General features: G+C 43.2%; 1 long non-coding RNA gene across 1 annotated transcript; it reads right to left on the minus strand.

Annotated features, from left to right (window-relative positions):
- Positions 1 to 33169: 33169 nt before the first annotated feature.
- On the minus strand, positions 33170 to 56676 carry LOC148056442 (uncharacterized). Its single transcript, XR_015703366.1, has 3 exons — positions 56603 to 56676; positions 34008 to 34180; positions 33170 to 33640 (listed from the first exon to the last, which is right to left on the minus strand). It is a non-coding gene; the product is annotated as an uncharacterized LOC148056442 (long non-coding RNA).
- Positions 56677 to 70225: the final 13549 nt, after the last annotated feature.

The raw sequence follows: 70225 nt of genomic DNA on the forward strand, positions 1-70225 counted from the left end.
TGATCAGCTCAGTTCCTAAAGGCTCCCCAGTGATCTTCAGCCCTAACACCCACAAACCATCAAGGTACCTCGTATGATCAAGAGTGCAGCATCCTCCTCTGCACCACAGCTGTGGCTGAAGGCACCCTCAGAGCCGTGCTGCTGGTGGGAACGAGCCCAGGGCCAGTGAGGGACCATTGTGGTCCTCCCCTACTGATGTCTGGAATGATTCATCCCTGCACAGCCCAGTCCCAAGGAAATGGTGATGTTCAGACAACTGACAAATGCTGCAGCTGGAGAAGCAGCCACCACACTGAAGCAGGGCTAACTTCATGTTCTAAATTAGACATAGAAATTAAAATTAAATGACATGCATTAAGAGCTTCAACTCCTTAGGTTACCTAAACAGCTCAACAAAGTAGGTGCCTGAAGGGATAGCTTAAAGCACCTGAATTAAAAGCCCAGCATGAGCAGGTGTAATGCAATTGCCTTAAGAAACCTCACCGAGACAGCACAGCTCAGCTACCAGTTGCCTTCACTTTTCCCCATTACACCCATGCTTCCTCAAGAAGTAAAATGACAGTTCTTCTCCTTTCTAATCAGGCATGAGTAGCACACCTTTCTCTCTATGAGCTTGTCCCCAGGTCAGCTGCACTGGTTGGATTCAGTGTTTTCTGCAAGGATGCCCTGAGCTCTCTTCCCAGTCTGTGGCTGGGTTAAATCTCTTTGCCTTCGCCATACCCAGGACTCTTGGAAACCCTCCCTTTAATATCTCCGTATTGCTGGAGGAAGGAGGTGGTAGATTGGCAAATCTAATATTTTGTAAAATAAAACCATATAAATTCCAGCTGTTACCATATGATCAATCTACTTTGGCAGAAGGAGATGTGCTGCGCTGCCCCGGGCCTATTTGATTTCAGCGTGAAAGTATGCCATTTTTAAATCAGAAGACACACCTATTGTTATTCAAAGTTCCTTAAATATACTTAAGCTTTTAATCACCTTGCAGTCTGTTATTTTAGTACCTCCTTTTCTGATGGCTTTTCAGAGCTCTAGAAACTTAAAGCACTGCAGGAACCCGGTGCAGAGAAGTCCTTTGCCACCCACGACGAGAGCAGCCCGGTCCCTTTCCCATGTGAAGCACCTTATTTGTGAACTGTGGCCAAAGCATGGGGCATGGCCAGTGACTGCAGAGTGATGGAGAGGAGAAGATGGACGTGGAAGAAGTCACCAAGATTCAGTGACAGCAGAGATTGCAAGGACCCAAACCCAGAGCCATCCTGCAGGACTCAGTGGGCTTATTTTATATGTGTTCTTTATCCTTAGTCGATGTATTATTTATCCCTAGTACATAAATATAAATTTTATGGAAACCTCCTCGGTGGAGTGGAACAAGAGACAATTTGGCAATTGAGAATAAGGGCAGGAGAGAAAAATATGGATGTGAAAAGGACCATGTCTCCTAAAAGAAAGGCAACAGAGGAAACTGGGAGGCACGAAAGGAAAGCCATCAGCAAGGAGGGAGAGTGGAAGTGGGGAGGCCCAGCAGCACGGAAGCGAATGGAAGGAGAAAATGGGAGCTTGGCGGCACGGCATTAGTCGAGCCTTTCTAAGCAAAGGTTCTGCCAGCCAAAACAGCGGCAAGTCTGAAATTGGTTAGGGTTTGTTTATTTATTCATACCACAGGATGTAAACTAATATAGTTAAATTCCCCTGGGAAAATAAAGCTGACTTTTTTTTTTTTTTTGTAAGTTTAAGAATGCATTCATCCTTCTTTCCCCTCTTTCATGAAGTTTAAAATGCTTCAAAGCACCCAGAAAAATTTGCTACTGAATTCCTGCCTCTGCAGGGACAAGAAACCGTTGTCACACGCAAGGGTGAGTGGTCAGGACCTTTGGCATCCAGATGTAAGAAATCTTCCTATGATGCCTCATGGTTCATGTTCAGGAATGACTTTTTGACTCTTAACCACTATGTTTAAAGATTTGCTGGGCAGTAGATGTGACTGATGTTTATATGAAATTAATCCCCCTGTGCAGGAGGCTCTATGCTCTCAGGTCAAAATGTGGTTTTAGTAGGAGTTAATTGGAGAATGAGTAGTTACTTTCATCTCAGGCTTTGCTTCCTTGGCTTCAGTTTGTAAGTGTTGAAGGTTTCACCTTCCCAATGCAAAAATAAAATGAAAACAATGAGATCCTAAATTGCTTGCTTAGAATAATCTGAATGAACCTTTATATAAAATACAAATACTTCAGGAGAAAAAAACAGAATCTGCAACTGAAAAACAAGGTCTGCAGGGTTGCGGAGGATAACCACCCCGCAATGCCGGGCATTCCTACGGTGCTGCATTCCCAAGCAAAAGAAGAAGTAAAAAAGACGTTTAATTGACCGAAGTCCTGATTGTCTTTTCAGACACCCTTCTTGATGTGGTTAGAGATTGGAACCCTTTTGGAAAGCAACTTGACATTTCATAGCTTAGATATTTCCTCCATTGCTTTTGACTTTCAGGCCTCAATTATTTCCCCCAGAAGAGCGTTTGCCAAGCTGATGAAATTGGAAACAGAGTGGATGTTATAAAATACAGGTAGCTCCGGCCGCTGTGCGTGATGCCGGCTCATGTGTTTTTTCATTTTACTTCTCCCGACTCCCTTTAAAGGCTGCAGCATGGCATGGGCTGTGCTTCGCAGGAGCAGCTCCGCTCGTGAAGGGGAGCAGAGCTCCATCAGCGTGTGCGTCTGCCGGCACATGTGTGTCCAGGTGTTGGTTTTAGCTTGGTTTCTAATCTGGAAAATTTCTTATAGTTTTTGCAGGGACAAATTATTCTTCCCGGTTGTGGAGGGAAAGGAGGGAAACCATTCTTGTCCCTCAACAGGTTTTGATGGAAATTATATTCCTGTGCCAAATGATCACTGAAAACATTTTCAAAGAACGTTTATGGGGAAAATGTTGCAATTCTCTGGCTTTTTGTGCCCTGTTTAGCTTTTTGTGGGGATGGAAACTGGTAAACTCAATTTACTGCAGCCATCCTGTTCTGCAGCTTAGAAAATCACCCCTTTAGGGGCTTTGCTATCATGCCGACATGACACAACTGCACTAACATGTCTGGAGCTGCTGGAGCTCAGTGCATCTGAAAATTTGGCCCAACTAGTGATGCTTAAATATGATGGACTTTAAATTTACACTCTTAGGGGCTCTTTACTTCTAACAGTGCTCAGTGAGGCAGTGGCTGGGACTGAGACAGCCAAGGGATCATCTGGATGCAAGGAAAAACCAGCTGAGTCCTCCATGCTAACCCTCAAAACAGGAGGTGGCGTAGGATCCACTTCTCAAAGCAACAGCACTTCTCTGTGCTGTCCCCATCCCTGCCCTGCAAACCGGTCCTGCAAAGTGGCCTTAACCAAATAAAAGATTTGGCTCTGAATACATTGGAGTTGATATTCAAAAAGCCAACTGTGTTGAATGATTGCATGGTTCCCACCAGGAGCCCACAGCTGGGGCAGGAGTGGGATGGAGGCACCTGGGGGCAGCGCTCATCCCACCACCGCTCGCCTGGGGTTCTGAGAGCTCCTGTTACAGCACAAGGCTGTGCACACAATCCAAAATTATCTCATCTGGAATAATAATAAGATGCAGATGCCCTGAAGCAACAGTGATTTGTTTAGACCTGGCAGAGCTGATTACAGGATTGATGGTCCCACAGAGGAGCACTATCTGTCCTCTCTTTTGGGAGACACGAATCAAAGATATAAGGAGCAGTTTGTCTCTGCCAGCACTTGAAGCTTGAGGACGTTTTTGTAGGAAGTAACAGTGGTAAAACATCCTCTGTAGCATGTAAACAGTTTTTCCCCATTCAGTATGGTCAAAAATAAAAAAGGGAGCTGTATAAACGTCTCCGAGTTGCCCTTGCTTGTCTTTCACTCCTGAGACACAGAGCAGAAGGCTCCGCTCAGGAGCTGGTACATACTGTAACTTCCTTCTGATCCGTGATCCAGCACAAATACAAAACCAAATCATATCTTCATGTAATCAATCCATGTTCTTAGAGGAAAAGAGTCCTTAACAGCTGACTAGGAGACCTTGGAGTATAATAGGGCTCTCTAAATGCACAGGTGTGCCAAAATACTTCACCAACAGTGTGTGAGAAAGTATTCACATTGTTCCCAAACCATGGGAAAAACATATCCTGTTCCCATTTCTGAAATGTGCCGTTCATAAGACTCTATATATTCTGCTCGGTGCGGGAACGTGCGTTGTCTCCTTGCAACCATCCCTGCTTCAGGGGCTGGTGATAAACTTTCGCTAGCTTCCGTGCATTGTGCTGCTCTCAAACAAGCTGGAGAGACCGCGCTGGTGTCCTTGTCCTGCTTGGATGGGGAATTAAGACTGCGCCGACAGCAGCATTGTGCTCTTTCTTTTGGGCTAACTTATATCAGGAAAAATATTAAAGGAAGAGGCTTTTTTGACGCTGTTGAATTCTTCTCACTGTCTGTTTCCCACATGGATGCTCTCATGTGTGGTGTTTCCTACAGTGATCCTGAGCGTCCAGAGTTACAGAGTGAATGAAGATCGCTAGATGGTGAGAGAGGGAAATGAGAAAGACCAGAATAAGCTCTGATGATAGGAAACTTGGATGTTGTGGTTGCATTTAAATGAACAACATAATAAGGAAAACTGAGAAGTGACTGCAGAGAAGAATGACAGATACTTATTGCTTAATCATAGTGAAGTGCTTTTACGTTTTTGGCTAACGTGACAGTGTATCTACAATTTCCACTTGAAATGTTTTGGAGATACAAGTAGCTTTCATTTTCATCAAGAAAAGGTCCGTACGATTTTTTGATTAAAAGTACCTTATAAAATAACAACAACTGAGAAGCAAAACATGTTTTTGCTTTCAGAATTTCTGTTTAAAAGCACTTAATTTTGACATTTCAAATACACTATGGGATCGGCAGCTCATGACCATCTCTCCTTCCTCTGTGCAGAGGATGTCAGAGATAGTAGCAATGAGATTCCACTTCTGAGTTATCCCCAAATATCCAGGACCTTTCTGAAACTCTGAGATGTGCCATTCTTAATAAGAATAACGTTTAGAGCAAAAGAAATTGAAGTGGTGTTTGAATTTGAATGTGCACACTACCTCAGTCTTGTTTAAAGAAGTTTTATGACTTCAGATCAATTCACTGACAGCTTCCAGCTCCTGAACTTTTTCCTAAGGGAAGCAAGGATACACCAGAGAGGAAAAAAATGTGGAGTTTTCACAATCTAGTTCAAGAATTGCTAACGTGGCATCCGAGCATCACTAGGCCACCCAGCAGAACAGATGCGAAATCCGTTAAGTCTGAGCTCATGACTGTTTTCTGTGGCATTAGCCAGATCACGTTCGAGTTCTCATATCAGCTGGAGGGCAGCGGCAGGAGGCCAGGCAATACCCGTGGCAGCGATGGGGACAGATCCAGCGCAGAACTGACGCAGGAGAGCGAGCTCCAGGAGGGCGGTGCGGCATGTCATGCATTTTGATCTACTGCTGTGAGTTCTCACAGCAGATTTATCGTAACCCGAGCCCCAGGTGAAGCCATCAGAAAGTGTCTCTCCCTTCCTGGATGAGGAAAGGCATCTCCCAACACTTAGCAGCCAGTCTGGCCCGACTCGAATTTAATCATTCAGATATTGAAGCCACAATGAGTTCCAGCCTAGGCAGAGTTCATCGGAGGTTCAGGACGCTCAAGTCATGAATTAATTCCCACCAACACCAGAACTTCCTTAATTTTACAGAGATTGGAAAAATATTGTAGTAAATAAAACCTGGGTATGAATAAGAGTCCTTTTTGTAGACTGGTGGGCGTGTTCGGCTGCTGGAGCGGTTAGTGGCATTACTTACAGCTGATTGAAGCTATGTTTTTATATTACAGTAGTGTTTTCCAGACACTATGTTTTCCATTCCAAAACAGCAATTATTTTACTATTGATCATTCATTTCCAGTGATCTAATTGGAAACGTATAATGATACAGCAGCCTGTATTTTCAAGCAGAAATCACTAATTTTGCTTGCCAGTTTTCAGACAACCATCATAAAAGTCTGCAGAGAAGCCAGCTGTTTCCAGGGGCCTGATAGGTCACCCTTGAAAATTAGGTGACCACGGTAATCATCATCATAGCGGTTTCTTAAAATCCAGCCCGATGTGGGTGGTGTTGAGACACTTAGAGATGCTCTGAAGCACATGGCAGGAGGTGGGCACCAGCCTCTCCTTGGCTTTAGCCCCCCGAATGACCCTGATGCTTGGCTTAGGAAAGGTTTTTTTATTGCAAGGACAATTGTTGTGAACACTAGGGACAACTGCAAGCAAAGGGATGAGTCCCCCCAGAGCAGGGCTGAAGCCCCGTGGCTTTGCAGACCCAAAACCATCCAACACCAGCTACCCCGTAGGTAGTTCCCCCCTGGGGAAGGCACCATGAGTCACACTTCCACCGGCTGAAGTCAGTAGCAGGAGAGACAGCATTAATCGGCTTCCCTTCCCCGAGGGAGCAGCAGTGCGGCAGGTGGGGGCAGACATGGGACCAAAAACTGCCCCCCCTGCACCGCCAACGAAACCAGGGAAGCGCTTTGTCACCATGGCCCTGCTCTCGGCCGCAGGGCCAGCATAGGGATTGCACAACGAGCCTTTTAAAAAATAAAGCGCCTTTAAAAATATTTTTTTTTTTTTACATTATGAGCGGCTAAATGAAAGCAGCAATTTTTTAATTTTATTTTGTTTTAAACCAATGAAAGTTAATGTTTATAGCAGTCTAGGAGCTGGAAACCCAACTTAAGAAACACTTAATGTTTAGATCTACTTAGTGGTTGGAAAAAACAACTTTTTAAATGCTCCAGCAAGTGGAAACAGCCACCCCTTGTAAACAAACCTTTAGCATTAAGATATTTCTTAGCAGTGGAAAACCTTAACTGCATGGAGACATATTTCTGAGACATTTCAAAGTGATCATAGGCTGCCGGCATAACCACGTTCTGTCAGCAGAGACGTCAATGATCAATGGAGATGAAAGAAGAAAGAGTTTCCATACAGGATGCTTGCTGAATGTTTGTTTCACAGTAATTTACTGTATTACACATATAATTCATATCCATATTGGGATCCAGTTCAACACTGCGTTACTCTCATTTCGCGTTTTAGGGTCAGTGAAGTTAAACCAACACAAACGGCAAGGAGGCAGGCACCAGAATAAAAAAATATTGGTTGTTTTCTGCAAGTACAGTAAACTTTCCCAGCCGTAAGATAAGCCTGCCAGATATTTTAGTGGTAACCTTGAAAAAATAATACGACAACCTGCTCAGTTAGTGTTTTGCCTCCAAAACCTCATTTCAACCCTGATCATGTGCTTTGTAGCTGCTTGCCCTGACCGTGGGTTGAAGTGTCCCTGAGGTGAGCTATGTATGGGAATTTTTTTTCCCAAAGAAACAGTGGAAGTCCCATCATGAGACAATTAAATGTATCCGACTCGCTGTTGGCAGGGAAGTGGCAGGGATGAACTCATAGGTCTTTTCCATCCTTTGTGCTTTAAATCTTCTGCCTGGATGGGTCATTGCACGTACCCACCACTGCTGCTTGCTGCTGAGCAGCGCTGGATGCTGTTGCTTCCTCGGGGCATCCACCAGCACGTCAGTCATGACCTGCTGGGATGTGACAGCAGCCGGGGCTGCCCTCCTGCTGTCCCCCCCGAGCAGCGTGCCACCACGATGCTGCGCATTGTCAGTGCGAGCCCGGGAGGTTGTGGGTCCCCTTCTCCCACTGCGGAGGGAAAAGTGGCCAAGGACTGGGATGACACCCCAGTGAGGTGGGAATTTTGCATAGCCCCACCTCACAAGCAGGCAGGCTGGGAAGAGATGGGATTTAGGAAATGCTGTTTCACTAATGAAGGAGTCGAGTGTCCTGGAGCAGCAGGGCTGCGGGGGCGAGATGCCCATGCACCCCTCACCCAAATTCTGGTACCCCTGTGCTGCCTGGCCCCGGCTTATGCAGAGTGGCTGCCTGGCCTCATTGAGGCTGGGAGCAAAAGCCGATGTCCGACACACTCCTCCTGCTGGGTCATTTCCTTTGAAACAATTGAGAGCTTTGATCCCGTTATGTGAGCGAAAACCTGCCGCTGTTCTCACTGTGCGCCCTCGGCGGGGCTAAAAAAACCCCACGCTGCAACCAACAATGCGCGCGGCAGAGCCACGCTGCCGCTGACTAAGCCTCTGTCCTGAGGTTAGGTAATTTCCTCGCATAAATCTCTTTTCAAGAAGGATTTTAAGCAGACTTTAACTAGTACCAGACTTCTCTCCTCTGGATTTGATCCTGAGGAAATACCTGATAATAAACAAATACCTTGCTGGGCTCCTCAGCCTTGCCAGAAATGACAGTTGATTTAAAAATCACTTTTTTTTTCCTTCTGTTTTCTCACTTTACTGCTTTTTAGATTAAAAAAACGCAAACAAAATTGTAACCATACAAGGCTAAGAAGGTGTTGCAGAACAAACAAGCCCCAGCAAGGTTAGCATCCGCAGAGGGATAGCATTTCACTGCCGCATGTCCACGCTTCCAAAACACCTAAACCACTACTATATTCTCTACCTAATTTAAGAGTTCTATTTGGATTTGGACCAGCATTTATACATTTCCAGTGATCTTATGAAGACAGTAAGACTCATCAAGCTTCAGCATCATAGTGCTGCATCCTGTGGGAAGCTCAGGTACCTAAAAAGTGCAGTACGAGTACAGGGCTATGCACGATGTTTGCCCTTGGCTTATTTAGCCTGATTTTCTAAGAAAATATGGCTGAAAATCAAACTCAAGGGATGCAAAGGACTTTTACATCCATATCAGCTGGGCAGAGTCCTCCGTGCGCGATTACAGTTCGTCTCCCTAAATTCCCCCAGCAGTTTCCCATGGAAAAAGCCAAATTTCCTGCTCCAAAGCACTGTCCCAGCTCACTCCCTTGCTGGCCCTGTTTCAGTGATGGGTTGAGTTGTTATTAGCACTGTTGTTTGTGTTGCTGTTATGGTTTGTAAATTCTCAGTATATGAGACTAAATAAACTTAGGATTATTACCATAATGGCTCAATTTAAGGAAAATCTGTTTGTATTTGGCAACCAGCAGGGAACAACTGAGAAGAGGAAAAATACAACGTGCAGTGGATGTGCCCCACATTGCAGTCCTTCTCCGTCTCCTTATGGTTGATGTCCCTCAAGCAGACAAGGAGGGACTTTGCCATAGATAAGAGTAAGTTGTCCATGTGGGTGTGATTTTTAAATCTCTAAGGACTTTTCCTTGCTAGCAGCAGCTTTCAGCAAAGCTGTTAAAGCTCACCAGCGTGCCTACGCCTGTGTCTGTAAGGTGTAAGGAGATTATTGCCTTCTGGCTGCTGCAATCTTTTGAGGACTTTTTAGGCCCCTTTGTACTGGTGATACGGGGTAAAGTTTCATTTTTTTTCCATAGCCCAGGTATTTTCTCAGCAGAGGGGGACCATTTTCCAGAGCTCATTTTAGAGTCCCTGAGATTCATGGCCAAGCACCCACTGGGGAAAGCAGAGTCTTGCAAAACAGCCTCCGCTGAGGATTAGCCAGATGGCTCAGCTGGGCTCATAAACTTGTTCTGGGATACCTGAAATGTGTCATCTGCAGTCATGCCAATCAGCAAGATACAACTTAAATCACTTGCCAGTAACTTAGCCTTCATCTGCAGATCAGAAAAATGTCTAAATCTGTGATTTAATTGAGTCAAATTTTTAGTGTTGACTTCCTGTGCTTAACCCTCAGATCACTTCTGGCATGTCATGTCACAGGCATGTCTGTGTCGATGTCTAAACGATAAAGTTTCATCAAAGAAGTGATTTATTATTCTCTAGAAGGGATTAACAAAGGTGTTTAAAACCCTGTGGCTGTATCTACTTTGAGGATTAAGGGTATTCTGGACCACTGATATCACTGGGCTTCAATGCAATTTATATGGTGGTAAAAATGCATGAAGCTGCAAGGAAGATGTCAACGCGATGGTTGTGACGAGTGGAGGCATTGGGTCCATCTGAATCATGTCTAGAAGTGATCCCCCATCCACACGTCCACAGCCCCAAAGTGACCAACAGGGCCGAGGTATTGGACCCTATTTTAATTTAAATCAAATTCCCTTTATACATATCTATTCCAGTGCCTTGAAATTCTATCTGCTTTGCAAGTTTGTTTGCGCTTGATGTAAGTGGTAATGCCTCCTTGGCAGCTAAACTTTATTATGTTACTTTCACAGATCAAGCCGTTATCATTTGACTTGCCTCTGTTAGAAAAGAAAAAAAAAGAGATTTTTTTTATAACAATTAACTTCCAAAAGTATTTATGTATTTAAGAGGTTTTCCTGACAGTACATAAAATTAAAAGAAGGATCATTTAGAAAAAGAAGGATCAGTAATGTAAGCCCTCATTTGGGACTGTGCCTCAAATTGTATCTATTTGATTCTGACTTTCTGCCCAGGTTCCGGTGGAAACTTTTTTTTTTCCATTTAAAAAGCAAATGTCTTTCTTTAAAGGCAACCAAACTAGCAGTGTTTTTCTTTTTCTTACCCTCTTTTTATCCAACTATGCCCACCATCTTTGTTACTCAGTTCTCTTTCTCTCCTAATCTAGTTTTATACCTTCTTTCAATAATCATTTAATATGTACATAAAAGCAGCTGGTGAAGCTTTTGGAGACAAAACAGTAGCTCTGTATCAGCTGTACTTTTGGAGAACCATTCTTTTGTTTTAAGTGATGTTTAGCTATTCACAAGTAAGTACTTCTGACATGCTGGAAAATGTTGTTAAAGCCAAAATAGCTGCAGAAAGTGCAGTGCAAGGTGCACAGTGAAACCGTCGTGGGAAACGGGACAGACCCCCTGGAAGCAGTGCTGGTGGGTGGCTTCAAAGAGGGAGCAGAGATGCTCTGGTGGGGATAAAGATGTGCTTGTGATATTTTAAGTTGACCATGGCAGATTCCAGCTGTTTTCTTTTTCCCTCTTCTTTGTGCACCGCAGCTCTGGGCTCAAGCACGTTGGTTTAGGAGTTGTCTGCAGGTATGGCCATATCTTTCCTTCTCCTGAATTAATGATGGGCTCAAAATTAAGCTTGTGCTTTTGAACTTTACTGCTTAGATGTAAGCACGACTGTCAAGAACTGTTTTGCTCCATGAGGTCCAAGCAAACACACAGGTTTAAAAGACATACATTTACATTCCATCTTTAATGCTTAAAAAAAAAAAAAAAGGCCATATTTAGACTGCTTACAGTGCGTGTCTCACATAATCATTAAAGCAGTTTCAAAGGCCAAGAAAGCTCTAAGTAATTGTTGCAGGGTTGCCAGATCTTGTCTGTACTGAGTGAGAGGAGAGGAGTGCTCGGGGTGTCTCTGCTGGGTGATCTGAGCACAGCTCAGAGGTGCTGCAGGGAAAAGCTCCGCCGCACCCTTTCTTCCCATCCAAGAAAAATATTAAAGAAGGAAGAAATGAATATCTTTGCTATTGCTTTTCATTGTGTCTTTTTGAAGATGTGATATACTAAGATTTCCTGTAATTACATGTAATAGCTAGAGGGGAAAGAAGGGGGAAGACAGCGAATGAAAGTCAGAAAAATTAATTCATTTAAATCTGTCACTAAGACTTTTATGAGCCAACCTGTAAATAACTCCACGGTTAAAGTAACTTTGTCTGCATAACTCAGCTCAAACCCCACAAAGTTGAGGGACCCAGTGTTTTTCCCCTTGCTTCTTGCACATGAAGTGCTATTTGAGACACTAATAGTCTGTAAATCTGACTCTGTGGCACAGCACCAGATTTGAGTGGATGAAACAAGCTCCCCGTGCCAGCATACATGCCTAAAATTAGCACCAAAGATATTGGATTCTCAAGTACTTTATTCCTTTTTTCCTCTCACAACAGGACTGGATTTTTGGCATGCTGCTGAGGACCAGTTAATAATATTAGCCTGTGGTTACTGCACCATTAAAACAAACCAGAGTCGAGCACCTTTCGTTCATGAGATGAATAATAACAGCGCTCCCCCTCCCTCCCCAGCACACACCGCATCGAATTAGCCTACTGGGATAACTGGACGATGTTGTTCAGGAGCCAGTGGACTTTGAGCTTTGCAATAATCATCTGCAGATGGCAGGAGAATGTGAGCCTGAGAAACGTAAAGTGGCTGGGTGGCATCCGTCCAGAAGTCATCATGGGCTCCAGGACCCCATTAATAATGTGTAGCATTAGAGGTGACGGTGCTGTTGTGGATGGGCTTAAAAGTCCTCATGAGCCACGTCCCACCGGTGTCTGTCCTGGCCGTACCTTTCCCTCCTTGTGTGAAAGCAGCAATGGTGCAGGGTGTCGGTGCTGTCTTAACCAACTGTTGGTGGGACATGGGTGGGGAGTGCTGTGCTCATTAGGAGCAAGTATCAGTGTCCGATGTCTGCATTAGGCAGTGCAGTGGGTCTCATTCCCCTGCCACCACTCTGTGGTCCATGCAGGGAGGCAGGCACCTCCAGAGGGTATTGCCACCCATCCTGATGTAGCTGTTTGAGGTTGGATGGGTCCTCTGGAGGTGCATCTCTTTGCTCTCCCTGTATGTCAGGGAGCCAAGAGTGGACTCGACCCCATGCTCACATCCCAGTTACAGTTGGGATCCCAGCCAGTAGGCGAGCATGGGAGCTGGAGCTCTCCAAGGGGCAGAGCCTGTCCTACCCCTTCAGGAGGTTTGGAGAGCTGCAGGGTCTGGGTCCTACAGGGCTTTCCAGCACATGCAGAGCTTCACGCAGATAGTGCTTGATGCCTACAAAGGGTGGCAATGTGATGCCGACAGTGAGCGTCCACTGATGGAGCATCCTTTAGAGCAAGGGGGGGAGGTCTGAGCAAAGAGGTAACTTTTGGGTCAAGGAAAATGTGATCCAGAGAACAGAATAAATAGAAGAAGAGAGGCAAAATGCCACCGATTTTTCATAACCCAATTTGAAGGGCTCCAACAGCAAATGCTCTTTCATACCAGGATTTCAAACAGTCATTGCAGGCAGCACAGGTATTGGAGGAACACCCAGAGCCAATTTTCTCTTGTACTTAGCCCATGGAAAATACTACTAATGCCTCATGCCCTGGGAGACTGAACTGACCCCAACTGGCCCAGTTTGTCTGGAGGCGTTTCTGCAAGCCTGACCTATTAAATATTCTTTTTTTGTTATTTCATAACAAATACTTCCCTCCCCCCTCTTCTAATGAGACATTTGGCTGGCCAGCACGTAGGGAATAGAGAAATTCCATGACATCATTTGCAGGTGGGCCAGGCAGAGGTATCTTTACCGTCAGGTTTTCATTTTATGAGATATTACCAGAAAAACTAACTTAAAAAAAAATAATGATCTAACTGAACTCCAGCCCAACAGCAGCAAAATTTCACATAGCCATCTACTCCAGTAGATTAGCAGCCTTTAGAAGAGGAAGCCAAAGGACCTGTTTTCTTTAGTGAACATTTTTTAAATCTCTAAATCTCTTGGATTTTTTCAATCCCAGAATAACTTCTGAAGTACAAGAATGCTTTTCTTTTTTAATCTTGTCAACAATTCCAAGTACAGATTTGTTCTGGAGAAATCTGAGAGTCTGCCTTAGGTTCAGATAAGTGTAGGAGAGCTGGCATCTTTGTCTTGCTAAATTAATCCTCCAAACTCAACTCAACCATGGAGACCCCATAAATTTCAGTAGGACTGATGAGAAACCTACGCCTTCGTAGGAAGAGGCATTCTGACTCCGACTTTTCCACTTCGGGTCAGACATAGCAATGTCGTAACACAATAGTCTTAAAATTCTCCACCATTTAAGAATTGTGTCAGCTCTATTCAAACAGGAGTAAATGTTGTAGGGTTTTTTCTGTCTCCCAAATAAATTTGACCAAAACCTAGGTTTTAGCGACAGCAGTGTAGCATTCATTGCAAGATGATTCCTGCTGATAACACTCTGATGAACTATTCTTCATATAAAATCTGCTTCTGGGGGTTTGTCTTTCAATGGAAAGCCACCATATGCCTAAATTTATTAAGAGGTTCCTGAGCCTCATACTGGCTCTCTGCAGGGGTAAAGGTTGATCCATATTTTAGAAAATTTGAAGTCCATTTCAGCTGCGATGGCATGTGTTTGGAATGGCAAGTTCCTGAGTTAATGTAGGGTGAGGGTGCAGGCTAGAAAGCTGCAAGTGAGATTCAACTTGTTATTAGAGGGCTGAAAATATATGGAGGGAAAATCTATCATCTTCATTTTCCACATGATTTCAAAGAAAAAAGAAACCACTTTGAGTTAAAGCTCTGAACAAAAGATCACCTCTAATTCCATAAGTTATGGATCTATAAATCAGTCAGATAATATAGAACTGGCCACAAGGCAAATATATCTTCTAGCACCAATAACTATAAGGGAGATTCTCTTATTCCAGAGTTGTTCATAATTCACTATAATTGGTGGGAAAGTGAGGGTTGAGACAATTTAATTCATTCACAACTGGCAATGTTATTATTTCAGAACAAAAATATTGAGTTATATGAAAACCATCTGGTGTCAACAGAAATCATCACTATGGTCAAGCAACAGCTTGGTACAAGTGGATGTTATTTCAAATGTCCTGGGACAGAAAGGTTGGTTCCAGCCCTTTGCTGCTGAAGCAGGCACAAATGCTGCACTTTTATTAAGAATTGTGTCGCCCAAATGTGAAGAGTCCTGCTTATCTGATGTTAAGATGTCTTTACCATTTTTTTGTTTTCATAGTGTTTGGAGAATTTGGCTGTTTGCAGTTGGTGATGTGTAGGTGAGCGGGAGACTGGCAATCACAGGGCTGTGCAAAGGGACTCCTGAAATTCCAGGAGAAGAGAAAAATCCTCCTGACTTGAGTAGCTTTAGATGGTTGATGACTATTAGAAAAGGATTTTCAGGAGGGCTGAGAGGAGGGTAGCATCTTGTTAACCACTGTGATAAGCAAACCCCAAGGTCTGTGCAGCCTCAAGCATTCAGTAAAGAAGAAAGCCAGAGCTTTTTTTTCAGTGCTTTGAACGTGGCTGTAGATGACTGTATGATATTTCCTGGGAGTGGCTGCAACTCTTCTCAGGAGATGGCAAGTTTTAAAAAGCCCATGTAGGCTCCTGGGCTTTTACACTCACCTGAGTCTTCACAGAGGTTCGGATCAAACCTCTGCAAAATCAAACCTTTCCCCGAGCATCTACCGTGCCTTGGAGGGGAGGGGGACTTCTGTTTAGTTTTTGAGACTTTGTGTTTTAATCTCCAGCCAGAACAGGAACCAAAGTGAAAAAAAATACTCCTTGCACATCAGTTTTTGTGGCAGCAGCTGAAGCAGGTGCCTGCGGGAGCCTGTCCCCACAAGACCGCGGGGTCTGGGTTTTGCAGACTCAGGCAATTGGGAGCACTCGGATGCCCTTACAGAGAAGTATGTGAACGTGGGAGTGTTTGTGTGAACTCAGACCCTCCTCTGGAGCCTTTTGAGGCCTGTCTGTCAGCAACGCTGACATCAAATGTGTATCCCCACATCAAAGCCCTGTCGAGGATGCTGACTTCCTACTAAGGAAAACGAGGGAAAACAGATTTTTGGTGCATGTTGTTTATTTTAACATGGGTTTAGTATTTGATTGATTTATTTTTTTGTCTAGAAGCAAGCCTGAGGGGGATGGTTTGTTTTATCAGGAAATGAGAAGAAATTTACTTGTGCAAGCTCGGGCAGTACAGGTAGGCACTGTCTCAATGCTGTTGCATTTTGGCTGCAGGTACCACAGTGCCCCAGAGCAAGGTCTGAGGCTGGTGATGGAGCCGGGGTAAAACTGCTGCTCTGGGGAAATGTTTACAAGTCATTTCTGATTCCTGTAGATATTAACAGTCATTATTTTCAACACAATCAGCTTCAGTGATCCCAAAGGTGCGGTCGTCCTATATATTATAAGCTGGAAACTGAAATGTGAGGGTGTTAAGGCAATGCCAGCCCTTACTGAGTATCAGGAGGAAACCCATGAATACAAGCTGTATCCCAGTTTTGTTTTCCTTCAGGCTCAGGTGTGCAGCTTCTCTGCATCTCTGCGTAGTGCTGCCCCGTCGTTACTGACTGCTCCTAACGATATCACACACAGCTTAAAACTGCGACTCCTCCACCACTTGTCACCCAGCTGCTGCCGAGATGCACTAACGCGGGTACGCACAAAGCCTCAAATTAGTCATAGAAAGTGAAACAGCCTTTCAGAAGAATTAAATTTGGTGTGGGGTGAATCACAGCAGAGATAATATGCAGAGCAATTTTAGCTGAAAGAGCATGAATTACTGGCTGTGAGCACAGCCTGAAAGAGAGAGCGTTTGCTGTACATTGCAGGGATATACGAGAAATATTTCCCCTGTGCGCTTCATACCCATGCTTTGTATTTGCTGAGTTGTTTACACAGAGCAAAATGAGTGCAAAGGCAGCAGCCACCGTTAGGGACCGGATTGAAGCTGAACTTGCCTCGACTCGAGGAATCTTGGACAGAAAGGGAGGTGTGGTGGTGTCAGGAACCCAAAACAGCATGCAGAAAACCAGTGAAGCTTCCTTGTCCCCTCTGGAGACCCCACTTCTCCATGTGTCTAAAGACACTTTATAAGGGCTTCATTCACAGGGGATGTTAGCCCTGGGATTTAGCAATTCTCCTGATTTGCGTATTTTTTCTTTTCTTATAAGTACTTAGGAAAATGGCTCTTCAGTCAGTTGAGGGAGGGGTTTTTGTGTGTACATCCATAAAATCCTGAGACTGGCATTAGTTATTAAACCTGCAGGAGCATCAACTTTAGGAATTGAATGGTGCATGAAATTCAAAAGATGCCAACTCTGCCCCACTTTAATTTCTTTTTTCCCCATGCACTACAGTGATAAGGACCTTAGAAGAAGAGCCTGACTTCTTCCAGGTTTGGATAGAGGCTTTCCTGAAAGACTCGAGAGAAAGATGGAAAAAAAGAGAAAAAGTCAGAACTAGCTGGGGACGAGAGAGTTAAGGAACCTGCAGCTTGAATTGCTCTCGAGGGAGACAGGAAAGCCATAGAGATTTGGCACTAAGTGCAGATCCCAAAAATTAGATCATAGCACATAATTATCCTCCAAACTGGTCCTGGTGCCAAAATCTTAATATCTGGGATTGTTATAATTTGAAGTCATGTAGGAAATCCAGAGTTCCAATCAATTGCATTCCCATGCCTAGCCACTCCATGTCATTGCTCGTTCCACAATAAACGTACCTGGCATTGTGTACGGAATGAGTAACGATTCCTGTGCCGAAAGGGAAGAGGGAGAAACACCGAGAACTCTCTCAGCCACTGAAGTCAGTGGGAGCCAGCGGTGCTGGCAGGGGCTCAGCGCCCATGAGTCAGGCCCTTGGCTCCTTCGTGAGCAGTCGTCCTGCCGCTGCCACCCCATGTCTTCCTGCAGCCACGCGGGCAGCTGCCCGCCTGCTCGGCATATGCAGCTAAACTGCTCAAAAAAGTGTCCCTGGGTTTTGTTCCAGCTACGCTTGCTTGGGTTTAGTCAAAGCAAAATGCTCAGAAGAGATGTGATGCCCGATCTGGTGGAAGGTCCCACGTGGGGACTGCAAGATCAAGTCATGGTCTGACAACCACCTCTGAAGACCTTGGACAAACCACCATTCTCAACTCTATCTCACAAGCTACAGAAATACCTAGTGCCTGCTCATTTTGGGTCATAATTTCCATGAAGGGAGTTAGGTGAATGCAAACATGGAGGTTTGAGCCTGCACGATGGGCTAACACTGGCTGTACTTCCCAACAGGTTTGGTAGGAGATGCTCGAGCAGTTCGGGGGTTTGCCACAATGAGCATAAGATGCCTGCATAGAGGTTTGTTCCCCATCCCAGGTCCAGGCTTTTCCTGTAGCTCACAGTGAAACAGAGCTAGCACAGCTTTCCACCCTCAAGGTCTGGAGCTGCAGCATCCCATGGGATCAAGCTCCCATTTTTTGCACAATAGGTTCAGATAAATGCAGCGGAAACCCTGTTCATTCGATCCCATTCTCCTGCTCTGAGTTTGGTGGTTGGGCCTTACCAACACGCAATTCCATCCCATCTCCCACATGCCGTCTGGCTGCGCTGGTCCACAGCTGTTCCCAGCTGGAGTCCTGCCCCTGTCCTCTCCTGCTCCCCTGGTTCGGTGCTCGAGCTGATCCGATGGAGTGCAGTTGGTATGGGACATCTTCGGAAAAGAGCAATGTGTGTGCTAGAAATTGTACAAGCCTGGCTTGCATCTTTCCTTCAGACATTCAGCCAGCTTTTCTGAAATCCCAGTCCTTGACCAGGGCTGAATTAAATGCATTTGTTCGTAAAAAAGATCATTGCACAAAATCCCTCAAACTCATAGGAATCCAACCAGCAGAGGGCATGGGCAATCACTGCCATGTACCGCAATGCCCAAGGCCAAAAAAAGCTTTTCTGGGGCAAAAAACCTGTGCAGGACGGCATCCATCAATCCCATGATGGCACAGGGAGCAAGCGCTGGCTCATTCAAGCGTTAAGCGCCACGCTTTCCTCCATGCACTTGCACAGCCTGGCATGCAACCACCACAAATATACTGAACAACTCTGAAGTATGCTAGCACAAAAGCAAGTTTTATATGGCACTGAGCTGGAGATTAAAAATTCTGCCAGCAGGAATACTGATGTGAGTGCAACTACCTGAGTGTCCACCTGCTACCAGGGGCTCAGCTATGGACAAGCAACTGAAACCTCAGTTGCCTCCGGTAAGGAAAACGCAGCAGCGCGGTGGCAGCTGAGCGTGTCGTGATTAAAGGCAGGACATGTCCTGGGATTTAGGATTTCTTTTTTTTTTAACTTCCTGTTTATAAGTTGACTTTATTTCCCCAGCGTTTGAACTTCTTCGTCATGCCGTTTGTCCGCTGCTCCTGACACTGAGTGAGAATTAATAAGCTTCCTCTGAGCAAATATCTTTATTTAAACAAGCTGCTACCTTGCCCCACAGGCAGAAACCCACCAGTAAATGCCATTCTGCAGGAGGCAGGACGCGGGCAAACACCCTTCCCAGCAGCACCGCCAAAGGCTGGGGTGCTATCCCACTGCACCAGTGCAAAGCTGCTGTGCTGAACAAGTATTTGGAGGGTTGATCTTTTATTCCATAAGTGAGCAAGAGAAAGAGGCTGAGCATGACTGAGAATCTGGCTGCAGTTTCTGGTACTGCACACTTGACCTTGGACCTGCCGAATTTTTCCAAAAACCTGGCCTGCCCAGCCTGCCCCCCCGCCCCCAAACTTGTGAGCAGTGGAGTGAGGAGGTGGCAGCTGTGTTTTTTGCTTTTCCTGCATTTAATTATACTGCAGCGATCTCCAAACAAGACATTTTTCGATCAGACCTGAAATGTTTATTTTGCTGGTCAAAAAATTAAACTGCTGCCTGTGGTATGCATGGCATCTCACATATTTCTTTCTCTACTCATTGTCAAGTGACTTGATATTCCAACAGATACTGCCACAAAAGCAGGAAGTCAGATGCTTTGCAAGCTAATTAATCAATCAGTTTACTATATTAGCGACCTTAAAGGAATTCTGATGCAGACCCAATGCTTAAATCTGCTGCGACATCTGCAGCCAATCATGCTTACATTACCCCATTAACAAATTACATATGTGCTAAGCAAGATACCCTGTGGTTCGAGCATGCAGAGAGCTCCTCGCAGTTTCTTGCAGTACCACAGTCACTTGTATGAGCAGAGCACAAAAGAGTAAGGACTTCTTTAGTGGAAAAAGCTTATTCCGTGCTTGTTGCACTTGTCACTTGGACTCAAAGTAGTTTGAAGAAGGCCAGATTAGCTCAGGAGATTGGACAGATTTAGCAGCCCTGCAATGGAAGGATAAAAAAAAGTTTGAATAGATACAGCCTTTATAAAAATCTTTTATTATAAGGGCTGGTGGGTTTGCACATACCTGACTGGTGGTCTGGCCCGAGTGCTGTGCTGCTCTCTCCTGAAAGGTAAGCAATTTGCAGGCAGTTGTAGCAATTTAGGGCAGCTTAGGAGCAAGGAGAGGCTTGCTTTGCTCTGCTCTGTGTGCTCGGAGCATTGTCCCATCCCATACAGCAAGCCAGGAGATGTTTCTCCCAGGGAGAGCTTTCTGCTGAGCACGCGTGAAAGAACCCCTTTTTAGGGTGCATTTTGGTTAAAGCCCAGGGCTGCCAGAGTGCTTGGGGTCCTGGCATCTGGGTGATCTCTAGCAGCTGTGCTGCTTGCGTTGCTTTAAAGCCACGCTGCGTCCTGCTTGCAGGGTCACAGGTAGCGTGTCCCTGCAGCCCACCGATAGCCCTTCGCAGTGTCACAGGGTGGGACGTGGCCCCGCTATTGCAACCAACAGTATCCTACAGACGTACAGAGTCTTGGAGCAAGGAGGTAGCTTCATAGCTGCTGTTTCAAAGCCTGGGATCTAAATGCTTTCCTTTCAAAAAGCCTCCCCACTATGTACCACGCAAATGAACGTGCACTTTATTTTCCTTCATTCATTTCCAAGAACTGCTTCTGTTGAACAGAGAGCTGAGTGGTGCTTCACCTTGTTTTTACTGAGTGGCTTCAAACCCCAGAGTGGCTCAAGCCTGTTTTGTATTTGTCCTTTCTCAATACTTACAGCACCGTCAGGGCAGCAGATGCTTTGCAAACAGCTTTAAAGATAGATCCGGTGCCACAAAAGAGTTTGAAAGCTGCAGAGGACCGTCAGGGCTCACAGAACATCATGTACCTTCATACCAGGCATGAGTCTCCCTCTTTTATCTTTTGCTAGGCTTTGTCTTTAAACCTATTGTTTCCCCCTATACAAGTTGTTTATAACTTACAGCTGAATGGGAAAGCAGGTTGACAGCGTCAGTGGGAGACGAGCAGCCAGGGCCAGCTTGTTCCCACTCACCCTTTAGGAATTGTCCAAGTCTTGGCAGCACCGATGTCCTCCACCCGTATCAGCAGTGGGGTGTTTGCTCTCTGATTGCCCAGCACCTTCACCTCTGCTGGAAATGGGGCTCCCGACTCGTTTGGGGTGAGCCAAAGCTGTGCTGCTCCTGCAAAGAAGTCCTGGAGAGCCCCTTTAAAGAAAGGAGTCTCTTTAAAGCAAGTGACAATAAAATCCATCCAACTGTGAGTTGCTGCTTTTCTTCTCCCCCAATTATTTGCTGCCTGATGACTTCACAGCAGAGGCACTGAGGAGTTGTATTTGTTATTACATGGCACTTTATGTCAGTGGGGCCGGTAGCTTAATGAACCCCACTGGTTAGCATAGACTCACCATGCTCTCATTAGCGTGTTGCTTTCTGCTGTGGCAGCTCGAGGCACTAATTGATCCAACAGATTTATCCCATCGATTTGTGCCTGTCTGGGGGTAGGGAGAGTTGGGTCAGGTTTCAGCACAGACCGGTGCGTGACACCAGAGCGATGAGTGTGAGCGGGAGGCGTTCGTTGCACTGGTATGGCCAGAGGACGGCTCTGCCCGGGGACGTACCAACACCTGGGCTTGCGTGGCGCAGATGTGATGAAGCTGTTCAGAGGTGAATGCACACAGGATTATCGGTTTCTCAGTGGCCTGTGCTGCTCTCTCTAGTGAGCTCCCCATGCATCCTTTTGTATCCTTCAAATGCTTCTTGGCTCTGTTATCCAGGCTGCAGCTTCCAGACTGGGGCAGCTGGAGGGGGTCGCACCAAATAGCAATCTGCATCCCTGGCAAAAGAAAGTTAATCCAGTGCCGGCATCCTCGCTCCTGTAAAACACCTCTGTTTGCTGCAGATAGTCAGTGAGCTTCCTTCAGTGGCAGCAAAGGCGAGTGAATGAACGGCTTTTTTATTTGCTGTGTGTGCCTGTGGGCTTGGTTAGATAAGCATCTATGTTTTCCGTTATATTCCTCATAGATACGATAAAACTTTAAGTCAGGCTCAGCGGAACTGCTCCTTCCAGGACACGGGCGGTTTGAGGCTTGCTCTTTTTTAATTCACTAAAGTAAAATCATGTTATTTGGACATCTTTAAGCTCAGTGCCGCAGGCCAAGATGCTGCCAGGCTGCTTCTGCTAGTGCCCCGCTGGCAGACTGGCCCCAGCCCTCAGTGAGATGTTTGCAGCTCAGAGTCAGCATAATGGAGCATATTCGAATTCAGCACCCAAAAGGCTTAATTCCCATGCATGTGCCATTATAGACCGTGAGGAGTCTCTAGGAGAAACAGAAACAAAAGCAAAGAAATGGAAAAAACGTAAAAGAAAGGCCACTAAACTAGAACAAAGCACTAAAGTTCCCCAGTGACTCGGAGGAGCTTTGTGCTAAGCACTGGCATGCAGATGCGAATCATGTAGAAGTTCCTTTTTCTGCTAAGGGCAATGTGAAAAGCCTGATTTCTGACTCTGCCAAGGACAGGATGGGAATCTTTTTATGAGGATTAAAATTTTCAGGGGAAAAAGAAAATGTTCTCTTCTAAGAAAAGCGGTGCACTTCGCTTGTAATGCAGGTAATTAGACACAAAACATTGGGCAGCCAGTTCTTCTGTCAGCACGAGAAGCCACATAGAGGCAGATTTGGTGAATTTGCTACAGTTTGGATTTGATCGTTCATGTGTAACTCCAGATTAAGTTATATTTTCCTGATAGGATTATCAGTTTAGCCCTTTATTCTCCCACTGTACAATCTTTCTAAAACTGCTTTGCTTCTGATCCTATGCATTACTTACTTGGTCAGCACAGAACATACTTTTGACTAGAGGCCAGTGACTTTTCCCATTGACATGGGGGAAATTTGGACTTCACCTCGATTACAGAATCTTTTTTCATTTGTCTGCTTTATTGCATTATGGAGATTTGATCCTCCTCTGGAGTCAGCTGGGTGATTTCCAAGGGATATAGTTGGATTCCCCACTACTTTGTTTTTCCTTCCAAGATGGAATGGACTTTTATGGAGAGTATAAAATCAAAAAACAAGCTATCACTTGCATTTGCTACACAGCTCTTCCTGTGCGTTGGTGGAAGTACTCTCTGGGGGTTTTGAAGCCTGTTGGACGATGTGTGGGACGGTAAAATGATGGTAAAAGAAGGACTCATGAGGTGGAGTGCTGTGAGGAGGTGACACGCCTGCTCCAAATGCCCTGAAAAGCAAGGGACAAAGCCCAACAGAGCGCCGTGGTACTTGTGTCCCCTGTCCCACCTCGCTTCCTGAAGCAACACCAGCAGCGTATCTCTCCAGGCAGCAAACGTCCCTGTCAAGACACCCTGTGTGACAATGACATCTCTTCTCTGGGAGGAGGAGGAGGAAGGCGTGCTGCCGGCATCCCCAGGTGCAGCATGCAGGCGCCTGCGGCTCGCAGAGGAGGACGGTGCTGCTGTGACAAATGACGGGCTGCTCCGAGCATGGCACTGAAGCCATCTCATGCAAATGGCATTCTGCACTAATTTATGTTAACGAGTTTATCAACAGCGCTTCCACATCTCCTCCAGAGACAGGAGAAGCAATAACAGATGTGCGGGGGGGGGCAGAAAATATGCATGTGCTGTGGGTGTGATTGGAGAGGTGTCTGCACAGCAGAGTCACTGGGAGGCAGAGGATGCATGCTGCCTTTACAAACACAACTGGGTGCAGAGGAGGATTTGCTCTCCCGTGCCTACCTCCATCCTCTGCGGTCTGAGCTGCGAACCAGGCACTTGGGAGCAGAAATCCAGTTTTTAGACACACAAGTCGCATCTGGAAAATAAGGAAGCTGCTTTTTAAGGAATCGTGTCTGAGATGAGGTATTGCCGCCTTGCCAAGGGATGTGTTCTTAGTTCATAAATAACTCAAGGAGAGCACACCTTATTATGTACCTGGCCTGTTGATACGAAGATTTTCCTGTGGTGAAGCCAGGGCTAGATGCAAGCCAAGCAAAGTTGTATAACACGCACTGTAGCTTAGAGGTAAGAGAAAGTGCCAAGCAGAAAACTCATCTGAGAAAACCAAAGTCCATCAAGCACTTAATGGGCAAGTTGATACAACACTGAAAGTCAAAGCTTTCTTGTATTCGCTGTGCCGCAATTCCCTGAACACCCATCCCTTTCACAGCGGTTGGCGTCACACGGACACTGATCATTCAGCAGGAAGAGCTGAGCAGTTGCTGAAGATACACAAATGATGACAGCAAATCCCCAAAATGCCTTTGATCCCTGGTCTGTGTTTAGCGTAGGGAGTTTATTTCTTAGCTTAGCGGTATTCAAGTGGCATCGCTCATGCTGGTGGTTCACAAAGTAGCTGTGGACAAGCCGCCTGTCCCAAGGATGTTTGCAAAATAACAAGCAACCGTGCTAAAAACATTTCCTGCTTCAGCTCTGTGCTCTCACACCAGCAAAGTTACTGTCAGGGAGTAGTTCAGAGGAACTCTCCTAGCAAGTGCAAAATCAATGCAAATGTGCAGCTCCTCTAGACTTAATTGCAGGGGATCATCTGTTTACATTTCAGTACCCAAAAGGCACCCTCATCGATTGGAAAGTTTGCAGTCTGCAAAGACGGTATGTTACTGAGTGAAGTTTTGAAAAGAATATACTGTCATTCACCAGTTTCAGGCAGTTGCATCTATTCAGCCACTAGCCAGAATCAGCCTATTAAAACCACAACTGTGGGTATAAGTATCTCTAAGAGCCTTCATTGAACTCCCTATCACAATCTTTAAAGCAATCATTTTGATTGCTCTCAGTTTAGCAATTATAGCTGAGTGACACATTTTCAGCTTTGGAAAATGATATCCCTAGCCCAGTTTCCCTATGCATAAGTCTCTCATATGCATATATATACACACACATATTTACCAGCTTTCATGTGCTAAATGGTTTCTAAACTCCTGCCTGTCAAGAAGCTGGCTTGATCTGGGAGCAGGATTCCTGTCTGATGGCTGCATGGTGTGTGCCAACAGCTCCCTCTGGGTTTTTTGTCTAAGATTTACTTCAGTTGCAGAAAAATCAAGGAGTGTCTTTGTTCCCAGAAGTATTTTTGGCAACCGACTGTACAGAGCACGACCCATCCTCACAGCCTGGTTACAGTCTCTAGACAGCAACTCCTCGGGGCCAGCATGGCCTGGGGCGATGAGACAAGCTCTGTAATGGAAACGATTGTGCCTTTGTGTCTGGGAAGTCAGAAAGTGTCACTCTTTGAAAGACAGAGTCTATTTCGGAAAGAGCATCTCTAGCAGAGATGGGCTGTAGTGTTCCAGGGCACCATGGAGACATCCACTTGCATAACCCTGACAGTCACTGGGAGACAGCCTGCTGGAAAGCACCGCAGATTCCCCCTTTCCTGCTAAACACAAAGCATCAATGACCTCAGTCCTTGGCTGTCCCATCCATCTCCAACAGAAAACGTTGGAGGCAATAACATCTCAGGAACCCCTCCCGTAAGTTATGAACTAACATGGCTAATATTACAGCTACTAAAATATACCAAAGTTCAAAACAATAGCTTCGCAAGTTGACTAACTGTTGAATGAGAACCAAAAGCAGGAGGTACGTGGATTTATGCTGAGGTGAGCGGGGAGCAGAGGAGGAGCTGGAGTCCCTGAGCCCAGATTTGGAGGCAACAGATTTATGCTGAATTTCACCAGCTGAGAGTCTGGTGCTGTGTTTTGCAGCCACCAGTGTTGATCTAATCAGATCTCAGATAAGAAGCAGGCTGCTTTGTTTCTTTGTTCATTGAAACTGGAAAGAAAGAGCTGACCATTTTGGAAAATTTCTGTGGAACTTGTTAGAAATGGGACTGAGCGTGCCACGGAAATTTAATAGAGTCCTATGCAGAAATTACTGTAAATACTTGTAGAATTTAATAAGTGCTTTTATACTTCCTGTTGGGTTATTTTTAACACTCTTGTAGAATTCCATAGTGGGATATGATTATGTATTAAATTTTAATGGTTGTTTAAAAAAAAAAGCTGTTGAACACTATCATTTTCTATTAGGTTATACAGGATGCCTCCATTAGGAGTGTTTTTCTGCTTCCAAACAAAGCCTGAACAGATTTGAACACTGTACATGAGCAAAATAATCCCAGCTCGGGGAAGATATTAATAAAATCCAGGCTGAAAAATGTGCAGGAAGCTGCTGTAATGTTTCTATTTCCAATTTCAGTTCACACAGGTGAATTCAAGAGCAAACCAAGGTTCACCACATCCTAATTGTATTTGAGGGCACTGTCAAAACCCTGAACTTGGAGATTTTCCTTAAGGAAATCTGCTAGATTCATATCTTCTTCTGTGATCAAGGAAAAGTTTTCCTGCAATTTGAAGAGACTGTATACATTTCATGCCTTTTCTAATCTAACCCCATGTGGCACAGATCAAAGGCCTTCATGAAGTTCATTCAGCGCATGAAGCTCAGTAATCTTACTTCCCATATGAATTATCCTCCAGGAAGACATCTGAGTCGTCTGTGAAGACGTCCATTGCCTTCTATCATTATTTATGCTCATCTGGTTGTATGATTAGTCACTATGATTTCTGTAGGACTAACATGGTCATGTCTCATTAGCTGTTTTTTGGCCACCACACATTCATTAGTCAGGCATCATCAGAACATCTTTGGTTTTTAAAACCATACTAGGTTTTCACAAATCATGCCCAATTTTAACTGGAGTGCTTGGGAATGGTGGTTGAATACAAGTCCCATTGGGCAAGGGGTGAATTGTTCTCTGCAAGCTCATAAGCTGTGTATGCCAAGATGAAGAAAGATTGGGGAGGATGTGGTCAGCTGCAAATATCATGTGAGTGTTCCCAGTATTTGGAGTGGCTAACTTTTTTGGTAGGATTTTGGTAGGAGAAAATATGCTAATGAAAGAGGAAAAATAGAGAGAAGATCACCAGATGAGGGTGCCACCACACTGTCCTCAAGCCTTGATAGATCAGGAGCTGAAAGTTTCCCCCGTTGGGGCTTCTCTGGTTTTGGTAGCTGAACTTCTGAGCTGGCTCCTTCCAGCCCTATTCCTTGCCTGTGCTCGCGTGCTGTGGCCAGGTTGGTGGCACGGAGAGCTGAGCAGCAGGGCAGTGGCCATGTCCCGAAGGCAGAGGGCTGTAGAGGCACCTTCAGCTTCAGCTGAAAGGGAAAGGGCACCACGTGAGAGATGGGCAAGTGCAGGGACCTGTGTCCAGGGTATTGCAACAGATGACTTTTACGCTGGGCTGCTCCAATGCCATGGGCGATGCAAACGTCAGCAAGAAGCACTTTTTCTGCTGCGGATTCTGTCTCCATTTATTTCTCATGTAGGCAGTATTCATTCTGACTCCATTTATTTATCTAAATACATTGCATTCTTACTAATACAGACAGCATGTTCTCTTTTTTTAGCTTGAGAAGGAAATTCTCATGAAATATGTTGCCAGTCTAAATTATTCCATGACTTGCCTACATTTCAAATTAACCAGAGGAATATCAGCAAACATAAAGGCAGTTCTTTTCCAATCCCATCTCCTTCAGTCATTCTTTAACCCACTTATCAGACACTTGTTATTACAAAAATAATGAGGAGAAGAAAATACACCAGTGCTGAATCAACACTACCATACCTTTTTTTTCTTTTTTTCTTTTTTTCTTTTTTTCTTTTTTTCTTTTTTTCTTTTTTTTGTACTCATGTAATTCTCTTAGTTTCTGTTGGACTTACACCAGCCTGAAATTGTAGAAACACAGCTGGCTAAATCCATCACGTCTTATTACAGGTTATCAATTCTCACATGCAATAAACACATTTGACAATTAGCAGTGAATTGGTGAGTAGCTCAGTTTAGGCTTTGCCATTTAGAGGAGACTATTTCTATACTGTTTTGTGCTTAATAGAAAAGTTCGCAATACAAACTTAATTTGTAGAAAATGCAAAAAGCTGGTAAAGCCATTAGCATTTCTTATAACCAATATGACAAATGGTCTTTACATTAATGTCAAATCACTTCTTTAAAGCAAGGATCAGGAAAGAATTTTCCTCGAAAGGATATTACTGGCCAAATGCGGAGGTGCTTTCGCAGGGCTTTCTCACCTTCTGTGGGATTGATAGACGTATGGGACTGCCAGGCTTGCCTTCATGGGCTTGATAAAGCCATCAGTCTAATTTGCTTTGATGAATCTTCTGCTTCCACAAAAAAAAAAAAAAAAACAAAAAAAAAATTGCAAACTCCACATAGACAAAGGACCAAACCACACTGTGACTCACACCATACAGTAAACCTTTTAGGAGTATATTGCAGTAATTCAGATTTAACTTGTTCAGTTCCATATCTTACTGCAATTAAACTGTGATATTTGGCCAGCTGGCTTTTTTCAATTTCAGCTCTTTAGTTGGGAGAAAAATCTGCCAATGCCAACCACCACATCAAAGCTCCATAAAAGTCTTAAAATAAGGACTGAAAGAGACTTTTGAGGAGGAACCTCTTCCTTCCCTCTCCCCTAAGGCAAGACCTCCCCTCTCTACTCCCCAGGCACTGAGCTTTCCCAAGAGCCCTGTCAGGTACCAGCCCACTGCAGCATTTCTCCCATTCAGCTTTATAGAGAGATGCATCAGCCTTACTGTCCAAAATGGACATTCATCAGGAAAACCAGAAGGTACTTCCAGTGTAGTCTCAGAATACCAGTGGTCAGCTTTGATCTCTTCAATGTGCAAATAAAATGAGGCTGGTGAGAGAATGAAATCTCTTTCCTTTTCATTTGCCAAGTGCATTAATGTGTTCTTGATCCCAAAAATATTCTCATTTACTCATTGTAATCACAGTACTTTAGCTTTTCTCTTTCTTTGTATGGGTTTTGGTGGTTTGGGTTTTTTAGGGCGTATTTTTTGTAATCAAGAGTTTTTTCTGTTTATGCAAGCTGAATGTTTTCCTACTGGCAAACTTATCCTAACTTTGCTTTACAAGTGCATTTTTTCCTTGATTTTGTTTCCCCCTGCCCCTAGCTGGTGCGGAGATTTCCTCTGGCAGAGGAAACAAAGGGTGCAGCTGATGCTGAGGAAAGTAAAGACCACATGGAGTAGCACTGGTCTAAGCAGCAGCATGAAAATGCCCCACGCACATCCATTAGTGAGTGAAAGAGTTTTGTTTGGCAAACCTCCCAGTCCAAAAGCCAGGTGGGCTGGGGTTGTGCTGGGGGGGGGTTTGCCTTTAAGGACTGTTTGGAAGAACAGCAGCTTAGGCATTACAGTGACTTGCTGATCACTGTATAAACGAGGAAATATTTAAACGGGGAGATGTCAGACTAGTAATACTACACACCTCCTTGGTGGGCACAGCGGGTCATGTCTCAGCATGAAGTACGAGCTGGTGCTTTAGGATGTTGCTGTTAGGGACAGTAAGAAGTCACTGCCTCTGCTAATCAATGCTATATGTGAAGCAATGTGCTGATTCTTCTTGAGACTTCAAGATGTGTTTCACACTCCAGGCATAAGATGCTCAGCCCCATGTTCCCATGGTTAATGAGTTACTACCTGCTAGCTATACAGGTGTGTAAGCATGGTCTGTGATTACTGCAAGGTAACTTTGTTCAGCATGAAGTGAGACAGGCTTAAAACAAGATGCCTTGGTTTGCATTTGCCACAGAAACAAAAAAAAGGCTCATATGGAGATTTCCTACAGCTCAGCTGATGCACGGTAACTTGCTGAATCTCAGTAACTTGAAATCTCTTCCTGGCAATTAAAATACAGCTCTCCCTAGGCGGGCAGTGCTTTAGCAGAATACAATAGCACTTCATAACACCTAGTGATGTTTCGTAAAAAAACCTGTCCAAATTACATCATACAGGAAGTACGTAGGATGTAACAAAGAGTAGTGGGTGAAAAGCAGATCAATCTGTGTTGGGAAAATCATTTGTAGGTTCCAATAACTGTGTCAGCTGAATCGCTTGGGCTGCTTTTGTGTGCAGAATTGTGCAGGAAATCGCAACAAAGCAGAATTTCTCGTAAGACTTCTGGTGCATCAGCCTGTGGTCCGAGCCAGAAAGAAACCACAAAAACAATTGCTCTCCTTGCTGTGCAGCTACTACAAGTCCCAGGTGGAACCTCGAAATGAAATGTGTGTGTGTGTGTGTGTCAAAACATCGCAGGACTTTCCAAAATCCTCGCTTTGGATGTAGTTACAGAAACAAGCACATGATGAGGGTCAGAGGGTCGTTCTCTATATTATACATTGTTCTCTCATCAGCTTGGCTGGAATTGACCCAGTGACTTAATTTATTTAAGAATACTTTAAAACATTTCTTATATGTCTCAGATTTGCGCACCCAAGATCATGTATCACTTTGGAACATCTTTAAGGAAACTTTAGAGCTTTATATACTTTACTGAACAATGGACCCATTTCTTCATTGTTGTTCTGAGATGGATATCTGCTGAAGCAGAAGTGTATAAACAGTGAGAAAAATTGGCTCTAAAAGGTCTTTAAAGCTAATTTATATTCAAGGCTTGGTTAAGGAGCTGGATTATCTTATTCTTACCTTTTAGAGGACCATAATAAGGAAGGTAGAAGACTGACAATGGTCATACAAGAGACGCATGTGGGTCAAGTCTAAATGTTATTAGTGCCTTCTGAATGCTTGGTGGATATTCAGGGCTTGATCTCTATTATGGGTTTCTCTCAAAAACACACAGCCTTCCTCTCTTGGGTGGTTTCTGTGCACACTTGAGGTCTTTGTCATCTCCAAGGAGGGAAGCCTCAACAACAGACTAGCTCACTCACAGGTTGTCTGTCATAGGGGAAAGCAGAGGTGGCAGCATCAAAACCCTCAGTTCTTGTGCCTATGTTGTTCCCTTGACATTGTGATGAAGCTGAGGGAAACCAGAGTGCCCAGCGAGGTGTCCCAGTTTGGGTGCTGTGTATAATCACCATGTCTTGCAATACTGACAGTCACATTGCTGAATCTTGATGAAGTCTTTGGCAAAGGAACACAACACCCTGGAAATGAATTTGGCAAGCAAGTTAACATTAGAGCAGAAGAGTTAATTTTCTTAAAAGTCTCAAGAAGAGAGGGATATTATAATTTGTCCACTAGCACTTTAGCTGGCTGGGGTTCCAGCTAGGAAATGTTCTTGGTAGCAATGGAACTTTTTTTTTTATTTCCTAAAATACTATTGGGAAATAATTTTCTGAGATTTCTGCAGCAATATTCATTATTCTGTTTTCATTGGATTATGAAAAAGAAAGATGCCTGCAATTTCTTTTTTCTTTAGGGGTGAATTTCATCCCTTTTGCAAAGTTTATGGACTACCCAAGTCCTTTTTAAATCCTACTCTGTAGTTTTAAGAAAATGTAATAGTTTTCATCTTGGAGCAAGATTTTTTGGAGACCAGAAGTAAGAATTCTGAAACACCGGTGGAAAAATTAACAAGAGAAAAGAGCTCTTTAGCTTTGTTAGGGAGATATTACTGGATGAAAAGTTGGGAAGTACCACAAAAATTATATAGGGTAAAAGAAATTTCTTTAGGCCAAGGATCTTGTTTTGTTGTCTTCCTCTGTAAAACATCCAGAAAACTGCTGGCGCTACATGTAACTAGCAGTGAGACTGAGGCTCAAAGCACTAAGACTATGCTGAAATTGAAGTCTTGTTAAATTAATTTTTTCCAGGGTTTGCGAGAGCTGTTTCCCTTCCACCTGCTGACCAAACAGGATAGCAGTAAAATACTTCCTCTTAGTGACTCACAAATCTGTCGGAGGTGATGAGGCCCAATGGGAGTTGGATGATGTCTTAAAAAGAGATTTGCTTTTCGCTTCTTGGCAAATGGCGTTCTCCGGACTGGTAACACTAGCTGATTTCCAGGCTATGGAAATGGGAACCAAGAAATGTCTGTTGTTGGTTGTTTTGCTCTCAGAAGATTTCCATCAGGCATCTACAGCTCAGTGCAGTTTGAGATGTACAAAAAAAGGGGGAAAATTTCAGAAGCGTTTAGTGATGTGTTTACCTGTTAGAGGCTGAAGAATTGTTCGCTAAAGCTAATAGTCCCTTATCCTTGCTAGGAGCATGGTCTCTCCTCTGCTCCATGAAACAAGGTCTTTATTTGTTCAAAAATCATTTTGGTGGGGGGATTTTTCCATTTCAGGGTATTGAAAGACAAGGAGTCCACAGCCCGGGGAGCAGGATGGCTGTTTCTCCTTACAGATGGCCTGACACTGGCCTGTTGAAATAATGTGCCCTAATCCTTTTCCAAAGGGCAAATCAAAGATTTGTTTGGCCCAGCACAGCTCGTTCAATGCTGTCCTCGAGGTAGCTCTTTATCTACAGTAATTGCTATCGGAGAACTCTGCTCCTCCAGCTGACAGCCAGAAAGCCAGGAGGCAGTTTGCTTTAGTAAATCTCAGTTGGAGTTTTTTCATTTTTATTTCCCTGCCATAGAGGCAAGACAACAACGGAAGATTAAAGTGAATTATTATATGCTATGGGTTTCGGAAACATCCTTTTGCTTCCTTCCTAGGTCATGCACAGTCCTGCGGTTTTTGACTGCAGGCTCTGCTCCTGTTTCCAGTCCGGTAGCTTTCCATTCACATCATGCCGAGCCGCTTCTCCAAACGTCCGACTAAACGTGTCTCCCAGTATGTTTTAAGGGGAAATGTTTAACTCAAACCGTCTATAGAAAGCAGTACTTCCTATTTAAAGATACTCCTGACAAAGCTGAGTGGGAAAAAATTGCTACGGTGGTTTCAAATAAAATATGCTGCACTTTTTCCAAAAACTTCTTGGTGTTTTCCATAAAGAGCAGTTTCTGTAGGGGAATATCTGCCATCTTGCTGCAAATAATTGTTTGTCAAAGCAAACATATCCACTGTTTTCCCATTTGAAATAATATCCTATGCGTCCAATGAAAATATTTCTAAATAATCTTTAGTCAGAGCACTAAGAGGTGCAGCTGACCTAACTCCACTAATGTAAGTAACGCACAAACTGAAGATCTAGTAAATTAAAGAAACTGAATATTTAGCCATGCAACTATTAACATTTGGACTTGCATTTAACTGATGATCTGAAAACAAGGTGACACCCATGAACGGTCAGGCTCAAAATGCTTTGGTTTTATTTTGTTTTGTTTCAGGAAAGTGTTCAGGACTGAGACATGTATTTAAAATGTCCTCCCAGCTCTCCACCCCTGCTGAAGATTTTACACAAAGGTTAAAGAAGGAAAGAAATAGCATAAGCAAATTTCAGGAGACAAGATTAATTACTACACAGCTGTAGGTTTTTTCCCATTCTGCTAATAATCTACCCTGAAATATTTCTGTGTTGTTTTCACTGTACTGAAATGTGCCAGCAGACTCTTGCTGAAGTTCTCCGAAGACATCTGAGCAGTTCTTAACTCACCGCTGGCTTTAAGTTAGTGACTGCCTCGAGAGCCAAATGAAACCAGTCCTCCGCCAGCGGGGTCAGGTTTGTTAGCAAACTTCAAAATCAAGATGCTGGTTTTTCTTTTCCTGAGTCATCAGTTTGCCCATGCCATAAACTTCCAGGAGGGGGGGAGTTTTCTTCAGGCATCTGCCTGGTGGGATACTGGGGAAGGTCTCAAAATTTGTAGCAGGAGTTTTCAAAGTTGGTGACCTGACTGGAGGTGCTTATAAGTAAACATGATGCCTAGGATGAAGCCATTCCCATGCATATGCGGAGCAATCTCTCCCTGTAAACAAAAAGAAATGTTTTCAGTTTACATATTTTCAGTTTACATAGCATGGAAGGCTTATGTAAGTAACAGGGGAAAAGAGAAAATTTAATCAATTCATAACAGCCCAGTTAGACACGGTATCCAAAGCTAAACCTGTCAGGCTCTGGACTGGGGAGGATGCTCGTTGGGAGAGCTGACAAGTGAGTCTGCGGAACTACAAAGATTTATTGTATACCAAAATAATTCCTATGCTTGCTGAGCAAACTTGCTGCCCCAGAGTAACTGCTCTCAAAAATATTTTCCATCATGAAGTCCAAGTCCTTTTTCTTGCCCAGATTCCATCATAGCAAACAGCCCAAAGATTTACGTGGCTCTCACTTACCTTGTGATGACTGCCTGATGTACAGGTTTTATGAAGACAAGAGTGAAGGAGTGCAGCCCGCCTTGGCGGTCGCAGCAGAAGGAAACTGAGGACCGGTCCATCCTCGTCAGAGCAGAGCTGCCTGAGTCGGGTCCTGGGAAACAGGTGTTTCTTCAGCCCTTGGTCTGGTGGATCTGTTGTAAGAGTAGAGCAAGGATGTGTCTAGCCCAGGGCTAACAGTGACCAACCTCAAACTCACTAGATTTTTTCAGACACAATAAAAGACATTTTCAGAAGTGTTACATCACTTTCTCGTCGTTAAAACCAGGCTTTAAAAAGAGCAGATTTCAGATAGTGCTGGGGAGGTTTGAAATTCTCATTCTATTTTCATATGCAGGTGCCCAAAATGAATGGGACAGAATGTCATCTTCAGAAAAGACATTTATTTGTTATCTGGCAGTTCTTGATCTGCTGCTCAGCAGCTAGAACTGGCTTACTCAACAGTCATCACTACCTTGTTGATGTGCAAACTTCTGTATAAAAGTAAAATTCATCTTATTTGACTTCAGGGTGTCTAAAAGTTAGATGACTAATCCTGGGCTCATGCCCTGGCCTCCTTTTGTATTCCCTGAAGAAAAACAGACACCTCCAAAATTTCGCTCTGACTGACTGTAGGCATGGGTCTGAGGGTGAAACAAACCTGTGCCTTCTCGTGGGCTATAAAGGGATCACAAATAACAAGCCCAGGCTGAGGTGTCAGCAGCCTATTTATAGGATTTCAATAATAAATCAGGAAAATTATACTGTCATAGCAATAGAAATCCCCAAATAGTGTGGCTGTGCCACTGCCCATCCACACATCTCCTTCTGCTGATAAAAATGGCATGGAAATGAGATGAGGGACAAATGACAGAGGCTTCTGTGATAAACAGGGCTCAAAAAATTGCAAATGGAAAAAGGAAAAGAAAGGTGTGGCTGTATTAAAGATCACAGGATAAATGAACCACGGGTGTAATGAGACCTGAAGATCGAGATGGATACAAAGTCGGTGCACTCAGAAGGGAGAAAGAAGATCCCTGCCTTGTGTGGGGTGCTGGGACCAGGCAGGATCTGGCGGATGGAGCAGGTGCAGAGAAAGATGTGGGGCAATCAGGGCGGTGGAGAAGAAACTAAAATAGCTTTGTTTAGGCTAAGAAAAGGAGGAAAAGGCTAGGGAAAAGGATTGCTTTCTATAAATAGTCCAGGTAAACCCGCAGGGAAGGGAGATAGTTATTTAATCTAAAAGACAATGTTGGCCCTGAATCAAACTGGTTGTGAGTAAATAGAGGGTGGAAACGTGAAGAAGGTTTCTGAGCATCACAGGAAAGATGTTCTGAAGCAACTTTTCAGTCGCAGCAGGAACCTGAGCACTTCTAAATCCGTCGGAGCAGGAAATTGATCTCTGTGCCAAAATATCTTCCAGATCTACATACACATGACTCATGCTTTATTTAATCTTTATTTGGCCAATGACAAATCTTTGCCCTGCCTTAGAAAATAGGACTGGACAAAAACTTGAGAGACTGTGTAGCTGATAGCTTGACCGAAGGCATGTTCATTCATGCTGATGGGAGCTGGGCTGGCATCAGTTGGCACATCCACAAGTGACATCCTACAGCTTTCTAGTCCTCCACTACCATTATTGCAATGTTTTGTTAATGGGTTGGTGTTTTTTCTTGTTATCAAGCCTTATCTCTCCCTCTGCAGTTTAAGTACATCATTAGGCTAATAATGGCTAATGGACCACTGTAAGAGTGGTGGGATTTTTGGGCCTGGGAAAAAATGCCATGAAATCTCTCTGGGAGAAACCTTAGTCAAAAAGACTACAGAAACAAAACAAAAACAGGACTAGTGCACTGGTTTGAATATGGCCATTCAGCAAACAGGGAAACTGAGGAAACCGGGTTCAATTTTCCTTTCCTCTAATTAGCCTTTTTACATAGCCATATACAGAGAAAATTGATAGTGATACAGGAAAAACCCACATTCCCACAAAAACTTCAGTGCACGCTTTCTAGCAGCAGTGCGTAAGGATAAACCAGGGTGGTCTCTTGTTTTGGGACTAGCCTTATACAGTCTTTTGGCTTGGCTCTGAACCTAGTGAAAAAAAATATTCTATCCCAGTTTGCACAGAGTTGCATTCTCAGTGTTGCAGAGTTTTACCAAACTGCTTTCTTTTTTCCTCTTTATATCTGAGGTAAATTGTGCGAGACAGGCACTAGCTTTTTAAGTAGTTAATACATTGATTGAAGGGTTTTCCTTGCTATACAGAAAAGATTTCTACCACTTGGCCCTAAAGCAAATCAGTGATTTTATAAAAACTAGTTCAATTTAAATAGGAATTCTTAACGTGGAGGGAGAGATAAATAAATAATTGCCTTTTTTTCTCTCTCCACTTCTAAAAATACCAGATTCACACTACCTTAACCTTCTAATTTAATCAGGCTACTGTAATCTTGAGTCATTCACCACTGAATTGACCAAAGTATAGCAAAGCAAGAAAATAGCTTTTTTGCTGCTGAAAATGAGTCAACTGTCCATCTCAGCCTTTCAAATCAAGAAAAGACAAGGCTTGCAGCATGCTGAGGTGGGGAAGGGAGTAAAGTTTTGCCAATAAAAGCAGGCTGTGACCCCCGCTTACCTTGATGAATAGTAATAACCCTATGCTCCTAACGAGGGGGGTAAATATAACCTCTGCCAAGTACCTCATCATCCACCTCCCTCATATATCATGTCTGAACCTTCATACCCCAATCACATATCAGTGGGTGGTTATCAAGGGCTGATGAACAACCTTTCGTCTTCGGAAATTCTCTATTTAATAGAAGCTCCTGCTGTGTCTCAACAGTTGCTCTAGGAGTCCTGTCCATCTCCCATGTCCTAAAAAAGCCATTCGTGAAAGCAGACAAGCACAAGAGCTGAGTAAACTTGGACACAGCTCCCAGCCAACTTATGAGCGTGTTGCCAAACATGGAGAAAAGTGCATCTGATTCTTCTGTTAAGGCGTCCAAGGAGGGCCACAAAATTATAGTTCAAACTATAAACAGAATGAGTACATTTTGTTCATTTTCCTGTTCTCTTTATAATCGATGCAATATGAAGAGCTGCTATCAGTGGAGAGTTATACAATCAGATGGCAGCAATAAAAAGAACGTTAGCAAGTCTGGGATATCATAGGAGGTTGACTGGAGGAAGCAGTTATAAAACAAGACCGTTTATATCTATTTAGATGAGAACATCAGATTCGTGACAAAGTAATTTTCATGTCTGTCTGCCCACTTAATACTCAACTAATGGACATCTGCATCCTGATTTACAGTGGTTGCCTGGAGAAGGATCAGTACCGAGGATTATATATGCACAGACACGGCTCTTTGTGCACCTTGAATAAGATGTGTTATATACAGTAACAACATATCCATATATAGATGAGTTAATCATATGTACACAATAGAGGCATATGCAGAATTTCATAATTATTGTCTGTTTCACTGTTTCCTCATTCTATTAGACTCATGGAAGGTTTTAAATTTTGTTATTGTCATTTTAGCACAAATTGGACTACAGGTTCACAGTCTTACAGATCTGTGGCGTGGCGAATACAGCAAGTACAAGATGGGCATCTCCACCAGCTGTCAGCAGGGAGCCTCTACTCTAGCATCTTTTGTTCTTTGGCATCTGAAAAGGTCCTGGTTCTCAGATGGTCTTCAGACTTGTTTTCGTCTCTTACAGCCATCTCTCCTCTGATATCTGCAGAATGCACTTGGAAAATCTAGGGACTATCAAAGTGAGAGCTGTAAAGCTTTAAAAACAAACAGACATTTCACCTGTCTCTAATCAGCTTCATCTCATGGTTTGGCTTTGATTTCCCCAGTGCAGAAAAGAAACGTATAGGATTTTAATTTCCTTGGCTCCCAAGAGCAGTATGAATGAGACTGCAGCATTGCATTCGTCTTGTGTTATTAATGGGCTCCATGCTTGCAAATGTCTCATTCAATATATTTGCTCAAAGTGCTTCCAAAAAGGGGGAAAAAAGAAGAAAGAAAACATCAGGTTTCTAGGTCTAATGTATGTGACCTGACAGCACGAATACATTAGATCTTCTACAGAAACATACAATTCCAGCACTGTGCATTGGATCTCTAGCCTTTTTATCTTCATCTGGACTCTAATCAATGTGCTAGCATACTGCCTGGAAATAAGCCGTATTTTCCTGCCATTCTGGCTCATACTTTCCATCCATTTGAAAGGGTATGACATGCCGTCTTATAAAGTCACTTTAAGTTGGGAATGTTTCTGAGCTTTCTGTTAAAGCATCCTGAGCATCTCCCAATACAAGTGTTTTCTTTTTTGCTGCATTGCTTAGCCCCGCTATGCCAGAGCCAAGACTCCTCCAGATCCTCTGCAGGCGCAACATAGCATGGCTTTGCTGAAGGCCGTATGCTCATGTCTCTCTGCTGAGGATCTCATACCTCATTTTCCAGTCATACAGAAGGTACTGTCCAATAATCCTAAACTGAGACCTACGAGATCTGTTGTCTTCTAAAACTTCAGGCAGTTCATGGCATTTCCCCACTTCTTGTCTGATTTTCCCTTCCCATGCTGTGGCTTATCTGCAAGCCTTTAAGTTCTTAAAAGGAAGAGCTGTTTTATATTATGCATCTGGACAGTGTCTAACACAAGAGGGCCTCAGTTTGATTAGGGTCTCTTGTGACTACCGTAATACAAATACAGCTAATAAAATGCATTTGAATCAGAAAAAGGCAGTGATGCTTCTTTTCCAGTTAGCTGTTAGCTTGGGAAAGTCTGGGGGAGGTGGGATTGTCAACCAGAGGCAAGGTGGCCCAACTTGACCCATCCCGGCACGGACAACCCTTTGAGCTGTCCTTGCAGTGCTTCAAACCAAATTTAGCAAGAGCTGTGCTCGTGTGTGCAGTGCCTTCCCGTGCCTGGAGTGCTTTGAACATCCAAATGTGCCACATATTTGCCTTCCCAAAGCAGGTCCTGCTTCTGTTAACAGCAATTAATCACTTTATAGCCAGTCTTTTATTATTATGAACACAGCAGATGTGTTTCCATTAATAGGTCCCCAAGTGAGCATTATCCAGCATCACTGAGACTTAATGAAGGAGATTATGTGGCCTAAATAGGGTTTTCATTTTCAGCATCCTTCCATTTCTATCTGCACTACCAAGTAAGCAAACAAAATGAAGTGGGAATCTTGTTACGGGCTCAGTTACAGTACATAGGATAAAATTGCTGCCAAATAATAAAATGAGTCCGCTAGCTTAATGTGATTAGTAATAGCTAAAACTTGCATTGGTATTTTTACCAGGATCTGAAACAAAACATTAAAAACAAACACATAGATGTCTTTACACTGAAGTGGTAATTCAAAGCTCTCCACTTCCCCAATTAACCTCAATATTTGAGCAATGAGAGGGCAGGCAGCTGGCTCCCCAGGGAAATGTCTGTCTCCAGAATATTGTTCAATCTCGGGGATTTTTTCAAGCATGCTGGTTGCCATTAAAAAGTCATCACTTCCAACAGTGGCTAAGACCTAGCAAGTCTTTGGGTGCTTATAAAATAGCGTCTAACTCATGCCGGTAATCATGAGGGTTACTGGGCAGTGGCACGTGAGGTTTCTCCACATGAGCTGGCACGGCCACGTGCTGGCAGAGCTGTGCTCGGCCGCATCCACGGCAGGTGCAGCCCCATGAACGCAGAGTCAGGACCAAGAGGGTGGGCTGCTGGCGTAGGGCACAGCATCACGCTCGGCTAGGATGGTCATCCCTCTGCTGAGCACTGGCTGCATCTGGCTCTTTGCAGGCATCCCGGGGAAGGTGGGCATCGCTGCACGTGGTCGTGTCCCTGATGCACTGCCCTAGTGCTGCGCTCCACCTGCCTCCATAAATAATCAGCAATAAAATCTCTGCTCTGACATGGAGGCTCTAGCTTTTCTCTTCCCTGACAGCAAGCAGCCACCACAGGTAGTGGGCACGGGGCATGGCTGCTCTTCCACAGCACGAGAAGTTTTGTGAAGAGGATGTTTTACAAAACATTTCCTTTGGAAGGTCAGACTCTGCAATCACTTTTGCTCCCCTAAATTATTTCTAGAACTGGATCCCTTCTACCCAAATGGCTTCCTCACCCATTTTCTGCTCTGCATTGTCTGAGGCTTACTGAAATTTCATCTTTAACTTACTTGGATCTTAAAAGCAGATAGTCAAGAGGCTCAATCTACTCCTTATTCCCAGCACAGTAAAGAGAGGAGGCAGTTCCTTGTATAATACAGACAGAAAAAATGCTATGCATTTCAAATAAGTCCTCTGGGATTCATATGGAGCACCTCCACTGTATAAACGTATCATATAATTTTAAAATCCAGAAGGATCATCTAATAAATTCTATAGATCTTTCTTCCACTGGTTTGTGCAATAAAGGATATTAAAATATGTAGTATCTGCAGTATGGAGCCACTGGAGAAGGAGTTCAATCACTCAGAATGGAGTATTTGGCCATTAGACAGTGACAAACTGGCCTCATTCCTATAGGCAAGGTAGGAGTGCAGTCACGTTTAAAATCACAGAGTGTTTTTCTATAGACCACTTTAACTCACAAGCGTGTTTTTGGTTCCTGCATGAAATGCTTGAGGTGTGACAGCACGGAAAAATTATGAACTTTCTTTCTCACACACATCAGAGAAAAATAATACAGATAACTAACAAATGATGGCCCTTAGCCATGTCTCTTTAAAACAAAACAAAACAAAACAAAACAAAACAAAACAAAACAAAACAAAACAAAACAAAAAGTGTTGCATTTTTAATTAAAGCCTAGTTAATTTGAATAAAGTGAGGAAATGACATCTGGGCCATTGCTGCTATACAGCTTCTAACCACAGCATGCGTGAGGTTATGTCAAGGACTTGCTTGTCAACTTTGCTTTAACTCACATATGGGACTGGGTATGAAAGAAAACCCAGGAGTTTTTACTTTCTGCAGTAAAAGCCAAACTAACATAAAATGAGGTTAATGGCAACAGCAGTGACTGCTTTCATTTCCCAATGAACTTTCTCAATAGTACCAGTAATCAAGATCAGGTTGTTTTTTCTTCTTTTTTTTTTCTCTTTTTCAGAAAAAGAACAACTTTTCATCAGAGAAAAGAAAAAGAGATACTTAAAATACATAGACACATCTGTTCTCCCATATTAACAACATTACGTCTTTCTCCATGTGATGCATAATGAATCATCTCAGTGTGTTTTGCTTTATAGTTTTGTACAAATCTAATTCCTTATGACTATTACTGTAATAATAATATTTTCCAATCCAACAGTACCTTTCATTTTGAGTTTCTCAGTGCCAGAAACTGTAAGAAGAAGTGAAGTGTGTTGAACCCATTGAAACAGTTAGAAAAAGGGAGACACAGGTGTAATTACCAGAATTAGAATTTCTTTTATAATGAGGAGAAGATAATGGGGCATATCATTTTTTTTTTTAATGCAGACATATAATTTTCACTACATTTTGGTTAAAGGAGCAAGTATTGTCATCTTCATTTTTAATGCTTGGAAAAGCAAGGCTTATAGCACCTTACAAATGCTTTTGTCTTTTTTTTCCTTCTTAAGAAGAATTAAATTACATCCATCATGCACGCTGAGCAGGTGAGACTTCACATCCAAGCCATTGCTGGCCCTGTACAATGACCACAGGGCAGAGGTCCTGCAGCCCATCCATCTTTTGGATAGATGGTGCTGAGGCTTTAACAGAGCAAAGAAATGAACATCCAGCATCCTGCATCCTGGTCCCTGCTCTGCTGCTAATCGAATGCCCTCGGGCAACATGTTTGCCTTTATGGGCTTCACTCAGTACAGCTATGGATTTTACTGGTTCTCCTCATGGACCAAAATTATATCCAGTTTTCCTTCCCCATGGCTACTTGGGAAAGGTAATCGGAGCTAACTTTTTTCCAATGAATTAGTTAAACTGAAGTAAATCCCAGTTCAGATGCTCTGGATTAGTGAGGATTAATGCTTCTAAGTAGATACCAAAGCCATATCTACATGCTTCCAGTCAGTGGAAAACCACAAAACTTGGACATCTACATCAGTTTTATAGGAATTGTTAATCTGATTTGGCAGCAGTAATTAACAGTTCCTCAAAAGATATAAATCCTGATTCATTTGACCATGTATCTTAAATGCTGCATGAGGACAAAAGTCTTGTTTGTGTTTGCTACCAACATCCAACGCAAGTGAAGGAATTTTTTCTGCAGCAAAGAATGCTAATGACAGTTCTTTATTTTTAAAAAAAAAAAAAGAAGAGAGAAGAAAGAGCAAGAATCCTTGATTCAATTAAGTCTTAGTCATGTAAATAGTTGCGAGTTTCCAGAAAGTAATGTCTTTATAGCAGGATGCCAATGTAGTGTATAATTAAAACATAAAAAATGTAGGAAGGTCACCAAGCCTTTGATTATAAACAAGATTTTCCTAACCCACCCATGACTTGGCATTTTGATCCTGAAATTTATCAACAGGAAAAGGTGATGATTTATTTTTTTGGAGTGGAATGGAAAATAAGTTAGTTTGTAGAGAAATAAGTCTTGTTCACAAACTTTATTTGCTCATTACAAAGGCTTTTAGTATTTGATCACACTTTAAACGAGAAGGATTTTCTGGAAAGGATTTTTGTTTAGTTTGATTGGTTGCTTTATACAATAACTGCTTTCTATTGTGTAATATGAAAAGCAATGCAAAGCAATCAGCTTTTACATAACAACAATTTAATTACAATAGTTTAATTCAGCTTTACTGTGCTGTACCAAAATGATAACAAGACTAAGCCTGACATTGGCAGCAAATATTAGTGTTTCGCACAGAGGAATCCCAAAATATCATTGAACACTTTCTCCAGTTTCTCAACCAGCACTCCTGAGCAACTTCATTATCAAGCCCTACACAGCTTTGTTATTATTTATACCCTCCTCTGATTTGGAAATCAGATAGAGCCATCGACATAAGGTGATAGAATGGATCATCAGTTGTATGTTACTATATAGATGCAATATCATCAAGCAGGGTCAAACAGTGGGAACCTGATAATGTCCCACCCAAAGCCTCTAAGCCAAGGAAGAGTTTTTCCATGGACTTCAAGCACTGAATAAGGATGAATTTTAAAATGCAATATTGTCTTTTACTTTATTACACTTACCCTTGCATTAAAGTAGTCATTAAATGGAATATTGTGAGCAATAAATCTTCTTACATAAAGTAGAAAGGGTGAACAGAAAGGAAAGGCTTTTTAAACTCTAACTTCTGCTTATTATAAAGTTTCTTCTGGTATGGTCAAGTTTTATGGAACTGGCAGAAAGCTGAATCCATCTCTGATAGGACTTTTCCATCTGAGCTCTTCAGTGCCCTTTCCTCATGAACCTCCAGCAGCATAAATGCCTTTTGCCAGCGTTCGGTACTCAGCCCCGTATGAGCTGGCAAAAGAGAGCCAATCTATAATAAAACCTGCCCACAGCTAGGCTGCTTGGTCAGTTGTGAAGTCAACCCTCCAAATGGTTTACTATTGGTGCCCCAATTAGGTGCTACCACATGAAGGAATGAAAAAAAGTTGGACACAAGTCTTGCCCTCCTCACTGGAGAGTGGAAAGGTTCAGCACCTCCAAAATGCCACAAATTTAAGCTTCACTTATACTTCAAAGTAGGAGTCTCCAAATATCTGTGATCTCCAGGGTGGTAGGGTCTCAATTCATTGTCCTGTTGAACATTTATTTTTCCTTGTAGCACTCCATGAAGTCTGAGCTTTACATTTTAAACCATAAATAGGTAAGATCAGTAAAAGATCACATGGCACATATCTTCCCTGATTAGTCATTCACAAACAGTTGGGTCTACAGATTTTCTTATCCAGGTGTCTTTGATATGAAGCACGTGCCTCCCTATCTTTTTATGGAGCATTCGTTGTGATTGCAAAGCTTGAACTTTTGCAAAACACAAGCTGTGCGATTTCATCAGAATTTATTTGTTATCAGGCATCTAAAAAGCAACATTATGCCTAGAAAATGCAAGCAAAAAATACATAACAAGTCATATATTGTTCAGCTAAACTTCTCAAAGTGTATTTGTGTGTTTTAATATAGCACCAAGCATGTTCACATTTTTTATTACAGAATATAGCATTCAGCAGCCTGTGATACAACAGTTCAGACTGTTGGCAGCAACGATCCAGTTTCCATTTCTTTGAGTACAAGATTCAGGGTGTGGAAACTTTCTACTTCCTTGGAAACTCTTCTGAAAATGGGTTTTCACTCAATTCAGCCTCTAAGTGTTTAAGAGGTGACTGAAATTCTGAAAGTGGACTGACTGTTTTAGTGCCATTGGCAACCTTGGGAAGTTTCTCACTATGTGAAGGAAAAGGGGGGGATAAAAGTGGGGGAGAAATCTACGTTATTAAAAATCTAACCCAGGATTTTCAGTGAGCACCTTCTCTCTCTCTCCTTCTACTGCTTTGAAAACCAAGAGGTGAAAATAGCATGATACTTTTCACTTCGAAATATTATTCACCCTCTGCATCAAAATTTCTACCCATGCAGTTGTAGCTTCACTTTCTGCTATTGCTCAGCACTGCTGATTCAATGTGATTGGCTAAAGGCTTTATTTAACAAAAAAAATACAATTCTGAAAATTCCCACCATCGTCCAAGTAGCAGGCAAGATTTTGCCTGAATATATGTCATGACTGGAAGGATATTCTGAAAGAAAGTAGTAACAGGACACAGTTAACTGACCTGAGATAGAAAATCCCATAGAATGGGATTAATTTCACCCAAGGTTACTGATCTTAAGTTAGGCATCTATTTAAAGCCGATTGTCTGCAATTCCTCTCAAGTCACTAGTGGTGGGAGATGACTGCTTTCAGAGGGTGATTCACCCCATCCAGAACTGGGTGGATGAATCACCCTCTCGATGCTCTTGCCATTCCCTGCTGACAATGGCAGAAAGTGGATGATGATCTCAGGCCATGTGCCACTCCAAAATGGCTGCTGCCAAGTGGTGGTGTGCACAGATTTCTCTCCCCCACGAGGCCGTTCACGGTGTCCATGCCAGAGGACTTGGGGATGCTTGTCTTTGCTGATGCTCCATCTGCCACGGTACAGTCAGGTCAAGAGCCAGCATTTTGTTGCCTCAGGCGTATACAAAGTCAGCAGCAGCCTACAGAAGGCTAATTAAGAAAAGGTAGTCACTGCTCAGCATTATTAATACGTCGATATTAGCTGAAGAAGAAACAGACACTTCTGCAGCTGTTGGGTAGTGAGGGAGTCCTCCAAAGCTGGACTAAGTGTAAAAACGCATTACTTAAAAATCCATTGTATTATCAGTGCATCTACCAGATATTAGCACCTTAAGAGAAGGAAAGGAATAAAACTACTCATAAATTCAAAGGCAGAAATAAACCCAGCATTTCTCAGAGTTTATTCAGAAAAAAATCCTGCCTTCTTCAAGCTGCATCTTGTCTCACTGTGTCTGATTTTACGATGGTGCCAGCATTTCAGAATTGGTGAGTCGGCAGTCCCAAGAAGACTAAAATATGGACAGGGCGCTGCTCTGCTGGGCAGCACGTGAGTATGAAGTAAGAGATGGTTCCTGCCCAAAGGTGTTAAAAATCAGAATGGATAAACTTTGAGACTGAGCAAGGATCTTATAGAATCATAGAATCATAGAATCGTTAAGGATGGAAAAGACCCTTAAGATCATGGAGTCCAACCATTAACCTGTCACTGCCAAGTCCACCACTAAACCATGTCCTCAAGCACCACGTCTACCCATCTTTTATATACCTCCAGGAAAATATTAATCCATGGCTGAGCAGTGTGGCAACCCAGTGGGCCAACAGAGAGTGAAAATAACTTTTTCAGAGTCATACAGTTGAGCCTGTGGCCATACGGCAAACAGGAGCCAGGACAGGGGAATCCCATCTCAGACCTGTAATCACAGGGTAAGTCCTCCTAGACCCAGCTTTCTTGTATGACCTTTCACTAAAAGCAGGTATAAAAACAAGGCAATAGACGACCCATTTTTAAGCCCACTTTCCCCAAACCATATGACTCTTGATTTATAAAGTAATTTGGAATTATTTGGGTTCTGGCATCTGTAAGTAAAATCTAGTAGCAAGGAGGACTATTTTATGCACAGTAATCTTGCAGGTTTATTGATGCCTTAACGCATATCTTAGATATTGGGCAGTTGCAAGACCGCCACATAATAGAGAAAACTTGTGAAACCTGTGTTCCAATAGCTTTTGCTATTGCTTTATTTACAACTGGCATAGATGGCTGGAGAAGGCTTCTATAGCCAGTGATTTGATATATTTCATGTTTTAACAAGACAGTTATAAGCTTTTATGAACTTTCTGTCTGGCTGAAATAGTCTGATTTGTGTCTTCACTTACCTTTGGTCTGTTAATCTTGTCCTGATCTCACTTTTTTCTTTTCCCTTATTTTTTTCACTCCATTTTTAGATCTTGACATTCCTTAACTTTGGGCAACTCTCATTATACAAGAAAAAATTAGTACTGAACAAACTAACCTTGGGATGGTTAAAGAAATAACTCTTTTCCCAATGGAAATATCTGAAATTCCTCAGCAATACCATGAGAAACTAATCTTGAATTTGATCTGATTTTACAGGATGATTCATGGTTTCTGACTCAAGAAAAGTAAACTTGTTGATTATAGTTTAGGTATCGCATCTTTAACAAAGAGACGTTATTTATTCTGTTACTTTCTCTCTAACCAAAGAAAATCTTTTTTTCTTTTTATGTTGCCAATATATTATGAATATTAATAGGTGACATCCACTGTGGACAAGAGTAACACGTGGAAACTTAACATTTCTCACCAACCAGCCACAGGAGACAAGGCAGGACCCAAAGCAACTGCGGGAGTTTGAAGCTCTTCTTGAGCTATGCAGTGAGTGGATTCAGGGACAGCAAAGCATCGCCTCAGCTGTACTCTCCTGACCTCTATTTCGAGTTGGCCGTGTCGTTTTTTGTTGTTGTTGCTGTTTTAATGGAACTTCTTGGAACACACTGTGCATTTCTCAGGGTAAGACTAATGCACATGCCATAACACAGCATTTTCAGTTGCTATGGAAGGAACGGGGCTGCTTTTATATCCTGGGTAGGGTCCTTTTGGTACTCCCTGGGATTTATTCACCCCACTGGCAGGTCTGTATGGGGGGCTAAATGCTCTGTAATGTGACCAGTCAGTCATTCCTCAATCCCAGTGCTGTGTTTGCATTACTATACCCAGATGTCCATCACCTGACAGACTTACAAGAGACTTTTTTCTTGTATGGTAATTACAGTAACTTCCTATATCACACTTCCCTTCAGGTGAGGGTGGGACTTCTGCCTTTTTGTGTGAATGTATCCCATGCAATCCCATAAGCCGCTGCTGTAATAAAAGTAACATGAAGTGAGTAGAACACAAATGCACACCCCAGTCTTGCATTTATCCTAATTCATACTTGACTTACACGCTTTGAGTAGTCCCACTGACATCAATGGTTTTACCAGCTTAAGGGAAATGAGAAGGAACTGGCTTGTCCTTGCACGGTGGCCCTGCAGCAATGGGGACACACCTCGTGAGCTGACATCTGAACTTAGGCACGGACGCCCAAAGCAGCGTGGATGTGGTCTAGGCTGTTGCAGGAGCTGAGCTTTAAAGCAGATGCTGGCTAGGAGGCGAACTGGCTAGGCTGCTTCTGCCTCACTTGCTGGGAGAGAAGAAGAATATTAAATTATGAATATTTTATTATTGTTATCTACAATAAAACAGCTACACTCGCTGTTGTCAGAATGCTGCAGCAGAAGGAAGGACTATTGAATTATTAATTCCTGAAGGCTAATTAATAGGAAGGATGCTAGAAAAGTCTGCAACTAGAAGTTCAAAGCCTGCACGTATGTAGCTGTGAACAACTGTCACCTGGCCCGGTCTTTCAGTTGGCCAGCTATACCATTTGGCGTCATACACACATCCAAACAATACTTAAAATAATGACACAAACACACTAACCTGGCAATAGAGAACCTTTGTTAGCAGCACAAGACAACTGAAAGAATTTGATTTACAATTGATTACAAAATAAAAAATAAAAATAAAACAAAAGCCTCTTGCCAGCTGTTCCTTTTAACTGAGCCAATTCAGCACATGATACAAAGCAGACTGCCCAGACTGACACAGGCTGAATTTCTGATTTCTAGACTTGTCCTATTTTTGACATGTGCAACTGAAATCTAATTTAAGATGTTTCTACAAGGTAAAGATGTTGCTGTAATTATCTGCTGCAGTTGTTAACTTTTTTAACTTGCTGATTCACTGCCATGCCGCCTTCTGTAAGCAAGGTCCAAATAAATGATGAGATTGCAAAACAGCATGTGCTGGGAAAATGGAAATTGCTTTTGCTGCTGGACCAGCACTGTTTTAGCCAGAGTTTTGGGTTGTGCTGGCTGCGGCTCCACTCGTCCTGTAGGTACAGGATCAGAAGGAATTGGGAGTTGGGAGTGGTGGGAGGAGGCAGCGGGAGGTACTCAAAACTGAGGTGGCTGCTTGCAGCCATTTACTCTTTCTTCTTCCCTGTTTATATTTGCAACCTGGAGCTGCTCTGCAGTAGCAGCCTGGTTGGCACAGTGAATCGGATTCTGGATGGACAACATGGGCACCCCTGCTTGCTTGCAGCCTGGTCCGTGTAGGACGTTGAAGAGCAGTGGGGTCCATATCCCACTGGCTAATTTTTAGCTGTGCTGGAAGGAACCAGATTTATCAACAAGGCCAAGTAGAGGGTTGATAGCTTCTCCACACACAGTGGTTCCTTGTAGCCTTTTTCCCTCAAGCAGGTTTCATTTCAGTGCAATACCATGCTCTAAAAGCCACATGCATTCCCTGGAAGTATTATAGGGGTTCAAGGGATACGTAGAGAGTTCTTTATAGGAATTAATATTGTCCTTTTTCATTCAGATCTATTATATGACAGTTACAGAGTCAAAGCTGAGAGTATCTATGGCTGATGATAACAAGGAGTGTGCATCAAATTCCATCAAGGACAGAAAAACATCACCAAGGATCAGAAAGTTGTTTAGAGTCAAGGAACAAATGTTTCATATTAGAATAAATGAACTGCTAGAGAAGGCAAGTGAAGAGATGCCTGCAACTATAAGGCACAACCTGGAACTTCATTAGCACATACTCAAATCACCATTTCTCACCTTGTTTCTGCCTTTTGGGATGATCTTGCAAAATACTGACCATCTCCAGCTCTGATGGAAGGAAGCATAAAGCTGATGAGCCCATGGGAAAACTAAGACTGTTTTTTTTTTCCTTTTTGATAAACATACGCTTAGTATTAGCAGAATGAAACAAGTATCTCGGGTGGCAGAAGAAGGTATTATCATCCCTCACTATTGGTGATCATAGCAAAAGGGCAGCGCCTATGACTCAGAAACTCTGTGTATCTGGGACTCCGTAGTACAGAACCAAAACCCTATCCCTGACCCAAAGATGCTAAGATTCAGCAGGATCTTTTCTTGATAACTTCAAAAATACGTAGAGCAATAGTCATGGGGAATAATACTTACGTTAAGTGCAATTATCCTGTGGTCCCATAGCTACAGCATGAAAGCTTGTTGGGAACCAGCCTGCCCTGGCTGTTAGTTGAAGCACATGGACTCCAAGCTCTTTCTTATGACTCTGATTCCCCTTAAAGATGTGCCATATCATGTGTTCACACTCTCAGGTCACATGCAAGTATCAAATCAATTTAAGAAGGGATGTAATCCATCCATATCAAAACTGCATTCTGTGTAAGCAGTGGCAGCATCCGCAGTTAGAGCAGCTTAGCTTACATTTATTTTACATTGAGGAAATTTAAGACAGTAAAAGAACATATTTTGGCTAGCCTTAATCCTTAGCAACCTCCTAATGATTTAGACAGCTGCTCATTTCTGAAGGACGAACACATCTCAAAGAGTAAAGCTTAGTATCTGTGAGAGAAACTTTCCCCCCTCCCTTACTATATTTTCTTTGCCAGATTTTTTTTCCAGATGGGGGCTGTTTGCTTGTTTGTTTGTTTGTTATAAATTGTACCCAACAAAAAGGTTAAGAAAGTTCTCAATTTTTCTTTTCTTTTAGGGGAAAGGGAACTAGCAAACTTAAACTGAGGAAATCCAGGCAGCCAGAGATGTCTGGACTTTCCTAAAATATGTCGTCCTGATTTCTGCAAAAACAATAAATTTCACAAAGCTACATTCAGTTGACAGAACATATCCAAGGGATAAAAATTTCTTTATCTTGAGTTCAAGGATGCTTCAGCCAAAGGACTTGTTTGAGATTTATTCCAAATTCTGCTTGAATATAATCTACTTCCCCACATATCATTTTATAACATAGCTGCTCAATAAAAATGTTGGTAAAGAGCAGTTTTCTGTTTCACCTCTCTGTTTGGTGGTATGGTAAGGGCATTGCTCAATGCCCTTGGCAATATAGGCACAACCATGGTCACTCGCCGACCCCGCTCTTTCCTCCCCTCCTAATTCTGCTCTCCAGGCTCCTTTCCCAACCACACACCAGAGGTCTTGGTGAAAATGGAAAATGTCCGAATGTGTATAAATATTTCCTTATGTCAGTAATATTAGCAACTTGAATAAGCTGTCCTTGGACATGCTGAGCTGCTCTTTTTTCTCAGTGTTACTCCAGTTAAATCACTGGATGGATTTGAGGGGTTTTCACCACCTAAATGGAGAGCGTGGTCTGGCCCTCCAGCTCTGAGCCACCACTGCTACTTGAATCCAAGAAGAAGGAGGATGAAATGCTAGAGGAGCCGTCCCTTCTTTGGATTGTATGCTGTTGCTACCTCCCAGTTGGAAAATAGTGCAGTGTACCTTGGCCTGGAGACATCAGCCTTTAGGATATTTCAACAAGTAAAGATGCAAAATTGAGAGGAACCTGAAGACAGTGAAATAATAAAGGAGACCCTGAAAGAAAATATTGTAGCCTCAAAAAAAAAAAAGATAGAGGATCCATCTGATCAATGGAAATAAGAAAAAAAGTGAGATAATAAGGCATGTGATGGAAGAAGGGTTGAGTTGCTTGATAACTCATCTAAGGAAGATATTCTAGTATATTATGCTCCATTCTGGCAGCATGATGAAGGGAGACTGCTGCCAAAGAGGAGGATAACTAGAGGAGAAAAGCAAACAGAAAAAAGGATAGGAAACTTGTCAGGCTTGACTTGTGAAGAAAGGTCAGCAGAGGTACACATCCTCCTTATTTGTGTAGCGACAACATTGAATGGAGCAAATTGCAGCTATCTAAATAATTTTAAGAGTCACTTCGGAAACATGGGGGGATGCTGAGGTGAGCAAGCAGTTTTATCCCAGTCTTTTGGGATAAAAGCTTTTATCCCAGCTTTTGCTGGTGCTAATGTATAGGTCCTGTTGCAGAAGTGTAAGGTGAGGTGCAGGAGGTCTGGGTACAAAACAGGAGATAAACTGGCATCATGCAGTGTTGTATTACCAACTGATGTATGTGAGGGCCCAGCAGGACTGCGAGGAGGAAAGATGTCCATTATTCAGGATAGGAAAAAGATGCAAGCAGTGGGATTGGGTCATCAGGCACCTCCCAACACAGCCCTCGCCCTGCCTGCACCGAGCCTCGACGGCAGCGCTGCTCCGTGCCCTGCCTGGAGCAGCCCCTCACTGCGGCTGCTGGCGCTGCAGCTCGCCTCGGTGATGGATGGACTGATGGGATCCCCATTCCCACACTTTCCAACATACATCTGCAAATCCTAAGAGGGACAAATGCAGACCAGCTGCCAATTGGCCTTACAGATTTGAGGGCTTACATCCAGTTGGCATCCAGCGGGTTATTCACACTGGAACAGGAAGCAAACTTCTTGCCGCAATTACCCTCCAATTTCTACTGTTTACCCCAGGAATAAACTAATTGCTGCTGTAAAACACCCCTCCCACCAGGTCCAGGAGTAAAGTATGGAAGAAACGAATGTCAGCCAGTTGGTCAGTGGCCAAATGACTGGCCAGCGGCCAGCTGGCGTCCCATGTCTTATTCAAAATGGAGGAGGGCTCAAGTGCCTTGCTGCAGATAACCTGCCTGGCATTTTCTCCTGTTTACCCTACAAATACACCAAATGTCACACACTGAATCAGCATTTCCCTGGTGGCCTGGCAGAAACATCGTAACCAGCACAGGTCTTCATTCTCCCACTGAATAAAGTCAATTTATTTGAGAGTTAGGAGCAGGGTCTGAAAGGGAAGCACGAGCAAGCCGGAGAAGGGCTAGACAATTTCCATGGAGATGTGCAGTGGACATCTCTCAGTGATTCATCCCTAAATGCCACCTGCCACTGTATATCTTCAGTCTCTTTTCTTCTTCTTTTATATTCGCTTGCAAGAAACATGGCAGGGGATACTGTCCCGCACCTGTATATGTGCTGGCAGGCTGGCAGATTTACCAGCCAAATTGAAGAGCAGAGCACTGCCTTGCAGTTCTCAATCCCTGCCTTTGATTTTCTGCCACTGGTTATCTCGGGCCCTTAATCCCTTTGGGAGGGGGCAGACTGGTTTGAAAGCGCAGCTGTAAGCAGCACGCTGCATCCCTCCCAGCCACGCAGCCTTCTAGCAGCTTTGCATCCCATTCAGGGGCAGTCAGCCTGGATGGAGCTGGTCCACCTCTGTTTTCAGCTGTAACCCTGGAGGAGGATCTTACAGGGCTGTCTCTTAATTGCAATGCACTCCATAATCACGCCTCTATTTCTGTCTTTCTAAATTCTGCTCACTAGTGGCAAAGCCAATTTTGGACACCAGGAGTAAATATCATTTGTTTTTCCCTTTAGTGTTGTTATCCCAGCAAAGAGGAGTGACAACAGTGAGTCACTGTGGCATTTTGCAAAATATCCCAGGAAAAGTGTTTGTCTGAAAAAGCAAGAAACCTAGGCCCAGGGGAGGTGACAGGATCCTTTAGGGCCTCTCAAAAATTATAGGAATGGAATATTCCAGGATGGGTGGACAGCGATAACCAATAAAAAGCAGCTAACTCCAGAGCTGTTTGAGTGCTCGACTTTTGCCTGCTAGATATTAGCAGTTATATCAGATTGCATGCCTGACTGTTCCTCTTTTTCCATGAGGAATGACGCTTAGCTCAGCAGCTCAGGTCCCTACGCTAACCCCCTGTTCCAGGCTGAGCTTTGCAGAGCTGCTGTCCCCCCTCCATAATGGCAGTCAGGGCTGCCCCATGGAGGAGCCCCTGCACCCCTGTCCCCGCTCCTGCTGCCTCAGCTTGTCACTGGTGTCTGGGAAGAGCAAAGGACACACCACAATTTGCCTGCAGCAGCCTTGCTCCTTATGCAGGTGGGAAGGGTGCACCGGGGCTGCTCTGGGGCTCACGGGAGAGCTGGAGAGGGCTCTCTGTAAAACAGCATGCTGAAATGCAAGGATTCACTGCTTTTGCATTTCTACCGAGCGTTTCACCCAGTTATCATCAGCCTCTCACTACTGAAATCAGTGGTAAAGGAAGGAAATACCTGCCAAGATGGGTTTGCTGGGCACTGAGGTGGAGCAAGCTAGCAAAGACCAGCCAGGAGGTGAAGGCAAAACCCACCGCTCCTAAACCCTCGTCCTGTGCATGCACTGGGACTCGCCACCTCCCATGGAAACAGCCAGCAGCTCCAGGTAACTTCAGTGCATCATGGACAGGGACACAGAAACCTTACAAGTGTGAAAAGATTATTAGGAAAAAAAAATTCCAAAATGACCCAACCTAGTTAACCCTAAAAATGCCCTTGCCTCCTTTAAAATGCTGCCTTGTGTCACTTGTTCTTAAAGCTTGCAAGCACCATAGCCTGGTATTTTTTCTTCATCAAATGTATATGTTCCCCTTAAAAAAAAAAAGCCCACAATAGAACCCATGTACATTGCTGCAAGACTGTAAAATTTAATAGCAAACAGATTACATACTTAGCAATAGACTAAGCACAATTAGGCCTCACATTCCTCTCACTCCTATAAATAACTCTCAGTTTCCTCTCTGTGTCTGCAAATTTCATTAGTATGGTGGAAAGAAAAGAAAAATACACACACACACATGCACACACACGCACAAAAGCCCCAAGCTCTTTTCTTGCAAAGTCCAAAGCCAATCTCTCAATCAAGGGCTTTGTTCAGCCTGGGGGAGGGAGCAGGGAGTTAAAATACCCACCCCCACCAGCCCTTGGGCCATGTGTTCCTGGCCACGAAGGGAAAATTTTCTGCAGATGGCTTAGGAATTCACCTGCAAGAAACAACAACAACAAAAAATCCCCCCTCTTCGCTAGTCTGTGTGTGCAACCTGTAGCTGAGGCTGTGGGGAGCGGGGATGTGCTGCTGCCTTTTGGAGCATCATCACCTCCTCTTGTCCTCAACAGCAGCAGGAAGGGTGATGTCATCCCCAGGTCAAAGCCATCACTCAAGTGCCTCCACTGTAAGCGTGCCCTCTTCAAGATCTCTGCCTAGGCTTGAAGGTTCCCGATACTCGGATTCAGCTGTGAATTTCATTCTCTACAAAGGAGACAACTCTACAACTGTTCACTGATTATTCGAGGCTCAGAGGTCTCTACAGTACAGTGCAGACCTTTAACATCTGCATCTTATCTTCCCTGTGTGGATAGCCACCAAATAGCCTATGCACTAAGTGCATGTATATACAGGGTGTAATTGCATGGGGTGTAAGAATACGTAGTGCTGGCCTCTTCTGTCCGTGTGCTGTACTGAAGCCACCTCAGCTAAGTTATTAAGAGAAAAAATGTTTTAAAAGTTCTTATTAACTGCAAGGAGAAAAAAAAAAAAAGGAACAAAAAAAAAAAAAGATCAAGCTAAGACAGGAGTGTACAAAGCCTTGGAAACTTGATGTAGTCAACACTATGACTTAATTAATAAAAATTGGATATGTTTCCTTGGGCCCCAGTGCTGTTGTGTTGCACTGACTGGCTATTTTGTCCAGGGTAATTTCAGACACGTCAAAATACGATGGCTGAGGTGCAAGGCAGTCTGGGCAAATGGACTTACGCTACATGGAAATGGTGGCAGTGGCATTCAGGTGAGAATGTGGGGAGCTCAGGCTATTTGTCCCATTAAAGGGTATCTGAAACTCTGAACCAGCATGAATGTTAATTTTTAATAGCTCTTATAATGTTTGGCAGGAGAGAGATTTTGAGAGTTACACCAGAAAAAGCTCTTGAAAGACAAAACTGGTGTTTCTGCTATGCAGAAGCTCACTCTGCAAGGATGAGCTGTGTGTCACATCCTTGGAGCTGGGACCGTGTCTGCCACTGCTGCCTGTACCACATCACCTGCGGCTCCATCGCATAGGTAGCAGCAAGAGGCACAGCCAATGCTACCATCCCCTCAATCTGTATTCTGCTAATTTGTCTCTATTCTGTTGGGCATCCTTCTTCATAAGCCACGTCAGAGGTAGGGGAAGAGAAGTGAGGCAGTGAGGGGTTTTTTTCCCTTGACAGCAGAGACATCTTTATTTTCCTTTCTATATGTTCTCAGCTGACTCACATGTTAGTATCCCAAAGTATGTTGCATAAATAATAAAACCCATGCAGTTCAATGAATTATTTGCTCTTTTTTCTAAGAAAAAGTAAGATTTCTTTCCCTTTCTTTCTCTTCCCTTCCCACACCCTTCTCCTTTCATCTTTTGAAGAAAGACCCATATAAGAAATGATGGGAAGCCATCCAGGAATAATGAGACAAAGATGATAACATAAACCTCAGAAGAAAAAGAGTTGGCTATTGCAGGCAGGCTTTTTACATTTGCAGCACTGTATACAGCCAATAGAAAGAAACACGGCCTGTCAAGCATGTAAAGCAATCCAAGATATATTAAAAGAACACACGTCAGCTGAATATAAGGCATACACATGCACTGAAGTCTACATCTAGGTGCTAAAATGTAAGCACACCGACTCTCAGAGAAGCTGAGCAACTATAGGTAGGTCCACAGTTGATAGATAGACTCGCCCAAGTTTTTTGGTGTTTGTGTTTAGGGTGCCTCATAAGATCATTGCCAACCTCAAAAGGGTAGCACTTACCAGCTCATACTCTGCCATTTTGTTCTCTTTTTCTTATGTCAGAATCTCAGCGACCCAATTTACTCCTTGAACTGTTATCTTTCTCTGATTTTACAAATTCCATTAAATTTTTACCGAAGTGAAATAATTGCCTCGCTTTTTTTCTGCATTCAGTTCATTGTTGGTTTAGTCTCCAGTGGCTGGAGGATGCTGAGATTGAAAGATCCAGATGAATCTAAGGAGTTAAAGGCTGGAAGAGCCTATTGTTCTGCCTCAACATTTAATGAGTTCTTACCCAATCTATTACTTTGCCTCGTCTCTCCATTCCTATCAGCAACCGTGTGTCTGCAAATAATCAGGTCCCGGTCCTAAAGCTCATAATGAGTTCATCCCAATGCAAAAGAAATGTTATCTCTAATGTGTTAAAAAGTCAAATTGCTGCCTACCTTTGAAGTAGTGTGAAGTCCCAATCAACAGTATTGAGGAAATGAATCACTTGCGAAGCTACGCTTTGAACGCCACGTCGTTATTATTAGAATGGGGAAGCAGAGTTGAAGATAAAGTTTGACTCGACACAATGGAAAAATACTGTACAGTGAGAAAGAGGTCTGCCTGCTAAATAGATAATGCCAAGTTTGATGAGAAAACACTTTATATTTCCTCTCCCTTGAAATCCGAGTGTACATTTTCCAGGTCGACTGGAAAGAAACAGGTTGTAAGATGTCACTCAACACTTGAGGAGAGGAGACGTCCCTTTTCCAGATGCAGTTATACAGAGGCAACATGCAGTGCTCACCAATATTGTTTTCCATAGTATGAAACGTTTCCATCTCTAGACTACCTGCACACTGAGGATAACCAGGCAGGCTGGCATGGTTCTGACCCACGTTTGAATCACTTAGCTTTCAAGGATCTCTCCCTCCAAGGGACCCTTTAGAAAAATTCATTTTAATTTCATTGCACTCTTCCTTCTCTTGATAGGTAAAGAAAACAAAGTCTCCCTGACTTTGTCTGCCGTCCTCAAGAGCAAGTGAACCCCTCAATTTTTGGAGGCCTATGAATTAATTTGAACCAGACACAGATGCAGACTGTGGTTTGCTCAGATGTGATTTCTACAGAGCAAATCATCTTTGCTATCCAAAGCAAGGATATAGTGGGGAAAGCATAGTGTGCTTCCTTCATAGCACTCAGTAAGCATGGACCACTGGCAGACAGGGGATACAGCTTCGTAATGTCCCTTTTACATTCATTTCCCTGCCCCGGGGATAATAGCTTCTCAAATGTGGGGGAAGGGTGGGCTTTTTTTTTAATACACAGTACTCAAACTGAACCTCATACCAGAGCTTTGAAAGGGTAATTTTGCACTTGATGTATAAACCATAACATCCAAAATAATGTAGACAAATCTTTCCATTAAATAAATGACTTCTTCTGAATAGGTTGTAAAACTTGGTTTCCTTCACTCTGGATTCAGTTAGCCTCACCTCCTCAGCTGTCCGTGGCAGCAGCAGCTGCCGGGAAGAGTGCTAAGCAGAGCTTTGCAAACTGTTTTCTCACTTTCCGGTCTTCTTATAAATGCAAAGCTGACACCAGGTTCATGGATACGCTGGCTGAGATCAAGGACACTCTCAAAAACCCTGACCTAGAGCATGGATTTGCCACAAAGCCCAGGATTTTGACCACATTCCCGTGATCAGAGTCAAATGTAGGAAGTAAGAACTGACCACTGAGCAATGCAAAAGAACATATTCCCCTGAGCTGAGGCTCACCCAGAATAGAACAAGCCAGCTCAGGGGCTACTTGCTATTTAAATCCCACTTTGTCACTGTTTCTAGCAGGGCCTGGGTAGGAGTTTGCAAGTGCAACCCACTGCTCTGGAAAGCCCCGGGAAGAGAGCAGTGATGGGACCTTCCCACACCGACATACCAACTTTGATCATGTTATTCCAGTTACAAACTTCACATCAGAAGAAACCCCGAACAGCCAGCTCCTCAACAGATGTAATGTCAACTCCACTGTTTTTGACAGGTTGAACATCTGCTTTTGCTGATGTATGAGCAAGAAAACACTTGTTTCATAGATCTCAAAACACTGTTGTCTGTTAGACAGGAAGGTCCCTCTGCTGTGCAGAACACATGTATAGTCTCTCCTGTGGCTAAAATATATTCTTATTTATTCACCTGATTTCCACTTTGGCTGAATAAAGCTGTTTTTTTTTTAATGTTCCCTTTTCACTCATGCGCTCAGTAACATGCATGTCTTTTTCACCCAAGGATAATTGAATCTCCAAAGCACACCACCACTATCAACATTAAATCTTCCCTGACATATATATACTTTATTGAATTTTATTAAAACACATCGGTGCTTCACTGAGATCATGAAAAAACATCTCCCTGGAAAACTAAATCTTTTCCAAGAAACCAAAAGTCTGTTTTGAGGAGCCCAGAGCAAAGGATGACAAAGTCTCATTTTGCTGGATATAAGTGGAAGGATATTTTCACTAAATCTGGGAAGATGCACAGGAAATGGAAATTTAATTTTCCCCACAATGATTGTGGGCCCATGTGGACAAACAGGAGGAAGAAGAAGAAATAGGTCATATCCAAAATAAGACCAGAAAGACATTTTAGGTCACCAAATCCATGTCGGTACTCTGCTCCATAGCTCCAGGTGGATGTTCCCTAGGAACTATGGAGCTAGGTATAAATAATGCAGAAGAGTGGTTTTTTCTGATCCCTGAAACACATTGTCAGAGAGTCTAAGAGAAGAAATTGCTTTAGCCATGGCTGTCAACCTCTAATTAGAAGCAAGCGATCCAGCCAAAGCAATGAATGACTGGCATTTAAGTTACTCTGCAATTAATAAAGTTTTAAAGGCACTGACCTCCCTAATGGGTTTCTTTACTCACTCTTTATGCATGGGGCTGGAAAGGGACCATGCCAAGTGTCTATTGCATGTGAGCTTAATCAGCAGTGATGTAATGAGATTACACTTTTAGACTGGTGCATACTTGTGTAAAGCAGAATATCCTCAGCAACAGCTGATTGAAACCACAAAAAAGAGCCTTGATGAACCTTTTAGAATTCGGGTTTGAGACTCAGTTCTTAGCCATTCCTGCATGGCACCTAATAGTGTAAAGTCATGAAAAAAACTTTTATAGAGGAAGGAAAAATGTCCATTGTTGCTTGAGCTTGTCCTAGACAATCTCAGTAAAACCTGCTCCTTCCGATATTACACAATGGAGCACATGCCGAAATTTGTATTTTTGTTTCTGCAAGGCAGTCTTAAAGACACAGTGGGTTCTGTGAAAACCAGGTGACTTTTTTTCCTTTAGAAAGCCATAAACATTAACATGTAATAAAATGCTGTACTTGAGAATGTTCCCATTTTACAGAAATGAAGAGCCAAGGAGAAGAAAGAATAAAGTGATCTGAATTAGTGACTGAGCTCTGCTGACTGCAACAACTTCATACTTAAACGTGGAAAAACGGCTTGTCAAAGGCCCCCAGGTCTTGCTGACCATCACTGGGAGCACTTTTCCCCTTGCCTGTTTTTGGGAAGCTTGAAGTTAGATGACAGGCCAAGGGTCTCTCTGCAGGTGATGGAGGGAGTCAGGAAATACAAGACCGTTCCTCCTAGAAGAAGGTAAATTGCTCTTTTGAAGGATGAGATGCATGTCACCTAACTGTAGGCATCGTTACTGTCCATGCCCTGGTGCATCCCAAGGGCAGTGGGTTGAGTGTGTGACACGCAGTGTAGTTGTCACGTCTGATGAGGACACTGTGACATGTTTGAGCATACAGAAACGTTAGGAATGCAAAACACTTACTTGTGAAGTATTAAGCTGCCTGTGCCTCAAGCGTTGCGATCAAAACAAAAGAAAATATTACTTTTGTTTTACTAATCTTCTGTAGACTTGGTAAAATATATAGTACATTCCATTAAGCTCAAGTTAGTTAATTACTAGTTAGGAAATCCAATATATTCTCAGGGTTATTTTCCAGTTGTCATTTTGCAAGAGAATTTTGCTTTGACGTCATTGAGAGACAAAAAACACTCTGTGGACAAAAGAAACCACAAATAGAGGAAAATACATCAATATTGTTTTTCTTATAGCTTGCCACTCATTGGGTGGAATTTTTTTGCAATATTGTGAGCCTGCCTCTGGCAAAGCTCCGTTTTCAACCCTAATGTGTGCAATAATAGAAGACAGCTTACGGAGCCATTCCTGGAAAAGTTTTGCAGATCTTGCAAGTCCTTTAAGGGCTATCTTCAGGGAGGTGAAATACTGACCTATGTCTGAAGGAAGAGACCCCATTGGGAAAAAAAAATATATACACGTATATTTTCATGTTGAAATTCAAGAGCATTGTTTAATTATTTTTTCTTAATTTCTTTTGCATTCCCACCCAGGTGTAAATCTGTTCCACGACCTTCATCAGGTAACAAGAAAATCAGTGTTTGGAACAGAGAGATAATTATGCTCATTAATATTAACCTGATCATCCACTGAGTCTAATGTCTTGCTTCAGCAGTAGCCAAATTAAAATAAAAAAAAATCATTATCAATTACAGACTGACTCCAGCAAGGTTTTTAATCTGATTAATTGATATCTAGTTTATTTACATACAAAACATAAAATCATCTATCAAATCAAAATACATGGTCATTTGTTCTGTACACGGTGCATGTTTGTGTATAGAAGTGCTGACTGCAAAAGTTGCTACAAAAAACCTATTCCGTTGGATTCTGCAGGGCTGAAGTGGAATTTAAGTAGAAATGCTTAATGAAATGTTTTTTTCCTCTGGAATTTTGTTTTGGAAGAGAACCTGAGGGAAAAAATTCTGACAATGTCAAAATATTCTGTTTTGACTATTTCAGAGCAAAATGTTTAGAGTTTCCTTTTCGAAATGGCTTTTGTTTTGAATTTTTTGGTTTTGTTATATTTTCTTTAATATTTTTATATATTAAATATATTATATTATAGAAATAGAAGTTAGAAAGCTATAATGAAAATAATTGTTTTTATCTACAGAAAACATTTTCTGGATTCTTCCTGTGGAAAATTTGACTTTGGAGCTTTGTATAGTCTCTGGTTTGTAAAAAAGAAGTAAGTGCTGCATTGGCCTTGAAGGATGCAACAGAGAGAAACCGGCCACAATGTCTTTCTTAGTCCTGTAGGAGGACCCAACAGACATACATTTTCTAGCATACATTCAGCTTGGGTAATGAAGGGTAAAGTGAGGGAGACTGGTGCATGCGAATCTCATCCGTACTGCCCTTTACGGGTATGTAATGGCTTCCCTGCCATTTAGCATGAGATTCCTCCAGATTTATCGGCAGCAATGTCAAATGATGGAGCAAAAAAGATAGTTTATGGACTGGTCTACATCCCGTTATGGATATGATATTTTAACTTACTGTTATTTTGACGTTTGTGATACAGACCCAGGAAAAGGTATTCGCCTCCGAAGGCTGCATTCATGCTATGTGCATCCAACCAAAGAGGCCATTACAAGGAGAATAACTTTTCAAGGAGACTAAGCTTAATCTCTTTTCTCTTGGCTTCTTGTTGCTCATTATTTTAAGGGTTAATTGCCTATTTTGGACATGCTGATTGCAGAGAGGTTGCCCAGAGAGTTTGTGGAGTCTCCGTCCTTGGAGATACTCAAAACCTGACTGGACACGGTCCTCAGCATCCCGATCTGGGTGACCCTGCCTTGAGCCATGGGACTAAGTGGTCCCCGGAGGTGTCAGCCAGCCTCAGCCTCCTGTGAGTCCATGGGACTGAGACAGCAGAGAAAGAGAAAAAATTGATGGTGAGCCATGTGCTGAAACACGAACGAGTTGCGTCTTTCCTGTGCACAAACAGGAGTGTACTTTTTTTATGCACCAACTGCAACAAAGTGTTGAAGAAAAAAGGTGGAATGGCTTTCTCTTTCACAGGTTCAAACGCAGACATGTCTTCTAGGTAGCAAATGCACAGCATCAGTTAAACTCCTCCCTTGCATATTCCTGGTAACGCGGGGCTGCCTGTCGCTCCCTCTGCTAGCTGACAAACAAAATGCCAGCATTCTCTAGGCTGAAAGAAGATGAGTTATATTAATAAAATTATTTTCCTAATGAAATTTAAGGCTGGAAAAAAACAGCAAGGTTTGTTCATGGAGGGGAAATTTTGTTTGCCATAATCTGCTTTGCTTACTTCACCGTGTGATGGCAGCTTCTGGGAGGCACATGGGAGGAAGGAAGGAGACTTCTCATCTGAAAAGTTATAGTATAAAGGCATACTGGAGAAGGTAGCTTATTTTTAAACTCTTGCTGGATAATTAAATAGATAACACAGCGTGACCTTGCTCCTGTTCCCATCTCACAGTTGAAAAGGTCTCAGCAGTTCCAGCCTGGATCCCTCACCGTGACTAGCGATGCCCCCAGAGACCTGGAGCCTGACTGAAGGTCCTGCCCCAGGAGGACGCTGCAGATCCTGACCATGCCTGCACAAGGCTGGCATGGGGGAGCAGCCACGCTGGGGAGCAGCACCCTTGGCTGGAATATGGAAATTTGGAAGCTTATTGCTATAATCTGTGGTTAAGATTTCCAGCCCTGCCAGCAATGCCGGGAATCAAACCACAGTCTCCCGAGTGCAAAGAGCCTTTATTGTAATCCGATAAAACCTTAACAGCCAGTCATCTTCTTTTTATGGTAAATTAAGGGCCTCATTTACTCTGCAGTGGCCTCCTTGCCCTTTTGTTTAAGTCTCAATAAGAGCGAGGCAGGGGAGCACAGGGAGGGAAAATGGATCCCAGATTCCCCCATTCAGCCTTGCGGTTTGAAGAATACAAACAAAATCCTATTTTCTCAAGATATCTGATTTCCGACTGGCACTTTGGCACCTCACTAGAGCACCTAGAAGCCGTAAACAAGGCCAGTCGCAAGGTTGCACGGTATGACCTCCAGTGCACCTACTCAACAGCAGTGTCCAAGTTTCCCTGTTTTGTTTCTTGGAAATGTAATCAGCTCTGAATCTTAGATTTCTCCCATACTGGCAACAGCAAGCTTTTGCCTCAAACGTCTTGACTGGAAACCTTCCAGTGAAACTGTACTTTCAGCTGTCTTGGTTATTTCCATATTAAATGCTCGCACTTGCAAAGCACTGTCCTCTCGGATGGAGATGTATGTATGCTGCACGCAGTTGTGATAACTCATGGCACTAATTACAGGTATCAGTTTCTTTATGGGATACAGATGGGCTACCCAGGGACGCTGCTGCTCCCAGGGTCCCTCTGCAGAAAGGATCTGTTTCCATAACTCTGGGGTAATTTATGAACTTCCTTCGTCTTTTTGGCAGACAGTCATACTCGAACTGATCCACTGCAACCCACACTTACAACGTAATGCACTCATCTCACTGCAGTGAGTGATGCAGATTCATCAATCAACCCTACATCCATTTAATGACTCAACCTGTTCAAAGCCATCTCCTGACCTCCAGGGAATCCCTTTTACTCCAAATTAGCTCGTAGTTTGTTTTTGCCTTTGCAGCACTCTCTCTGCTCTCCTGTTAACTCCTCTGTTTCAGCCTTGCTGTAGCAGAAGCTTTGCGTCAGCCACTGTGCTACTATGATGGGACTGAATGCTGAGAGCAAAATATTTGGAAATAGTTATTTTTGGCTTATTTATTCAGCAGTCACAGTCCAGCGTGTGAGTGGTGATGGACACATCAAGAGCAAGTACTGCCCACTTGGAAATAGCTGCCACCTCTGTGTACTTGCATCAGGATTTGGGAGGGCTTGCCACACTCCACATCACTGTGAATGATTCCTTGAATAGGTGTCACCCCCCTCAAATGCTCTAACAGTAAAGGAAAAACATGTTTCAGCAAAACTTTTTCTTCCTTCTCAATTATTTTTATATATTCCCCCTCAAAAAAAAAAGAAAAAAAAAAAGAAGAAAAAAAAGCAGTAGTTAAAAATACTTTATGACACAAACATTAGATTACCAGTTCCTTCAGGGTTGTAAACAAGAGAGAGGGAATTACGATTTGAATTTTGTGCCCAACAAGACACAATTTTGGTCTGGTTTGAGGAGTGCTGAGCACCTTCATTTTCCAAGCAATTCAAGCATTGTCAAGCGTTTCTGAAAATCAGGCCTGAGAGAGGCCAGCCTGGATTTCCAGAAATGGAGAGACTTAAATCAGAAACCACTTAGAACTTAAACTGATGGTCTTAAATGCCTCAGTCACCTTCCCTGCTTCTCTTCGTATTACCTGGAGCACAAACTTGAGTGGAGCTCGTTATCTGCCTTAATAGTAGGGCTGTAGCAGAAAAAAGGCAACTAAACGCACAACATCCTCCAGGACCGGGTGCTGCAGTCCGGACCAGCCATCTCCACGCTCTCAGACAGAAGATAGCTGCAGAAGAGTGCAAACATCAGAACCAAGAAATAAAATTATCTCCAGCGAAGAGAACTGTTGGACTAAAGTCAAATTGCCTAACAAAGATCTCGGCAAATAGCTTCTTTTTGTCAGGTTTTTCACTGTAGCAAGTAGATTGATCTCACTTAGGGACTGGTTTTCAGTGCAGCTTCAAAAGGCAGAAACAGCAAACAAAAGAAGTTGGAATGAAGAAGATTTCAGGCATCATAAAATGCTGAAAGTACCGATGGTTTTCAATAAACCCGTCTTGATTTATGATTTCATTTTCCAAAAACTGCAGATCTTGATTATTCCTGGGATATATTTAAAAAAAACCCCACCCAACCTTGAAGGTATTTTTGTCAAATATTTTCATTCCTTTTCCAAAGGAAATAGTTGATTTTATAACTGCAGATGCCTCTTCGTGAGCTGTTCAAGAAAAATCCCATGATTTTTCCATTCATTAGCCAATCCAGGCTCATTTTTGCATCCACAGCAAGGTGTTGCCATTATAAAACTGGAACACAGTGTTTACATTTTTATGGTGCGCTCATAATTAGCAACTTTCTTCGAAGTCCCTCTGGTTACTAATTAAAGAGCAGCTGACACTTGATGGAAACTTCAAGAACATTCTGTTTTGAGATTATTCTGCCAGTATGTCCCATGTTTTCTGCTTTTTATTAAAACTAAGAGTAATTCTACAAAAAATAAGCTCATTATTGTTTAAAATGAAACCTGGTGCTTCCACATACTCCCCAGCTGAAATAGTCATGTTGCTGCATGACATCATAACGTTACCCATAGCAACTAGCTCTGATGCCACAGTCATAGAGATGCGATGTCAGGTGGGAAATGAACAGCTGGAGTAAATGAAATCTGAAATTCAGTGCAGCAGACAAAGGAACCCCTGAACATGCACACACATGCACGAGGAAAAAAAAACAAATAAAAGCTAGGCAAAAATATTTTCTTCTAAAATGTCCCATGAGCAAGTGTTCAGAGGGCAGGCTTTTGCTGGTCAGATTTGCTGGTGGACTTTCATAGCTGTAAAAGCCTCTCTGTGTTCCTGCCATGCACTTGTTTCCATGCTGCTCCCACAGTGCCTGCACAAGTGGCTCGATGCATGGTTATTTCTGCACTCGGGACATCTTTGTGCATAAGAAAGTAAGGCAAACTATCCAGGAGAGGAAAATATGTCTCTGAAAACACCGTGCACCTGCCATGCTTGCTAAAATTATAGCAAGAAATAAGTATTTTTTTGTAGTCCCACATACATGTACATTCATCTCAGACAATGAGAGTGTTTCCACCACACAGATGTCTCTCGTTTTCCATGCAGATCAAGCCTGTAGCCTCCAGCAGAGGCCCCAGTCCTGCAAGGTACTAAGAACCCAAATATCTCATGGGTTTCCATAGAGCCAAGACCAGCCTGCTCCTCACCAGAGGTCCGTGGTCACCAGCAGCAGAAGACTCTCTTGGCTCATGTAGACCTTTGTGGAACTCCATTGGAGCCAGCAGGAACTGGGACTGAAGACCCTCAGCAGGTCTCTAGAGAAGCTTTTCTGATACCACAAGTTGTTATTTATGCCTCTAACTCCAGATCTGCTATGCAAATCTGATGAAAGTTGTTCACCCCCAGATTTCATGTCCCTGGAGAGGATCTTTGTTTGGCTAGAAACTAGTGAAATTTGTCATAAAATTGGATCCCTTCCATATAAACACTTACAAGTGAATAAGAGGAGGGCTGTTAAATCCATCTGTGTGTAGCATGGGGAATTTTTGCTTTAAGCTCTGCCTATGTTCAGGCTTCATGGCTTCATCGCCTGCCAAAACAAAAAACCAAACCAAACCACCCCCAAAGAAGTCGTGTGATCACTCCAGAATCCTTGGACTGGAAGATAATTCAGAATTAAATGAAGAACCTTACATTTACCGAAGGCTGGCAGATACTGCAGCAGAGCCTTTTGCCTTTTCTCTCCTGATGGATTATTCACTTCTAGTAAGCTGATACCATTTCCAAGTTACATATGATACGAAATTGCTCCAATATAGTATTATCGTCACCCTTTATCTTTGCAATTCTCTTGCAAATTACCTCTTTTAACTTGGCTTATTTGTCTGTCTGCCAGACATCAAAGGCAGGGAGAAAGCAAGACATAGGCAGAGAGTTTGTTTTTCCCACTAGTTGACAAATTTCAGGCTTAAGAAGGGATCACTGTGGGCATGAACTCAACTTTCTGTATGGTTCAGAGAGTAGAGTCTCCCTTCTCCTCAGGCTCAACAGATGGTTATGAAGGTAGGACCATCCTCCAGGAGGCATCTCAGCTTGACAGAACAATTTTGAAGGAATTTCAAAAGACTTCACCACTTCTCTTTCTCTTTTCCTCCCTTCTACAGCTATTTTTGGATTCACCGGTGGTGTTGTTACTGATTCTGGCCAGTGCTGCCTTGCAAAAGACCATTCCCCTGCGTATTTGCTGAGTGTAAACATAATCTTGCAAAATAGAGTATGTGCTTCCAGAAGGTCTGAGGAATAGCGGAGAAAAGGGGAGTTGCTCAAAGCACATCTGATGAGAGATCATGTATTAATGACAAAGTGTTTCTCAAATAAGAAATCTGGCTGTGAGATTTCAGTGTCTTGGGCTACTGGAGCAGTTAATGCGTGAGGAAATAAATAATAGATGGAGAGAATAAGCCCTGCAAGCAGATTGGTGTTTTATGCAAAACTTAACTACTGCATTTAGCGTCCTGGTATGATGCTTCCTGTCTTACAGGTTAATGAAACATTAGTACCCGCCTGGTATCAGCTCTTCGGGGAGGTGTATCCCCAATTCACACACCTGGGTTGCTGCTAAGTGGACACAAATCAGACAAGCCTCAGAAGAAGCTGCTCAGTACAAATCAGACAGAGTCCTGCCTCATAGCCAGCCTGAATTTTCTGAACGATACATCAAGACCATGCAACACCAGGGCTACCCTTTGCTCAGCAAACATCTCCCTTTTCCCATCTGCAAGGGCAGTTTGTTTTTTTGCCTTTGCGACCACTTTCAGAGACTGCTTAAAATTTAAAAATAAAGCGCAGGTTCTGCCAAGAAAACAGGTGTCCACTCATTAATTCCTCATCACATGGATTTTACAGCAAGTGAAGGGACAATGAACACATGGGAAAATATACGACTCTGATAGTGCATTGTTTCTTATATTTTTATATCGATAAACACTGACTCACCTTCAAAAGCATAATCCGAAGACAATAAAGGGAAGTACATAGGGATCTCATGGTCTTTGCTTACTTTGTTTTGTTTATGACCCCAAAACACTGTAAAAGAAATATCCATAAGCGTGTCCTATGTCTGCAAATTATGGTCTACAGCGCTGTGTAAGAGCTGAAAAATCATGTAGAGCCTCTGCTTCCTGACACAGAGAGCTGCAAACGTTGTAGAGTAGTAGCTAATCACTTCAAGTTTGCACATACAGTCGATTTTTTCTAGCTATAACTTCTTTCAGAGAATAAAAAAGTACCATATTTTTCTCATTTTTTTTTCCTTTCCCACCAAATGCTGCATTTCATAACATTTGAAATGTTGGTAAAATGTATTTCCAATTCTTAAAGGGGACCATGCATGAAATCAACTCCAAAAGGGGCCAGCAATGCTTAACTAATAAACATCAAAGGGGAACATTCTTCTTCTTGCACCGCTTACTGTAAAAGCACAAAAATTCCCACTTCAAAGTGGATCTGCCGTGCTGCAGTGATGGGCATTAGGAACACGTCTTGAACACAACGTACCAGTATTTTGATGAAACGCAACAGAGAAGTGACCCTAAAAACACTGTGCAACCACATGTGCTAAGACAAAGGTGATGAGATCTCAAGCTTCACGCCCTGATCTCTTCTACAGGGAATCAGGAAGGATGTCCAGACCTGCAAGACCAGGAGATGGTTTGAAGATCATCTCTATGAGGTGCAGGCTGTTGGCAGAAGGAAGGAGCCAGGTGTCCGCGAGCATTGATGCTCTGTTCCAGCATGGCAAATCCTTCCTTGCAAAAGTATTACTCAATGTGAAAACTATTCTATGCCCCAAAAAGTGAGTGGGAATTTCTTGTTATTCTCACTTACACCAGGATATTACCTTACATATCCTAAAGCTTAGCAAAAATCATTAGAAGTTTTCTCATTAAAAAGAAAAGAATGAAAAAGGCAGAGCTTTTCCTATAGGTGCTATTGGTTTGTGTTGTGTGAAATTCACACTGCCGGAATTTAAACTTCATTCTTTAATAATCTTCATTTGAGCTCCTGTTCACATATTCCCATGAGGCTCAGGATAATGAGATGTAAGTACCTTGACTCCCCGACCAAGATTAATTGCACAGCTCTGAGGGGGTTTTTTTGGTGGCAACAAGTCCTGGACAAGAAGTAGATGACGGTGTATAGTCAGAGCAGAGCCTCTCACAACACATTTTATTGCAAACCACAGCCCGAGCAGGGGTGGAACTGGCTCTAGCAGATACCCACCATCAAGCCAGGCTGCATCCCTGTGACCACAGACGGAGGCAAAGTCCTCTGCTCTCTCCAACACGCACGCATGTCGGTCCCCCATGCGCTAAATGGCAATCGTAGCTGCAGTCAGCTCTCCCACCAAGACCCCAGGGCATTTCTCTTGGTCCTCCTCTCCCCTGCAATGCCGTACTCACTCAGCCCGTGCCTCTCCCCTCACCTTGCCCAGGCAGACGTAGGGCAGCCGGTATCTCATTGATGACAGCTTGCCTGCAGCTGGGCTGAGAGCAGCAGGGTTTCAGGTCTCTGCTTTCAAAAAATAACTCAGTTGCTAAAACAGAGCCCTTGTCCTGTCTGTGATGATAGCTGTTTATCTGTTGTTACTGTTACCTGCTGTTCCAAGAAAAGTGACTACTTTCTTTTCCTTGATTTTCCTTTTATGACGCACAAACATCCCACCCAAATTTCTCTATGTCTCTCTTTTTTTTTTTTCTTAGTTACCACATAACAAAAATGTTTCTCTTATATTAATTTTGTTACTCAGGCAAAGTAAACCATCACTCCTCAGTATGTCATATAAAAGCCAGAAATGGAGTGACTCGATCATGCAGGATTTTATTTAAACCATTTGTCCTGTGGTCAGAGTAGATTAAAGGCAGATCAGGTTGCCCTCGGAGCAACGCTGGGACAGCGAGAGTGAGAGATGTTGGCACTTGCTCCTTAAACCACATGCGGCTCGCGTGACTGCAGCTTCCTCCGGCCTCTCTTTGCCGTCTATAAATGCACCTCTGTGCGGCACCACCTGTGTGCACGTGGGCTGGGGGGGACCAGCATGTCCCCGGCCACCGGCGCATTTGGGCACTGTGGTGTGGTGACCCCCAGGGATGCCCAGTACGCACCAGGGACAGGCAGGTCGTGAGGAGGAGATGGTTTAGCATTTCCTCGTCCCTCCACATAACGAGGGGTACCTGTTGGGTTTTTTGCCCTGCCTTGTGCTGCTCATCTGCAGAAGGGTTAATCAGTCTGGGAGCATGGGGCAGGTACATCAAAGGTCTTGGGATGAAAATCCAAAGCCTCACGAAGATCTGAAATAAAATACGTGTGATAAACTGGCTGTTCTCTGCAGAGACGTCCTGCTGGACCATAATGATTGCAAA

Source organism: Nipponia nippon, unplaced genomic scaffold (assembly GCF_047370975.1).
Source record: "Nipponia nippon isolate SJK-2023a ecotype South Korea unplaced genomic scaffold, ASM4737097v1 scaffold_14, whole genome shotgun sequence".
In the NCBI taxonomy this organism is placed as follows: Eukaryota; Metazoa; Chordata; class Aves; order Pelecaniformes; family Threskiornithidae; genus Nipponia; species Nipponia nippon.